The sequence below is a fragment of the Physcomitrium patens genome, chromosome 21 (genome assembly GCF_059467195.1).
Source record: "Physcomitrium patens ecotype Gransden chromosome 21, ASM5946719v1, whole genome shotgun sequence".
NCBI classification, from domain to species: Eukaryota; Viridiplantae; Streptophyta; class Bryopsida; order Funariales; family Funariaceae; genus Physcomitrium; species Physcomitrium patens.
In genome coordinates this window covers 10,983,127-11,044,074 of record NC_143430.1, presented here as the reverse complement: position 1 = coordinate 11,044,074, position 60,948 = coordinate 10,983,127, and the positions used below count along the sequence as shown (strand labels likewise).

General features: G+C 34.1%; 3 protein-coding genes across 4 annotated transcripts; 1 reads left to right on the top strand and 2 right to left on the bottom strand.

The window, feature by feature from the left end:
- The first annotated feature begins 17,793 nt into the window (after positions 1 to 17,793).
- Positions 17,794 to 20,386, top strand: LOC141044688 (putative pectate lyase 5). Of its 2 annotated transcripts, none has more exons than XM_073529866.2 (4): positions 17,794 to 18,183; positions 18,566 to 19,297; positions 19,454 to 19,592; positions 19,716 to 20,386. In XM_073529866.2, the coding sequence occupies exons 1-4, from the start codon at positions 17,999 to 18,001 to the stop codon at positions 19,905 to 19,907; spliced, it is 1,248 nt and encodes a 415-aa protein (XP_073385967.1). In that variant the 5' UTR covers positions 17,794 to 17,998; the 3' UTR covers positions 19,908 to 20,386. The 2 variants fall into 2 exon arrangements, with proteins under 2 accessions (XP_073385967.1, XP_073385966.1); XM_073529865.2 differs by having other exon boundaries at positions 18,563 to 19,297.
- A 2,753-nt stretch (positions 20,387 to 23,139) lies between these two features.
- LOC141044652 (uncharacterized) lies at positions 23,140 to 25,197 on the bottom strand. Its single transcript, XM_073529686.2, has 2 exons — positions 24,748 to 25,197; positions 23,140 to 24,255 (listed from the first exon to the last, which is right to left on the bottom strand). The coding sequence occupies exons 1-2, from the start codon at positions 25,165 to 25,167 to the stop codon at positions 23,782 to 23,784; spliced, it is 894 nt and encodes a 297-aa protein (XP_073385787.1). The 5' UTR covers positions 25,168 to 25,197; the 3' UTR covers positions 23,140 to 23,781.
- Positions 25,198 to 25,363: 166 nt separating this feature from the next.
- Positions 25,364 to 29,550, bottom strand: LOC141044677 (uncharacterized). Its single transcript, XM_090245722.1, has 6 exons — positions 29,015 to 29,550; positions 28,400 to 28,667; positions 27,651 to 27,795; positions 26,623 to 27,401; positions 26,204 to 26,508; positions 25,364 to 25,668 (listed from the first exon to the last, which is right to left on the bottom strand). Exons 1-6 carry the CDS (start codon positions 29,037 to 29,039, stop codon positions 25,364 to 25,366), a joined length of 1,827 nt encoding a protein of 608 aa, XP_090101848.1. The 5' UTR covers positions 29,040 to 29,550.
- Positions 29,551 to 60,948: the final 31,398 nt, after the last annotated feature.

The window sequence follows — 60,948 nt, the reverse complement described above, 5'->3', positions numbered from 1 at the left end:
CTTTATAAGAAGGGAGGTGCACAAGTCCCATATGGGTTGTAGCACCTTAGATGTAGGTAGGAAGATAAGACTAAGGCCTCAAGGCCTCTTTAGGCAACCCATATATACTATATGTGAGTCTTGGTGAGGTTCGAATCCTTGATCTATTAACAAGTTACTCTTGAGGTAAAATATTTTCACTTAACTTTCTATTTGTTACTTGTTATTTTCAATCCTTCATAACTTACTCAAAGTAACTCGGATTTACATATTTTTTACGTCATTGAAAAGATAAAAAAAAATAAATTTCTAAAAATATACTTTTACTTTTACTTTTTACTAGGTGAGAATCTAGTGAACAGACTGTGATTCGTTTTGTAGTGTACAATTGCTTGATTGCACTTCTTTCACTTGTTTTGTGTTATTCTTCTTTAGTTCTTGTTGTTTGTTACTTCCACTTCACACCATCCATTACAAACAACTCTTAATTGAGGCCAACTTGTAATTTGGGTTGAGGGGTGGAAATTTACACTCACACCTTTGAATTCTGATTTTTAATTTAAAAAATAATTTAGATAAATCTGACTTGTCACAAATGCCTCTTCTTGCTATATGTCTCTCTTGAGGTCATTTGAAACTATTCTAGAAACATTATTAATTCTCTAATGTCCTTTATTACAATCTTTTATTTGTGAAATTGAAAGTGGAATAAGAAGATCTTTTAAATCAATACAACTATTGTATGTTAAGTTTTAGACAAAATCAACTAATTTTTTACTTTTTATTTTTTATTTTTTAAAAAATGTTTATTGTTAGTATTTAATTAGACACAAATACATCAAAGTTAAGTATTTTTTCGGAATTAATTGTAAAAGCCTCTATAATCCTTGTACAATGATTATTTTAATATTAGCCATAAGCATTCTCTTTGCCAAAGATTCATTTGGTTGATAATTGTCAAAGAAGGTTGCTACAATAGTCTTTGAGCTTTCCTATTTTTATGATGTCTTAATTTACACCTAACAAAAAACAAATCTCAAGATTCATCTTTATTTGTTGTTAAAAGATCTACAAAGTTGGATTATTAATTAAGTGTTGTTCTGCCCTTTGTCTACTTGTTGGACATTTATTCTATATACATTATTTTTTGGTAGTATAGTAAATTTATATTTAAGGTCTTCTCATAAGATCTTAATTTTAATTAATCATATCACCTTGTTATAAATATGGAATTTTTATTATGCAAGGTTCTAACACTACTTGTATAATGTATATATATATGTACTTGAGTACATTGTTATATTAATGTTTTGCAAAGCAAAACTTAACTACAACCTTGATTTTGAATAATCTCCAAGATAAAAAATTAAATGCTTAAAAATATATTTTTAATAAATTCTAATTTTTCATTACTTGAAGTCACTAGATTAAAAAAAAAAAAAAAAAAAAAAAAAAAAAATGTTTAAGTTTATTGGAAAACATAAACAAGATTTCTAAGCGATATTTTTTTGCTTTGATATTTTTGTAACTAGTCTATTTATTTATTTTAATTTAATAGTAGATAAATAATTTTATCTTTTTATAACTTTTCAAACTTTTCTACTACTTCTTCTAACATCATTTTTTCTTTACATATTTTGACTTAAACTAAATTTGCATTTTAGAACTTAAATGTTTGATTATTATTTAACTTCATAGTTGAGTTTAAATTCTTTGATACAAAAGAATTTTAATTTCTTCTATTTGTAAATCATATCTACAAGATTTTAGACTCTAAGTATTTCTTTTTTATTTTTGTGGTCTCTAAGAAAGTATTAGATTGCTCTTAATATTTACAAAAAGATCTATAATTTGAGTTTTTTAAACTTTGTGTTTTTTTTTTGGCTTTTTTGTCTTTATTTTATTTTATTGTATTTTATTACTTATACAATTATGAATATTTTTTATCAAATATCTTCTATAGTGCGTTTGATTAGAATTTTGATAAACTTCACAATATGTTTTGTTGACTCTTTATCTAAATATTTTATTTTAGCTTAGCTAAGATTTTTATTTTTTTTCTTCTGGTCTCTTTTGAAAGATTTTTGTCTTAGGTCAAATATAAGATCAAACAATATCTTACAATATTTAATGTAATTTTTTTTTTTAAATGAAAAACAATGAATGAATATACTGTTAAATTCAATTAACATTTGGTTTTATTATTGTTACAAATTTAGTAATTGAATACTCTATTCTTATTCTCTATTGCAACTTAAAAATTAAGAAGCACAGAAAATATATATATATATATATATATATATATATATATATATATATATATATATATATATATATAAATTATCATTTTTATTATTATTATTACATTTTCTAAATTTTTCTCAGAGTTGTGGCTTATTGGAAGAAAACTATTTAGTTTTGAGTAAAAATCAATGATTTATATAAAAGTGCCATTTAAAATTTTCTTTGAACAATGATTTATCTTTTATTAAACAAGTTACAATCATGCACTTAAGAAAGAATTTTTTTATAGCTTTGATAAAACTACTATTTCTTATTATTTATTATGAAAAGAATTTTATAAGAAATTATAAATAACTAAATAAAAATTCTTCAAAAAGAGATGTATTAGATATGATTTTAGTTTAACAAAATTTTATTTATATTTTTAGTGCTTTTAAGCTCTTACAATTTGAAAGTCTTTTTATTTTTTTATATGCTATCAAAATTATAATATTCTTTTCTAATTTTTTATAATAAAATAACTATTCATATGCTTTAATTTATAAAGATCTAGTTTGTAAATGATTTTTCAATCTTATGCATTTTATTAAAATATTTAATGCCTACATTAAATACAATATTTATTATATTATAGCATTTATGTTAATATATTATTAATTTCATTTCTTTCTCTTTAATATCCGATGTCTTAAATTTTAACTTTTATCTTTTTGAGCTACTTTTATTTTTGGTAGAGATAGAATTTTTATAATTTAATTTTAACTATTTATGGCTTAAATCTAATTATAAATACTTTCAAAGTTATCTACCTATTTTGTACTTTTTTTCACAAATTTATTAAATTGTTTTTTTTTTACAAGATATGTACCAAAATTCTATTAGAATAATAGATCTTATTGAAAGATAAAATGAAGTATAAATTCCAAAATAAAGTATCACTTTTAATATTTTTCATCACTCACAATATCTAATAAAAAATTTAGTATATAAAAGTTGAAATCTCTTTGTATTCTAATAGAATCAAAAACATTACAAACTAAAAAAATTCACAATGAGAACTATCTATTAAATACCATTTATCCTTAGGATTTAAAGCTCAATTTTTCTAATGCATAATTTCTAATAATCTATTATCTATCATTAAAAAAATTTAAAATGTATTATTTATAATTATTATAAGACATAACTTTAATTTTTTTTTATTGTAGTCTCAATTTAGATTAAATTTTTTAATTTTTTTAAAATTAAATTTATTTATATTTTTCATTTAAAGATTTGTTTGTTCTTTTGAAATAGATCTTTATTTGCACATTAATCTTATGTATAATAAGCCAAATTTTTTTATTACTATAACTCAATAATGCACTAATAGAATATAAAGATTGGCTCTAAATACTATCATAAATGATATACTATTTTATCAATGGTGCAATAATAATGTCTAAAGTTTAAATAAGACAATAAATCTCTAATTCTATGTAACAATGTGTGCAGAATTAATTCACATAAAAAATAAATAAGATGGATTCTTTAATTTTGGTCTATTAAAGAAATTAAGTAAAAAATAAAGTAGAATAAGTTATCTTATAGAAGATATCTTAGATAAGTTGCTAATGGTATAGGGATAAATTCTTGGTATGTGGAAAAGCATCCTATGAATAAGAAATTGGGTTAAGGGCGAAGAGTCAAGGTCAAGATGATAAAAGATCAACTAAAGAATATTCATTTATAAAAAAGTAATGTAAGTATAAGATTAAAGTGTTGTCAATGAATAATGGAGGTAAATTTATGTCAAAATATTTTGATGAATTTACGAAGATTCATGATATTATAAGATAAACCTCTACTCTTTATACTCTATAAAAAAATAGAATTATTGAAAGAAAAAAATCACAATATTATAGAGATAATGAGGATTATGCTTCATGTACAAAATCTTGGGCATGAATTTTAGGTAGATGCCATCGTAAATACAATATTTACAAGAAATATATACCTAACAAGTGCACTCAAATCAAAAAGCTTAGAATGGCAAGAAACCTTATATTTTACACATGAGAACTTTTAAATGCATTGCTTTGCAAAGATATTAGATTATATGAAGTTCAAATTTAATACAAAAATTAGAAAATATATGTTTGTTAGATTTTATAAAGATATTAAGGCATATAGGCCAATGTGTTTAAAAACCAAGAAGATTATTAAAAGTTATGATGTAGAATTTTTGGAATATAAAAATGGTTCAGAGCATTTAGAAATGTGTTTGAATGAAAATAATAGTATATTTGTGGATACATCTTTAATTTCAATAATTAAAAAAAAAAAAAAAAAAAAAAAAAAAAAAATCATAACAATGAAGATAGTAGAAATACAAATTAAGATAAAGAGCCAAAGAAGATAGATCATAGTGTATCTACAATTCCTAGAACTAACAATGAAGATAATCAAGATGTTAAAGATGATAATGATGAAGAGTACCAATCTTTGAATGTAAAGAGATAAGTTTGAAGAAAGAAGAAGCTTGCAAGAGACCTTGGAATGCATGAAGGTGAATCTTCATGAGATGAAACGAGATGTCATTTGAAAAAAAGAAAGAAAATTGGTGAATAGTGGAAGAATCACATTTTTTTTTAAGTAAGTGAAGAACATGCTAATATTACACTCTTTGCTGATTTATTGATTTTGTATGATGCAATGAAGTCTACAGATGTTATGAAGTAGAAGAACGCTATAGAAGAATAGTACAAATTATTTATTGATATTAAAACATGGAAATTGACTCAACTTCTATAAAATTAATCTTTAATTGATTGTAAGTGGGCATTTAAAACCAAGAGAGATGTAATAGATAATATTATAAGATACAAGGCTAGATTGATTGCCAAAAGATATTTATAAGTTATTGGTATTGATTTCAATGAGACATTTTCTCTTATAGCCAAATTCATCACCATTAAAACTATTGTAGCAATTAAAGTAGTAATGGACTTAGAGATGCATCAAATGGATGTGAAGATGGATTTTTTGAATAGAAAGTTGAAAGAAGACATCTACATGGATCAATCTCAAGGATTTATTGAAGAAAAAAAATAACATCTTGTTTGTAAGTTCAAGATATCATTGTACAAACTCAAACAATCACCAAGGGTATAGTACCAACGTATTAATAAATTCTTTGTAAATAAAAGATTTGTAAGAATGAGGTTAATAATTCCATGTATGTAATGCAATCAAAAGGGTATTTATTAATTTGCATCCTTTATGTTAATGATTTGATCATCTTAACTAATAACTTAATGATGATAGATTGATTGAAGGCAAAGTTAAAAAAAAAAAGAATATGAAATAAATAATTTAGAAGGGCTTTACTATTATTTACAAGTAGAATTTGTAAAAGATCGTGCTAATAAGACCATTATAATGAACCAAAAGAAGCACATTGAAGAGATGTTGAAATGATTCAACATGGAGGACTGTAAGTTCATAGAAATACCTTTCAAAGCCAATTTGAAGTTAATAAAGCTCACAAATGAGGAATTTTCTAATATTGAAGGTTAAATATAAGGTATTCTTTATAAGACAATAATAGGCTAATTTATATATAAAATGTTTGGCATGATGATAGATCTTACATATATAATGAGTGTTGTGAGCCAATGCATGTTAAAGATTGAATCAATCCATTGGACAACCATCAAGAAAATCATGAGATACTTAAAAAACACTTTTTACTTCAAATTGTACTTTGGCGGTAATAACACTACTTTGTATAGTTATTAAGATGTGGATTGAGTTAGAAATACAAATGATAGAAGGTCAATAATCAAATATGTGTTCTTTGTTGGAATAGGAGCTATTTCATAGAATTATAAGAGACAACCAACAATTGTAAGGTCTATAATAGAGATAGAATATATAGCATCATATCAAGGATATGAAGCTCAAAGAAAAAAATCCTCAATACACTCTTATGTCACTCAAAAGAACTAAAAAGTTACTCAAAGATGATATAATATTAAACTAGAATGGCTCTTGTCAACGATAAGGAGACTAAAAAGTCTTGAAACAAGACTAAAGATTAGAAAGGTATTGAAAAGAATAAAGAATACTTCACTTTTGCCTCCATATATATTCTAAACTAGGAGCTACATGGCCATATCATATAGGACCTTCAAAACATGTTGACTTAGTAAGACACGTATCTTAACTTGTAAGGCAAATTTTTTATATTTGTTATAATTGATAGGTCCTCTCAACCATCAATAGTGTCTCATATTAAGGGAGAAAGATCACCTTATTATTTGATTATTGTTAAAGCCTTCATAACTACCTTCAAATTAAAATATTTGAAACATAATCAAGAATCATTCCTACTTCTAATAAAATCACTAAACATTGAGAGTTTCTACTAAGGTTGTGTTATTAAACATATTGTATTTTTTCAACTATTTGAGGAAAGGCATGTCATTCTTAAGAATCTTCATCTCAATTATATCATCTTAAAGATTGTAAAAATTATAATTTTTTGTCCAATAAGTCAACAAATAAAAGCTCTTAAGTTGAATCTATTAGTTCTTGATTCACCATCTTTTTAATATTACAAATACACAAAAGCTACAAACAAGAGTAGAAACTAGAATTCTATCTTTTTGACATCTTATTTCTATTTTAGTAAAGATTTACTATTCTTTATTTTGATTTCGATGAATATTATTGATGAAAAGCCTCAATTCTCTTTATTGCATTTGTAAGATTCTTTATTAGTTCCTATGTGTATTCATTAATATCATGTATAGACCAATGAATAAGATATTCTAATCTATTTTGGTGCCACCTTAAATCCAAGACTTCTTCAAACTCAAATTCTTGATTATTATCCACTTGTATAAGAAGAAGTGGAATTTGTCTTTTTCTCAAGATCTTCAATGTCTTATATGGCTTAAAAAGAGACACATAGAATATGAGATGGATCTTCAAAGACTCCAATAAATGTAATTAATAAGCAACATGATTGACTTATTTACAAATTGAAAAATATCTAAGCCTATAATAGTCCAACTTATTACAAGGACAAGTAATCTTAATATTACAATGGAGTAATCATAACTTGTCATTTATATTGAATTATAGTTGTTTCTTGCAATAAGCATCTGCATTGATCTTTTGTCATTCTTGAACTCTCTTCAACTATGCCTTCATTGTTGCATATAGCTCTAAAAAACAATTTGCCAAATCTTAAGCCAAAGGATTATCAACTTTAAAAAAATCAAAAGTATCAAGTCATAGATGATAACCATAATTGACAAAAATAGGTATCTATTATATAGAAGAATGTATTAAATTATTGTATGGAAACTTTACCAATGGAAAAAAAATTATTTAATCATCTACATGATAATTGATGGTATATCTCAAATACTACTTCAAAACTTGATTCACCCATTCTGTTTGTCCATCAATTTCAAGATGTAATGCTTAAGAGAGCTTTATATCCATCTTTAATATTTTAAAAAGAATTTTTTTAAATCTTTATATAAATTGAGTCTCCCTATTCAATATTATATCTTTCGACAATCCATAATAACAATACATATTATCAAAAAAAAACTTAGCTGTTTCTTTATTTGTGATAGATTTTGTACATGATACAAAGTATACCAACTTGGTAAAGTAATCTTCTATCACAAATATAGAATCATATAAACTTGAGATTAAAAGATCTATAATAAAATCCATAGAAACATAAGACCAAGATTGTTCTAAAATAAATAATGGCTAAAGAAGTCTATAAGGTGGATAATGAGGAATTTTGAATCTTAAATAAATATCACATGATTGTACAAAGTTTTTAACTTCCTTCTACATTTGAGGCCACCAAAAATCTCTAGATATCAGCTCCAAAGTCTTATTATATCCAAAATGCTCGATTATTGAAAAGTCATCATGAACTCAAAAAACATGTAATTATGCTTTGCCTTTTAGAATATGTAATCATTCCTTGAAGTAGAGTTGATTATTTTTGAACTCAAACTTGAAAGTATCATGATATTTAAAAGAATTATTCTTGATATCATGAACAAAAAGATCAAAGGACATATTTGATTGAATTTGCTTAACAAAAGTTGATTCAACAATCAATGTTGATTTTATTGTATGAAAATGAAAATACTTTCGCTTTAAGAATATTATTCTTTTTTGATTAATAGCTGCATGTCTTTCTTTTGGTACAAGATAAAAATATCTCAAAAAGGTATCTAATAAATCTTATTATTTTTTAAATTTATAGGTGATCTTCAAATCAAATCTTGATAAAGACATATTCTTATGGATTTGGCAATGATTTAAAATATGTACTGACATGAAATACTTGAGGTTCTTATAATCCATATACATAATAACTGAACTATATGCATCTTTCAGATAATAATGCCATTCTTAAAATGAATCCACGATTATAAAAAGTTCTTTATCGTGGATCTTGTAGTTAATCTTAGCTGCTAAAAATTTCTTGGAATAAAAAGCTACCAAATGGAGCTTATCATTTGATCCCATTTGTAATAAGACAACATCAATAGCAAAGTCTAGTGCATTTGTTTCTATGAAGAATACCTTAGAAAAATTGATGCAATATAAAATTGGTACAAAAATAAATGTTGTCTTTAATGCTTCAAAAGATATTTGAACTTCTTTGCTCTATTCATGTTTGTCTTGACATATTAGACATATAAGAAGAGCCACAAGTTCAAAAAAGCTCTTGATGAAAATTCAATAATAATTGGTAAATTCTAAAAAATATTGCACATTTTTTATTGTTTCCAAAATCTTCTAATCTATAATAGTCTGGACCTTCTTAGAATCCGTCATTAATCTTTTGTTGGAAAAAATATATTCTAAAAAATTAATTTGATCAGTATAAAATACATATTTTTTTAGCTTTGCATGTAATCCTACATCTTTTAGTTTTTGTAACATATAACAAACATGAAGTTCATATTTTTTTATATTTTTAGAATAGATTAGAATATCATCTAAATAACAGATAATAAAATCATCAAAAAATTCACAAAAGATATCATTCATGACATGTTGAAAAGTAGGTAGTGCATTCATGAGTCAATAAAGCATGATATTATATTTAAAATGTCTATACCTAGTTCAAAAACCACTCTTCCGTTCATCTCCTTCTTTAATGCGGACCAAGTTATATGCTCCTCATAGATCTATTTTTGTATAAATCTTTGTTTGATTGAATTTGTCAAGAAGTCTTGAAATCAAAGGTAGCACATACCTATTTCTAATGGTACTCTTTTTAAGTCCTTGATAGTCTATACACATCCGTAAAGTTCCATCTTTTTTCTTTTTAAATCAAGTAAAAGCTTGTGCTAAAAATTTCAAATGACATATGAAGTTTTTAGCTGAGTTCTTGTCAATATATTTCTTTAGTGCAACCAACTCATTTTGCAATAAGTTGTATATCAGTCTGAATGGTAATTGAGTTTTTTTTTGTAGATCAATTGAACAATTATATGATCAATGATCTATAAGAATATATATATATATATATATATATATATATATATATATATATATATATATATATTCTTGTTTTCAAAAAAAATCTAAAAATCTTGATATTAGTTAGGAATATTACTTAATATTTTTTTACCATCAAAAATAGATGTGGCATATGTAATAAAATATGACCTTGCTTTTGTTACATGCATAAAAGCTCTTGTAACCTATCAATAAGAATTTGGATGTATTAGGCTTATCTATTTCTACTTCATTATTGAAATTTTGGATTAAATTATAAGAAAAGTTAAAGTTACAAGAAATCTAATCTATTTATAGGCTATATTTTTTTAACCACAATAATCCTAAAATAATTAGATTGGAAGAAAATCTTATCATATTAAGTATTATTATACTATTATGATCTTTAATTACTACATTTAAAGGAATACTTTCATGAATAATGTCTTTAGAAGAAAAAAAATAACCATCTATAATTTCTACGTGTAAGGATTTAGTTTTCTTGATTAAAAATATTTCTTGTTTTTTGATAAAATCTTTTTTCTATAAAATAGGCTAAGGCTCTTAAATCTAATAATGCAAAGACTTTGTAAATTTTAGGTCCTAAATACATATCTATTATAAAATAAGGTGACGGACCTAAGGAAAGAATAAGACCTTTAGTAGATGTTGCTCATTAATTTAATTATACGGTCCCTATTGTAGCTGAAAAATCTTGTTTTCAAACTCATTGTCTTCTTTAGTAATTGTACACTTTCTTTTATAATTGTCTTGCTTCTTTGGACAATGTTGAATAGTATACTTAGTTTTTCCATAATATAAGTACAAATCTTTTTGACAACATCAAATCTTTTCTTATTTAGTGAAAGATTTAAAATATATCGTATCAATTTGCATCAATTCTAGTCTTAATAAACAAGTTTTTTAAAACTTAGAAGCTACCATCTTTACTCAATTTATTCCTCTCTAGCCAAATCTTTATTCTTAATGCCTTTTAAATAATCAATTTTCATATGTAATTGCTTGAGCAATGAATTTTTCTAAAGATTTTGCTTTTGATATTATCAATAACATTTTTTTGACGTTATCCTTTAATCCATATCAAAATTCATTGATGAGGACTTTGTCATTCCAATCCATATTGCAAGTAAGATTTTGGAATTCAGCAACATATATTGTAACTCATTGTGATCTTTATCATAAAGATAAGAGCTTGGTCTCTACTACTCTATCTCAATTATTATCTCTAAATGTAGCCGTAAACACTTTTATGAATGAATTCAAATCATAAAGAAGTTGTGAATCCTTTTCCATTAAAGGTGTAAATGAAGAAAGGATATTTTTAAATAGAAATATGCCTATGAATCCAAATTGAGTAAATCTATCAAGATATTAGAAGAGATGCAACCTTAGATAGAAATTGACTTATTGCAAAAATATTCAAAATTTTGATCTTATTTTTATTAAACTTATCAGGCATACTAATTTGTATCTCTATTATATTTCTAGAAGCAAAACTTCTTCAATTTGGTTGTAAGATCAATCTACTTCCTTTCTCCAATTACACAACTTTTTAACATAGTTTTTGAATTTCTTTCATAAATGTGGCATTATTGTTTCTATGGTTGGCATTAGTGATGTGTGAAATTTCTATCCTAAGAGTGTTGACAAGTTTGAAAAGAACTGCAATAGTTGCAAATCTATTCTTATTTCCACCAAATATAATATCATTGATTTTTTTCTCCATTTGAAACAACTTTACAAATCTACAAGTCAAATTAAAAGAGGGTAATTTACAACCTCTAATATCAAATGAAAATGTCCACAAAGAGAGATAATCTATTCTCTTTAAGAAAAAAAAATCAGTGTTCAAAAAAATAAATAGTTTATTTAAAAGATGATAATGTGTAACTTTCATAACACAATAATAGAAGTGAGATAATTCACTCACTTCTAAAACAAGACAAAAATAATAAGTTAGCACTCTTTTCAAATTAACAAGGACATGAAGCTCAAATAAAGAAATCCTCAATATACTCGTGTGACACTCAAAAGAATTAGAAAGTCATTCAAAGATGATATAGTATTAAATTAAAATGGCTATTGCTAAAGATAAGAAGACTAAAAAGACTTGAAATAAGATTAAAAACTAGAAAGGCATTGACAAGAATGAAGAAGACTTCACTCTTGCCTCTATGTAAACTCTTAACTAGGAGCTACGAGGAAATATTCTATATGACCTTCAAAAAGTGTTGAATTTGCAAGACATGTATTTTAACTTCCAAGGCAAGTTTTTTGTATGTGCGCCACATAGTTAGCTCGTTTTGGCATTAGTGATGTGTTAACAATAAGATATTAACACTTAATTAATTTTTTGATCAAGTTTCTAATCTATCAATCAATTACAAATACATGTAAAATCAAAGCAATGTTTATGAAGCTTTTAGAAAGCTTTTTTAGAAAATATTATGAGATAAATTTATTTTTAATTATTTTTATCTAATAATATAGATAAATATTAATATATATATATATATATATATATATATATGTGACACAATAAGCCATGATATAATAGAGGCAATATGGCTAAGAGAACTTTCAAAAGATATTGAACTTGTACAATTGGAAGTAATTCCAATGAAGTGTAATAATCAATGATGTCTTATTTTTGTAAAAAATCCAAAGAAATATTCAAAAGACAAGCATATTGACATTCAATATCACTTCATAAGAAAAAAGTTTGAAATGAGAGTAATTGAAATAAAGTATTATGCAACAAAAGACATGCTTGTTGATTTATTAATAAAGTATAGACATTAAATATTAACAAAGATATTAGAATTGAAAGCCTTTGATCAATAGCAATGTAGAAGTATTAAAGTAAGTAAATATAAGTAAAAATAAAAGTAAAATAAATTACTTTATAGAAGATATTATTTGAATAAGGAATGACATTAAAGACCAAGAGCCAAGGTGAAGAAGAAAAAAGATCAATTAGAGAATATGCAAAGATTAGATAAGAATATAAAATATATATTATAGGATATCTTTGAAGTAGATAAATTGACAAAGGATCCTAGGAGTATAAAAGATATACTAAAGGTATATCTTCATATTTGATAAGATTCTAAAGAAAATACTTGATATATCCTTTGATGGATGTAAAAGTCAAAGAATGGGAGTTGTCATTAAAGGTAGCAACCACCTCTTATAAATAACAAGTATTTGAAACAAGAGTTATCTTATTCCATATTTTCTTTGTGTATAACTTTGTTCATGCTATGTGTTGTGACTTTGAAGTTGTCTTTCTTCAATATGTTCTTTTAAAAAATATTAAAAAATATTTAATCTAATTTTTTAACTAAATTTATTTTTAATGAATGTATTTTCTAAAGTAATTAAAAAACATAAAATATCATAATAATTTTGTAGTATTTTTAAGATTTTTAGATGATAATTTTTTTAATTATAGTTTTAAAATAAATAATTATATAATTATAAATAAAAATGAGATCTAATCTCATTTTAAAAAAGATACAAAATAGAAGGTATTATTTCATCAAAGCTAGCTCAATTCAAATAACTCAACAACTTCAAACATTACTTTCATATAATACTTTGTCCAAAATACATACCATTAGGAAAAAAATTATAATTATAGACATAATTACATTTGCTAGATAATATTTTTATAATTTAAGATAGTAAAAAAAATAATTAATTTTTAGCTTTGGTAACCTTTTAGAAAAGATGATTAAAATTTTAATTCTTTTGATCTAAGATTTTATATTTTTCAAAAATTTAAAAATAATAATAAAATAAAATATTTTATATAGATATATATATATATATATATATATATATATTTTATATATTAATAAGAAAATATAAAATAGAGAATAGAAAAAGAATTAAAATTACTTAAAATTTTGTAATTTTATTATTTAGATATGTTTTTTAAGATTAAAAATACTTCATTTATTATTAAACCAATCAATCTAAATCTTAGAAATCAATCTTCTATAAAATATCTTATTTAATTACTATTAAAAATAATTAAAAATTAAAAATAATATATCTAATATTAATTCTAATTATATTAATTTTTAAAATTTTATATTATTTAAATATAAGACTTATTAAAATAAAAATAAAAAAAATTAAGACACTTACCCTTCTATTTTTTTTTATAAAATTGATAGACCATTGAAGCTACTCCATCTATACAATTAATGAAATCTCTACAACTTATAATATTAATATTTAAATATCAATTAATACAATCAAAATCACAAGGTTTTTTTCTTTAAATTGATGATATAAACAATTCCACCATTTTTGAAACCTAGCCATCATCTAAACTTCCAACAACTTCAACTAATAAACAACAATGTACTCAAAAACAACCTCCTTCTATAAGCATATATATATTTCAAGATTAAAGATTTGAAAGTGTTCTTACAAGTATTTGGCTTGCACATTACAAGTCTTATACAACAACCTCATATATTTCAAAAGCATATCAATGAAAACATATTCTATCTTTATATCTATTGAAAAAAAACGTATCCAATTAATTACAAGCAATGCAATTTATTACACCTTTTCCTGTTTGTAATTGATATTAATATTAGTTTAGTAAATAATATTGGATAGAAATATGTAAAAACATATTAGATAGATAATGTCTATTTCAATAATATTTAAAAACTTCTTAACTCTATTTAGATATTTCGATTCATCTAAATATTACAAGTAGCTATTAAAAACTTGTCCTACAAGTTTTTATTTTAAAAAATCAGGATAGAAACAACCTTCAACTTAGATGTTTTGACTGTAAGCTTTACAATCCTTAGAAAACTTCTGCAAGATCTTATTAGTAGCTAGTAAATATAGGAGGAAGATTGTGTTTATCTTTAGTCTTTTTAACACTTTATATATATTAGCGTTTTGATTGAAGACTCTTTGGTTTTTTATTTTTGTTCAACAATTGCCATTCTTGTTCAACAATAGATCAAGAGTGTGCCTCCATATGTTCAAAAAAAAAACAATTAAATCAAATTAAAATTTTGAAAAACATCGGGAGCTACAGTGCCTTGCGGGCCATAGCGAGATCCGGAAGGACTGATGAGTAAGTAGTGATAATGGTCCCAAACGGGTGGGGCCTTACTTCTCAAGCCTTCATTAACTCACGGCATGTGCCCCTATTGTTGGCGCCCTGTGTCACTTGTCGGGGATCAGGGGTTGCAAATGCCAGCCAGCCAGGCCCGGCCCCCCTGAACCCCTAACTCCACTGGCAACCCCAATTCTCCTTCCGAACCTCCTTCCGAGCCTGCCCACTCAGACTCCAACACCACCACTCCTACAACCCCGTCATCATGATCCTTCTCAGCCACTCCGGCCAGCGAGGTGTGTGTGCTCCCGCAACAACTAACGGGCACCATCTGACAAAATCTCTCAACCCCACCCACCCCACCCTCCCCCCGGCCGGTAACGCCCCCTCGCTCCCATCGTTCTCAATGATTGCGCTCTTTCGCTCTCACCAGAAGTACCCGACTTTTGTTCGTTCCCTCCCACCCGGACCCATTGGGAACGCCATTGCTCATGTAGCTTGGAAAACCCTTTGTTCTCAAAGTAGGACCCGCGATAGAGTCCACGGAGCAGGCGGGGTGTGATGGATGTGATCATGAGAGAGGATTGCCAAGCTGGCAGGGCACGAGGGCCGGAGAGGGTGGGGGAGGGTAGGGGGGTCCTCTGACGCCATGTGCTCGCTCTAGAACTCCCTTCAATGAATGGGCATTGTGGACCAGGCCCAGGTCGCACCCATCCCGGCCGTAAGGCGAAGCGAGAGAGACCCCAGAGGATGCGAAATGCTGATGTGGCACCTTGACCCCTCCGAGATACCGGTCAGCATGGCTAGTCACGGTTGGTACGGTAGGGGATCCTAAGTGTACACGTGGCGTGATTTGTTAAGGCGGATGCTGAAGGTGAGGAATAGCATCCCTTGTGCTGGGTCTGTAACCGCTTGACTAATGGATGATAACCATCCGTCATGATGTCGTGAGACTTACCGTCGGCAGTTACGAAAGCTATCCTCCGTCACCGGATGAACGGCGATGGGGACTTGTGCCTGTCTCAATCCTGCTTAGAATACTGGATTTTTTTGGAGAAAACTGCTCCCACAAATATAAATTCGAATGGTGGAATTAATTCTGTGCTGTATAAAAATTCCAAGTGAGAATTACAGGAAGCAAAATTTCGAAAATATATGTTTGCTAAGTCTTCAAAATGACACATTTCGTCTAATTTGGAAGAAATCTTTCTGTAATAATTCTTTGACGTGATCATTATTGAACTAGCACTAATCTTAATATACCTCTACATGAATAACAATGTGATATTTTAATGTGATACAATGTGATATAAAAATGTGTAAAACTCCAAATAAGTTATATTGATGCTAATTTAAGATGGTTATTGAACTAATAATGTTTTTTTATAAATAAAAAAATACAATTTATTCTTATTTAATTTTCATGAATGTTAAATATTTATAAAATATTGATTCATAGCATAGGATCTTTTTTCCTTTTTTCCTGGTGTACCGTTTAATTATTATTTTTTAATTCTTCTTATGAAGAAAGTATTTGTTTTGCTACTAGGACTGCTGTCTCACTGTTGTAATAATACTTTCACCACCGCTTGATGTAGGATTTGAATTATGAAGTTGTGATTTTTTTTTTCATGTTGTTGTTATTGCTGTCTCTCTCTCTCTCTCTCTCTTTTCTTTTTTTTTTTTTTTTTTTTTTTTAAGTTAGTTGGTTGGTTAGTTAGTTGGTATTTTTCTTTTTCTTTTTCTTTTTCACAATGTAAATGTCTCTCCTTCAGTTTAAAGAATATTTTAACAAACATACATTGTAACTCATTGTTATTGTTATTAAAATTTAGTGCCAACAGAATGATCAAGGTTACACTTAAAAATTACAAAAAAAAACTAAATTGTGCAAATCACTTTCCTTAATTGTAAAACCATGCACTTACTTAACTTATATTTCAATTTCTGCCTTGTTCTTCATACAATTAAGATCTTTACTTTAGTTTTAGAAGTTATGTTTCTTCAACCATATACTCAATAAATAAATTAATTAATTAAAAACTTCTGTTGTTAGGATAAAAAAATTAGTTTCTAAAAGTAAATGTTTTACCATATTCTATTATAGCAATGAATCACATTACATTATGCATCATTTATATTGTCAAAGTTTATTTATTTGATTTTACATTAGGATATTGATACAAAAAATAAAACAATGCTCATCTTATGATTGATGAGTATTGCAACATGCCCGGAAAGAATCTCTTGTATATTTGCACGCATACGTGTCTTTTTGAACGATCAACTTGACTAATTTCATTATACAACAAACCACATATCTGAGCACGAACCTTTAATTATGTTTTTAAAAATTATATATACATATATACACACTCACACAAATACACATATAATTTTTGAAAACAAGGTCTGCACGCATTTGCTTCGAAAGTCATCAACCATTGTGTGAATGGAGATAGCAATAAAACTGACAATGCTCAAAATGGGATTGGAGTCTCAAAGGTGAGGGTTGGGCTACTAGGGTCCATGTAACTTGGGCAGAACAGCTGTGTACGAAAGTTGGGTGTCTCGGCAATAGGGTGACATCCATGTTGAATAAATTACTGAATATCAGTATAATTTAAAAAGCAAAGTCAGTTTTGTTCATATCTGCACAAATCTGCATCGACAGTAATGTCCACAATCCCAAACGTGTCGCTGACATAGAGGAGGACCCACTGTGCATCCAACCTCGATGCTTGAGCAGCGATGAGGATTAGTTGGTTACAGCTTTATCGAATGCAACGAAATGCATCCCATGGAGGAGGTCATTCATCCTACCATCAACCTACACCCACCTGCTGTGATCAGTTCACCTGGCGACGCTGGCTGCTGATTATAACGCTAAGTTGCAGTCGCAGAGCTCAAAGCAGACACTGGCGAGCTTCATCTCCTTCGCCATCGATGATGCCTGAGGGGCGTCCTTTCATGTATCCCCATCAGTTTCTCTAGTGCTCACGAACTTCGCATTTCCGGCACCGGAAGTACTGAAAGGTCCTGCAGTTGCTGAGGTTGATTTGGATTTGGAGCCATTCAACGGATCGGTGCAGGACTGATCAGTGCCCACTGGGAGAGGCTCTCGAGATGGCTAAGGAGAACTCGGCATGGCTGCAGCTAGTCCTAGGATTTCTCCTACTTGCGTCGGTGGCTCTGCGAGAATGCGCGGCCCTCCGGCCTTTGACCTCATTCTCGGCGTCTCAGGTGCCGGAAGAGCATCAGACCCCCGTCGGAGTTGCAGAAAGCAAGGACGAAGAGCCTGCTGAACTCGGGTAAGGGAGTGAGCATCTTAACAGACTCCTGGAGAGCGGTCCAGGGCAAATCATTTTTTCAGAGAACTGCGCTTATTTTGCAGCTTTCTCTATTCCGCCGTTAAGCTTTCCATCAATTGTTGGGTGAACCATTCTCTGTCCCTTACATTCGTGTATGATAATTTTGACACGAAATGTTCGCAGATTATTAGCAACAAAACATTCTCTGAACGTCTTATGCTTCTTGGCTTAGTATGTTCTTAAAACTTCCATAGTGGTTGGATCACGATGTAACTGGAGGCAGTTTGTAGCCCTCGCCTCTTCGCATGGCGCCAGTGGATTATGAACTGATTTTTGAGAATCTAAAGCGTGATTTCTAACGTAGAGAGGTGCAATGCAGCAGCTCCAACAGTACCCGCCGCTCTCTGGGAGGCTGTGGAACAGGCAACCCTGTGGACGACTGCTGGAGGTGTAGCAGCAATTGGGAAAGCAATCGTCAGGGCCTGGCAAACTGCGCCATTGGATTCGGCAGGAATGCTGTTGGTGGCAGAAACGGGAAGATCTACGTCGTCACCGATAGCTCTGACGACGATGTAGTAAACCCGGAGCCGGGTACTCTGCGCTGGGGTGTGATCCAGGAGGAGCCGCTCTGGATCGTTTTCAGTCGCAATATGAACATCAAGCTCAAGAAGGAGCTTATTATGAACAGTTACAAGACCATCGACGGGCGTGGTCAGAATGTTCACATCGCCGGCGGCGCTTGCATCACCATGCAGTTCGTGAACAACATAATCATCCACGGCGTTCACATTCACGACTGTAAGTCTGTGGGATCCGGAGACGTTCGTAGTTCCCCGACCCACGCTGGAAGCAGGGGAAAGACCGATGGAGACGGAATCAACATCTTCGGCTCTCGCGACATCTGGGTGGATCATTGCTACTTCTCGAACTGTGCTGATGGCCTGGTGGATGTCATTGAGGGCTCAACGGCTATTACCATCACCAACAGCTACTTTGAGAATCACGACAAGGTGATGTTGCTTGGCGCTCACGACAGCGACAAGCAGGACAGGAATATGCAAGTCACCGTGGCTTTCAACCATTTCGGCAAAAATCTAGTTGAGCGGATGCCAAGGTGATCACAATGCCGAGTTTTGATGATAATAGCGCTGCACTTGCACTCGAAGCTTGCTCTTTTCTGCAACCTCTCAATTAGATTGGTGAGGCTTGCAAAGTGGGATGTGGGTTCAATGGTTACTGACGGAAAGGCGATTCATTCGTTTGGCTGCAGATGTCGAAACGGGGTCTTTCACGTTGTGAACAACAACTACGAAGGGTGGGGAATGTACGCCATCGGAGGGAGTGCGTTTCCAACAATCAATAGCGAGGGCAATCGCTTCTTCGCTCCCGATGGCAGCAACATGAAGGAAGTAAGCTCCACATCTTTCACGACATTTCAACCCTATTCTCCCTCATACTGATCTTTGAAATTTTAATAATGCTCAGTGGAATCAACAATGAGACCCTTACTTGGTCGTTTGGTTTTTTTACAGGTGACAAAGCGGCTTGACGACGGAGGGGACAACTGGCGATCAGCTGGTGACATTTTCCTGAACGGTGCTTTCTTTACCGCATCAGGAGTCTCTGGTCAATCCCACTTCTACGCCAAGGCTACCAGCCTTTCTGCTCGCCCTGCCGCTATGGTGCCCTCGATGACTAACGATGCAGGCCCTCTCGCTTTGTGAACAAAGCGGGAGACTTGTAAGAGCTGAATCGTTTCCATACCACTGTTCAACATGATCGGGACTTTTCATGCTGCGCCAATAAGTAATTTAACTTGGTAATGGTAATGGTAATCGTCGTTTAACATAGTTTGAATTCCGAAATAGATAAGTAGATTGTAAGTTTGTTGTATTCGCAGTGTCCAGTGCTGGCCAGTCATGGTCGGCCTAGCTTAGAATACAATGTGACACAAAGTATGCTGTCCTGCGAAGCAATAACGTAGAGATAGACCTTAGAGCATCCTATGCATAGGTAGCTGCCTCCACCCGGTAGCTTTCGACCATTCTCATGCCACAAGTCGTAGGTTTTAGGTGACGATTGTGCACCTTGGCAGTAGCAATGTAGGTAGAAGAAGGGGAGAACGAATGTTTAATATTTGTAGTTTACCATTTGCTGTGTCGCTGTTGCATTTCTATCATAATTTCGAACACAATTCAAGAAATTTAGATCGGTTCAACTGCCCTGTTTAAGCGGCTTCTGCATTCCATTACCGACACTGACCTTGTGACAGAAAATTAATTGTGCAATACAACTGGTCTGATTTCGTGTCGCCATTGGCTTAAGAGGAGCGTGTGTCAACAAGGAAGTCTGTGGAGTATTGATTGCACTTGTCAGACTGAACGCTGCAGGCCAGGCAATCGGCTTTGCTTTTCTCAATCCTCACTCAATCTCATGACGAGACGTCCTTCACTTCCCGCCTCGAACCCCTTCCGATGCCCCTGCAAGCTCTGAGCTTCCACTGTTGTGCCTACAATCACTGTCAGATGCCGAAAACAATGTCTCCGTGTTCCCGTCGCCTGGTTTCCTTCTCACTCGAGTAACCATCATCTTGACTTGAGTTTCACGTCAATCAATCTGCTCACATTTACCAGGCCGTCAGGCCCATAATCTGCTGCAAAATCCTCTCTTGAGTACGTCAACTCCTGCCTTGTGGTCCATCGTCTTCTATGCTCTCTGCCATCTGTGTGCTTCACATCAGGTCGTAGCTTTCTTATGTTGATTAATCTCGCAGGTTTTATGTCGCTGGCGTGAGCACATAGTTCCCGCCGAGGGTCCTGCGCTGCTGATGCCACACCATTGTTTGTCCTTTTGCCCCACAGGCTTTGTTTAGCTTTCTGGTAAGAGTGCCTTACATTACGGAAGGTATCGAACGAGTGAAAATTGTATGATATATCAGAATATTGGTGTTTGTTGATTCTACAGACAGTTTCTGGTATTGATGGGAACATCACCTGACTTCATCCTGTATATGCATATGATAATTGAATGATCAATTACAAAAAATCTGTATCACAAAAATTTCATGACAGATAATTTTACATGTTCAAACTAGTACTGAACATGCACATACACATAACAATTATTCAGGTTTAACACCATAGAATAAAACTCATGTATGCATTTTTATAACCAAAAAATTAAAGTATAAGACAACATTTCAAGAGAAAATTTTAATGAATATTGCTGTTTTAATACATGAAACATCTGTGAAGGAGTTTTGCAAAATAATATATTATTAAATAATTAAAACCACACAATAGTTGTAAAGCTTATAAAAAAACTGACTTAAATTTTGAATAAAAACAAGCAATCAAAGCTTTAAACCTTACAAATACAATATTCTATTACAATTGCATAACATGTCGTTATAAAACTAATAATATTATCGTTATAAAACTAATAATAAGAGTGACTCCATCAATGCCAACATTCATGGAAAAATTGCCATGTTAACTATGTAAGCTAAAATAATAAGATGTCAATTTATGAATAATTTCATACCCCACGAGATAAAAACTGTGTAAGCAAAATTCATACTATCCATCATGACCCAATAGAATGCTGCATGTTCATATATACGTAGGTGCAAAAAGGGAGTGTTGATCACCCACAAGTATGCAGTCCTCATGAGAGCACAAACATACAATTCTTCAATTAATTCCACAACTAAAAATGCAATTCTTGTGTAGTTGGAATTGAAGAAAAAAGAAACTTCATGCACTTGAAATCAACACAAACAGATAATACACATGGAAAATCTACTCCCACCATTACCACATGAAACTTTGCAGACAGTTACATGACAAGTCCGATCTTTCTTTAATATCCTGAAAATTGTACAAATATTTCCTCCATATCAGGATGAAAGGGCCCAAACATCAGAAGAGGCACACAAAAATGGTGATAAATCCTGCTTCTGTACTTTAAAAGTCTCCTGTATAGCCATTGAACATCACAGGTGAGTGTTCAAAATTAACCTAGTACAGTCTTGTTAACCTTTTCAATGGTCATGCTTCGATGACATTGAAAAACAATACGCACACGTTGATTAGAGAGACCCACTCAAAAGAACACACTTAAATGCTAGTCATCATTTTCATGGCCCATCTCCTCCGAATGCAACCATGATGGTGACATCTCATAAATCGGATAACTAACTCAGATGGAATCAATTAAGCTTGGCCAAATAAACATACAACAGTTTTCAATCCCAACATCGATTTCGCCAACTCATGCGCAGTGTCAGACGACTGACTGTGCTGTGCCACAAACACAAAACATTCACAGGCCAAGGAATATACTGACTACGCATGTTTATCATCCATGTATAGTTTACACCCCTCCATGCTAGTAATCAAAAAGTGAACGACACCTTCACCATATGTCTGAACAGCCAGCAACACGCTCGTACTGGCATCGGTTGAAATAAACACTCTCCAAAACTACCTCGCCTCACACCACAGATTGAGACACTTCACCAACCATACGGCAACATTCTGAGCAAAATAACAAAAAAATGTCCAGGAAATCTACCATGTTCACGCAGTAACCAGCTCCCTTAACACGCACCACACTCGATACAAATACATGCACCGCAACAACTCTACACGTTTCCATTTCCTACTGAACCATGAAACAAAATTAAGCTCATTTCACCACCCCCAGTCGAATGCACAATCAGCCCCCACCACAATCCATTTTCCCACATGAAGAAAAAATAAATAAAACACACACACACCGACTAGCTAACCTCGTCACGCAGAATTCCATGCCTACATTCCTAACAATGTACATCTGGATACACATGAGATAAAAAAGCGAAGTAAAAGAAAAAGCAACAATCCGCATCCAACAAGCAGTTTCACGCAACCAACCAAGCCAAAAGTATGGACAACCAGAACCATTCCAACTGTGTGAGACAACAAATGATGACCAAACTCTTAACATATCTGGCCATTTTTATCACCACATAATTACACTTTCATTCCAATCACTAATTCCGACTATGCTGATAAATAATCTCTGCAACTCATCCTTCACACAAGGCTGCTCCCTCAAAAACCACATCCATCCCCGTTCGAGCACGACCTTGACACCGTCATCCGACGCTCACATGTCCGCCACCAATTCACCTCCACAAACCTCCACTCCGAAATCGCCTTCCAACCTTTTCCACCTACCCGACATCAGCCGCAATCTTGAAGCCACATCGCCAAAAAACGAGCTGCAGCACTTCGCACAAGCGAACCAACATTCCGCGCCTCATACAAAACACGCTTCGATAACCTCAGCTCAATCTCCAACAGCGCCAAACATGGTCTTCGAACCTGAAAATTATCCCAGGCGACTTACACGGAGCGATCGCCAATAACCTCTCCGTCTGAAACAACATTACGTGCTGCGAACAAAAACCCGCTCCAAATTCAGCCTCAGCGCATCCACCAGTTCCACCTCGACCTTCTCCACCTGAACCTGCCCAAGAAAACCTCACCACAAAAATGATCGCCTAACATTGTCGCAGAAGTATCATGCGCTAACTCGCCATACAGCCCAGTTTTACGCTTCCATGCGATCCACCCCCAAGCGATCTTCTGCATCGCCAACTGCATCAACCCAGTTGTCCACCCGCGATAAATCGCCATCCGCGTCCGCATCCGGAACCTCACTCTTCAAAACTTCCCATTTCACCACCATACTCTCCACGGACCCGCCCGGCGCCGCTGGAACGCTTCCTATCGACGCCCCCGCTCTGCGACCGCTGTTCCGACTCGACCTCTGCCTTTTCGGTACACTATCTCCCGCCCTTACCAGCGCACCAGGGCTCGCACCACTCGCAACGCCCAACCCCGCACTGCTCCCCTCCAAGCCCATCTGTACACCACCCTTCCCGACTCCTACCACCTTCAACTTCCCTTTCCCCACCGTCTGAATGTCCCCTCCGCTTCTCCTCTGCGCCGGCATGTACCGTTGCTGCTTCTCCACCGTCTCCATCGCCGCGTGCCGACTTCGATAGTCCTCCTCTTCGATCTCCTGCGCGCACACCATACATCCCCGTCACGCACTCTTAATGCACTCACCCTCTGCCTCCACCGCTCAATCAAACCCCCACCCTCCACACACGCACCTTCGCCATGCTCACAATCCGCCGTCCCCATCCCATCCCATCCCATCCCACCCCTCCCATACATCACCCCTCACCTTGGGCGCATTCCCTCCCTCCCCCGACTGTCACCCCACGCCCTATCCCCACAAACAATCACCACAACCCCCCCAACCCACGTCCCTCCACCCACCAACCCACCCTCCATCCGTTACCCTCCCTGCACCCTGTGCATCATGCGCACCCACATCTCCACGCCACCATCGGCTGCTCCACCCACATCCCCACTCCATCCCGGAACGACTCTCCACGCAACACGCTCACACCTCCCAAACATCACACACGCACCCCATTCCTTCTCCCCCCAATCCACACCCTCCGTCTCCGCCACAATCCAACCCACTCCTCGTCCCTCGCCCTACCTCTTCGCTCGACGACTCTTCCGCCCGCTGCGTCCCTGGACTTGCGTCGTCCACCACCCTCCACATCGGTGTTTCGATGTCCACGTGACGCACTTGTTCCACAAACATCCCGCCCACGTTCACCGGCATCACCATGTTGCTGATGTCATAATCTGACGCCTTCCGCCGCACCAGCCCACCGCCTGAGCTCGTTCTTCCCAAACCCCCGCCCGACCATGACGCCACCCCTCCTCGCCCCACCCCCCTCGGAGACGCCACCGCTGCCACCGACGCCTTCCCTTTCTGACCCGCACCGGGGGCCGCGCGCGGCGACTCGCTGGGTGCGCTGCTCTTCCTTGCAGCTGCCTCTTTCCTCAGCAAATGCTTCTGCTTCTTCACCCGCACCTGCAACGCTTCCACTTGCCACAGAAGCTGCTCCATCGAGTCTTGACCCGCCACTGCATCTTCCGCGCCCAACTGCTGCTCCGCATCTTCCCTCTCGTACAACGATTCTGGTTCCGACACTGCGCACCACGCCACACAATCACTGCCAAACCACCCCGCATCGCCCATATGCCCACCCACACATCCGCCATACTACCTCTCCTCACCCACCACCGCTCCCCCACAGCCCTGCTCACCGACGACCATACATCATCACCGCCCAACCCACACTCCCCGCTAACGCCAACGCCAACGCCACCCCGACTGTGACCGCTCCACCCCTGCACCACCCCAAATCCCATTCCCCTACTCCCTCGCCTTCAACCGCATCCTCCGCACCCAAACCCACCCCACACTCTCCAACCCCAACATGCACTGACCATGCCACACACCAAGGTCGAAAACACCCACCCTCCAACTCCGCCTCCGCAACATGCTGGCTCTCCCCCTTCCTCTGAGTCGACCCATCGTTTCCTTTCCGCTGAGCCTTCCTTTTCTCTGCAACAAGAGGTCCCAAACCACGTGAGTGTTTGCGCACCCACTCCTCGCTCTCATCGTCTCCAACTATCACCACCCATTCATCCTATCATCGTGCCCGCCACACCCACCCACTTCTCAATGCTTCCTCGCCCGCACACTACCCTGCCACCCCTAACCCAACTTCGCCTTCCACTGCCCACATTCCGCCCCACACGACTCCATACCACGTCAACCCACCGCCCATCCATCACGCCACAACCATCCCCTCATCAATGCACCCCCACCCCCCTTCCACCACACCCGCACACTTTGCAACACGAAACTTCCACATGTCCCGGAACTCGTCCGGATATATTTCATATCTCTTCTCGTCGTTGTACACAACCGGCGTGCTGCGCATCCCCCATGCTCGCACTCCACACGCTCCCTAACTCTATCCCCACCGCCACAACAATCACACAATCGCACTCCACACGCTCCCTAACTCTATCCCCACCCCCATAACAATCACACAATCGCACTCCACATGCACTCTCACAATCTCCCTCAGTACCATATCGCGAGAACACCGGATGCTTCCCCAAGTCCACGTCTCGATCCTCCTCCGCCCTCCTCCGATGCTTCCGATGCACGATCGCATGGTTCCCCACTATCTTCACCGGCACCGTCCTCGCGCACGACCCCTCCCCGACCTCTCCCTCCCACCTCCACACCTTCTCGCTCTCTGCCCTCCGCAGCACTCTCTCGTACTGCGCCAGCCTCGCCCGGATCTCCAGCGTCTTCAGCTCCAACCATCGGCACCTCCACTCGATCCCCCGCCTGTTCTGCTTCCACTCTGCGTCCAGCGCCTTCTTCCCTCTGCCCACACCACCCACAACGCTCCTCTCCTTAGAACTCCACAACACCCAACCGTCGCCTCACCACACCTCCCATCGCTGCCCTAAATTCACCCACCACAATCTCAACCTCTACCTTTCGCTCGCCGCAACTCCCTCCTCCTCTTCCGCCAGCCCCACCGCTCCGTTCCCGTCCCGCAAATCCGACTCTGCTTCGAACGCCGACTGCACCCTCTCCGCGCCGCCTTCCCCTTCCCCTTCCCCTCCCCACCAGCTTCCCGCTGACCCATACGAGCTCGATGACTCCGTCGCCTCGCCGTCTGCATCCGACCGGTACTCCCCCGAATCTACATCTCCCTCCTCCCCCTCCACGTCCACGTCTTTGTCCGCCCGCCCCACCCCCTCCCTCCCCCTCCCACCGCTCCCCGCGCTCCGCACTTCCGTGCTCGCCGTCGCCCCATCCCTGTGCGCCCAGGTCCCTCCCGACACCGCCCCCGCCCCCTTCCCATCCACCGACGGCTCGCCCTCCGTCATCTGCGTCCCTGCGGTTCCCCGCCGCATCGAACCGCTGTCCTTCCCAACTCCCGCATTCTTGCACATCGATGCACCCCCACATGATGGCACCTCGCTCTCCGCCGACCCCGTCGACGCGCTCGATATCGCCATCTTCACTCCCTCGCCCGCCAAACACTTCTCCCCCACCTGTATCCTACCCTCCACATCCTCCGACTTCGCTCTCCCTGATCCTCCCTCCCGCGCTTCGCTCTGGTCCAGCGCCACTAACTTCTCCCCGCATCCCTCGTACTCCTCCAACCGCTTCTTACCTCGCCGTAGCAGCTCCCCCGCAGCGGCCCATAAGATGCTACGCTTCTGATTGCACCTCAGCGCATTGTAGCATATCCATTCAAAATCTTCCTGGACAAACAACTGAACCACGTCATCGCCTCGCCCCAACCCCCCCCCCCCCCACGCATGCATCCACCATCTCCCACCTCCACAACCGCTTCCCACACTCCTCCAACACACGCGACCACACCACACAACCTGCCCCCTACCAACACCCGCTTCCCAACCCCGTGCCCGTCACCACTCCTCCCACCTCCTCTACCAAATCCACAAGATGTGCTCACCGCTCGCCGACCGCCACACCACCACTCAACTTACCACAAACATGCGCCATGAGGAGTACCGCCGAGCCCGGATCTTCTCTTGCATCATTGCAAAGCACATTGGAGCCTCCGCGACCCTCGACTCGTTGGACGCGGATACTCCATCCAAAACACCCATAAAATCTCCTTTCGAATCCAAACTGCTCTACACACAACCACCCACCCACACATCAGAATCTCCTTGCCATGCCCTTCCACGCTCCCTCCTCGCCACCCCTCTCACCCCCTACACGCCTCCACACCCACGCGTTTCCGTCACCCAACAACGCACTCCCCACCAAGCCACCTCCTGCCGAGCCTCCCGCTGCTCCTCATCATTCACAACCGCCACCCCTGTACAACGCCCACCCCCAACTCCCACGTCCTCCCCAACATCACTCCCGCATACTCGCGCCCACTTCTCACCGACACCCTACGTTCCACAGGCGCCATCCTTCATTGCGCCACCATACGCCCACATCAACCACCACACGGCACGCCCACTCACCACCACCTTCCACGACCTCCTGTCAGAATTTTAACACCATTCCCACTCCAACTCCAGTCCCCCAGTCCACTCCACCAGGAAACCCCACGTCCACTGCCTACCCTACACCACCTCATCACCACCACACTCCACCGCACGTCGGGGCATCGCCCTTGCTCCCCAACTGCTCCACGGCCTACCCTGAACCCGGATGGACTCACTACCCACACAACCATGACGGACGCATCCACATACTCAATCCAAAACTGACCTAATACCTCATCAACGCCTCCAGCACGCCAAGAAGACTCCCCTCCTTTCCTGCAGCATGCTTCTCCTCGCCCGCTGGCATGCTGCACCCATCTCCAACACTACCGCCGCCATCCTTCGCCTCCTGATCTCCGCCCTCGCAACTCCCGCTCACATCCAAACGCTCCACGTCCTCGTTGCTCCTGCCTCCCCCTCCTCCTCCTCCGCTACCATGTACCAACTCCTGTCCCAATTCTGCTTCCACCGGACACTCCACCCCTCTCGTTACAGATTCGCCTGCTCCAAAACCCGAACCACCGTTCAAAACCCCGTCTGCTGTCATGTAAATTTTACCTCCCACCCATCATCATACCAACGATCGAAACGCACATGACAACAACCACACGAACTCGCGACAGCAACCGATGCGCCCGCAGAAACCGCCACACACACCGTCACCAGAAACCCCACAGTGCTGCCACTGTACACAACCTCCTCACAACGCACTCGCCACCGTACTCCGCAAGCCCGTTACTTTACCTCTCCACCCTCCCTCCCTAACCCGTCACCAGGGGAACCCCACAAAATGCAACTGCTGCTGCACCCCATCTCTGACGAAGAGACGTCGAGAGCGACACACATACCTCCTCCAGACTTCCGAACGCACATCACCGCCACTGTGCCCTCACGCTCCGGCGTCCGCCCGCGTCAAGAACTCAAATCTTCTTGAGACAAAAACTCTGGCACCCGCTTCCGGTCCCGTCCACCCGCCATTCCAGCACAACGACGCTGCCACACTCCGCATCTAGCTCCGAGGCATCAAAACCCAACGGCTGTGCACCACGATTCCACAACCCTCCCGGCATCTCGTAAACTGCTCCTAAAATTTCCTCCCTTCGAAGTTCGATGGAAGCACCCTAGGTCTCTAGCTTTCAACTTTAGTGCGGAGAACTTTTGAGCCTCTGTTCTAATTATTTGGCAGTGATTTTGTGTGCGGTGTGTGCCAAGGTGTGCGGCGAAACACAATGTCCTCATTAACTCTCTGACAGTTCATGCGGAGTCATTGCCGACCATGCTATCTCGAGTTTTTTCTCTTTTCACAGGGGGAATACCCCAGAAATCATGCGACTTTCGTTGGGATTTCCATAGATGCGTTGGTCGCTCTCAAGGAATACAATCTTCACGATTTTGTATGAGCAAGCGTTGTGGTCATTCGTTACTGTCCCGGTCTACTTTATTGTCGTCTCAGATGTTTCCTAGGGGAGGGGGTATATTTGTCCTTCAAGGTTACATCACATTGTCGATGTTATTTTTAAATGGGGACGGGAACTTTATCATTCACAAGTATGAGGGCTGTGGAGTTTGTTTATGGACACGAGCATGTATGCACATCCGTTTTCGTTCCTAATGCGTCTTCGTCCTCCTAGCCCTGGTTATCGCCTGTCGAGATTGGCGTGGTTGAAACATTATTACATTCCATTCTCATTCGTCCACCTTCATCCTCTCAGTGTCAACCTCTCTTGAGCATTTATACCGTCACCGAGCTACATTGATCTAAAGCTTCATCCTGGTTAATTTGTTTCCACGAAAATGGGTTTAGCTGGTTTTCATCCGGCATGTTCTGGACGTCATCCGGTTTGTCAGCTGAATGACCTCTTCTTCTCTTTGGTTTTGCCAGCTAGCTTTTTGTAAAATTAGAGTTTAGTTTAGTATCCCCAAAACACGTTAGATTAGCTTCGACCAAAAAAGAGTGGAGCCAGCTAAGACCTCCGTTCTTTTCATAACACATGAGAACAATACCTTTGTTTCATAATAATTTACTAATCTACTTGTGAAACCCAGGGGAGAACCTAGTTTGGACTTTTTTCTTGATTTTCAACATTAGAAATTGAAAATAAATTTGATAATGTTGGCATTGTGGGCTGAATTTGGTTGAAAGTCTGTGTCGGACTTTACACCGACATTGGGCTCTGCCCATCCTTTGTCGCTGATTCTGAAACCGAATAGTTTGAGTTATGAATTTGAATTTTATGTTTTCAATGTAATAGTGATCAACTGCTTTCATCTTAGTTTAATTTGTAGCTTTTTATCAATGTTGATTAGTTTATTAGGTATTTTCTTCTATTACAGTTTTTAAAATCAATCTGCTTACCATGTTGATCAGTTATTGTGATATTGTATGGAGATAATTGATGCTTTTTTAAGATCATGGATTTTGTGAAAACACTAATATTTTTTGGAAATTTTTGTGACTTCTTTTTGTGAATAGTATGAAAATAGATTTAAATCAATTATACAAATAGTATGAATCTGCATTTCTCATTTATGTTTTAGAGTATGATAAAAATACTTAGCTTGAAGTGGAAAGTAAGACAATTTGTTAAAGGAAACAATAATTGTGTTTTAACTTGGTATATATATATATATATATATATGTATGTGTGTGTGTGTGTGTGTTTGTGAGTATGTGTGTGTATATATTAGAAACTGTTAAATTGATCCATGCATTGAACCCACCTATCTTAATCATCATTAAAAAAAAATCTATAATATCAATTTGCATTGGTTGAAAATCAATGAATAAATGCTTGGGTCAATTTAACAATTCTCTATATTTAAATGTAAATTTTTGGCCTTTGGTTTATTACATATAAACTAATTAAACTATAAGCATTTAATTGAAGTTTAACTTTTTCTTACAATCTACAAGAAATATTGCATACATACTAGCTACCACAAAGGTCTTGCAAAAGCTTTCTAGAAACTACAAGGTTTGTGGCACAAGTCTCAAGTTTTAGATTGCTTTTAATATAACATCTTCATAAGTAAAATTTTGATGTAAAAATTTTGAATAGTTAGGTAACTATTCAATAAAAATATAAATATCTAATTTATATTTAAGAAACTTCTTAAGAAAAAAATTATTCTTTCAATGTATTTTTTATTTATTTCTATTTAATTCTATTTATTTCCATTAATTTGAGTAATTTTTATAGATAAAAATATTTACATTACTAATTGATAGAATAAGAAGAGTTAGATAGAAGGACATAAAAGTAGGCTAATTTATTAATATTTTGATAATAAAGGTTCTAGAAAGCTTTATTTATGTGGATTTGACTCAACAAGTGTTTCAACGTAATAAATAGGCTGTATACTTGGCCAACAAGTTTGCTACAAGTTGCACATGTTGGCTATTTATGATTTAAAGTTGACTACATAGCATACATGCTAGAAACTTATCTTGCAAATTACACATATATTTGGCAAATTTGACATGTATTGAATGATCTATAATATATCATTATTAAAATAAGATTGGCCTATTTTGAGAGTCTGAGACCCTTTTAATCCACAACAACATAAAACCTCATCACAAAGTAGAACAATATGAATTAGAACAAACTTGAACAGAATTAAACATGACAAAACACAAAAGACAAAATTGAGCAAATGAAAATAAAATAGAATAGAATTAAGCAAGAAGATGCAAAACCAAATTTTATTAAGAGAAAAGGTCCGAAGCCATATTTGATTAGATGCCTTAAAAGACCATTGCTAATCTTATTTATACTTTGTTTATACAATAGCTAACAATGATCTTATAAGAGGCATGGCAATCCTTTTTTACTACATAGAATTGGCAAAAGCAGTATGTAGATAACCACTAGCAACACAAGACCTTCCAAGAAGATAATAAGGTGTTACTCTCTAATACCAACTTACCACTTGCTACATCAACTCAAATCCATAAGCTTGTACCTTAGTGGCTTGAATCTTTATGCATTTCTGCAGTGATTTTTGATGTTGCATATTGCCTCAAGCTTTTGTTATAAATTTGGATCCATCTAATCTTCCATATTTTGCAACTAAAGAAATTTCATATCAAGCCTAAGCGCTTTTTGGATTAACACCAACTACTTCAACTACCAGTTGTACTTGATGACCAATAAGAATATGAAGTGGACAATATTTTGGAACATCACTATCTTCTCCATGGCAGTGGACATCCACAATTATTTATACTTTGTCAAATTACTGGTATTGATAGAATAATAGAGAGTCGCTGGTATAATTGGATGTTGATCAATATTAAAGAAAAATAGTTAATAATTGATACTTGCTTGAATACTATCATTATAAACATACTTCAAGGGCATCAAATATTTATCCCAATTATTATCATGAACTATCACAAATGTCTACAACATATCTTCAAAGGTTTGATTTACATGCTCTGTTTGTTCATCTGATTGGGGATGGAAGGCTATAGACATAGCAAGTTATGTACGTAATAGCTTAAAGAAGGTTTCCCAAAAATTTCTTGTGAAGTGTGGATGTCGATCTGAAACAATGACATGAAGTAATCCATGATAACAAAAGATAATATCAAAGAATATTTGTACAAGCATTTGAGCATTAATATTTGAGCACATCTCAGCCAAATGAAGTTGCTTCAAGAGTCGATCCACAAAGACAGAAACCACAATATGATTGTGAGATGTTTGTAGCAAATCCATAATGAGATCTAGAGTCACTTGCTCCTAATGCGCCGTAGGTAGTAGAATTGGCTGCAATAGTTTAGGAAACATTACATTACATGCTTTATTACATTAACATGACTTACAGGAGCATACAAAAGCTTAAACATCATGATCCAAACCTACTCAAAATCATATCCTTAAGATCCATTCTAGAGTCTTCTCTTGCCTTGAAAGTCCAGATATTGGCATGTCATGTCCTTCTTAAAGTATGTATATTCGAAATATAGCATTGTCAGGTATATCATTAAAAAAAAAAAAATAGAGCAAGCCATCACTAAAATTGTAATCATGATATTGTATATTGTCCACTTTTAGCCAATTGCTAATCATCTTAAAATAAGTATTCCAATGCATAGTTTCCTTCTATTTTGCTTCTTTGGTTAAATTTGAAATGATACTAGTAATGGTAGCAACTTTTAATAAATAAAATTTGGTCTCTTGATTCAACCTTCAAGTTTGGTCTCTACAATAAGCAGTCTGTCACATTATGTTGTCGCTTTTTCTTATACTCAAGCTAAATATCAAAAAGCTATAATTATTTTTTTTAACGATTATGTCATGATTTCATATTTTTCAGATGCAAATCATGTAGCAAGAATTGAAGATCAATTTGAACAAGTACTAGCATCTTCAATAAATAGTGTTGCCACATATATATACAATTGTTAATTACTGTCAATAACATTCAGAGTAATTGTGTTCTGCCATTTTAAACTTGCATGATTGATACGCCACAAGTTGAAGGCTCTTATCAAAGTCTTCTTGAAAAACTACTCCAATAGCAAAGTCAGAAGCATCAATATTAAATGTACAATGAAGATTAGGATTATATCGTTGCAATATTAGTGTAATAATGAGTGCTTCCTTCAACCTATCAAAGGCATTTTGTTGCTCTAGTTTCCATTCAAATGAGGCACCATTCTCCAATAGGTTTGTCAATGAGGCAGTAATGTGCACAAATCATTGAACAAAATGATAGTAATATCTAACAAGGCCTAAAAATGAGCAAACTCCAAAAGCATCCTTGGAGGTTGGCCAATCTTCCACTACTTTCATCTTGTCATGCTCCATGCGCACACCTTTGGAGGACACTACATGCCCCAAAAAGGTGGCTTTTCGTTTCTAAAGTTTATATTTTGAGTACTTGCAATAGAAGCAACTATTTTGTAGTCAACGCATTACTTCTTATAGATGTTGCTCATGCTTTTCAAAGGTTTTACTATATGTGAGGATATCATCAATGAAAACAACTATATACTTATTCAAAAGGTCTCAAAATAATTTAATTATGTGACCTATGAAAGAGGTTGAGGCATTGGTGAGGCTAAAAGATAAAACAAGCCATTCAAAATGTCTATAGTACTTATAAATTGTCATCTTTTTTATATCTTTTTTTATAATAGATATCTATTAATATCCATTTTGATGATCTAATTTATTAAAAATGGTCACACCTCAAAGTTGATTCAAAAGATCATCCACGTGTGGAAGTGGATATGCATTTTTAACAATCTGCTTATTGAAGCTTTGATTGCTAAGAATACAAGTGCTTCCTATAGTGATGTGCTTTCTCAAATGAGGTCCTTCTCCAAGTGTTTGTCTAATGTATTTTACAACTCTTCAAGTTCATTTGATATTAGGCAATAAATTGGTCGACTTGTTAATTTGGCTCCAAGCAATAGTTCTATTTGAAAGGAGGCACCTCGATCAAGAGGTACGCCACTAGGTAGATTCATCAAAAAAACATCTCAATATTCTTACAGGAGTTGCTCTAACCATTCTATTCTTTTGGCTATCTTTTCTACCATTAAGGTAAGATTTAGAACCACCATATATACTAATTGCTTATGCTATATTTGCTTCTTCATAAAGATCATCCCTACAAGTAAGTCTTTAGTTGCAAATTATTTTTCTTTTCCACTTAATACAAGAATACTAGGAGTTATTTTGTACCCACCTTCTTTGAAAGAAATTATCCTTGTTATCTAATTAACTTGTTTATTTTCTAATACTAGCCATCGCATACCAAGAATAACATCATATCTTAGCTTTGTTACCTTGAACATCTCTCTTAAGACATAAGTGTTAATCAACCTCAAGGTTTCTTCTTCACATATCTCACTTAATACATTTTCTCGATTGTTTGTAAGGTATATACTCCCTCCTTTAAATACCTTAGTTTTAATTCCAAATCAATGGATAATTTCACTCAAGATGCAATTTTTAGAACCACAATCTACAAGCACTCAATACGGATGTACTCTTTATAGTTCCATTAGATGTATTAGTTGATTCTTTGTATAGTTGTCCGAGGCTATACCATTTTTCTCTGAGAAACAGTAGCTATGCCTAATATTGGCTTTTGGTACCTTTACTTAGAGCCTCATTTTCCTACTTTATCTCATTATCAATTTGATGAGTCTCGAGACTATGAACCCATCTTGTTTTGTTGGTGCTTGAATTTTGAAGTTTTGGACAATCTTTAATTTAATAGCCTAGCTCCCAACAATAAAAATACATCTTTTTTGTACCAATATTTAACATCTTTGTCATATCAATGATCCTTGTAGGGCATCAATCTCCAATAGCATTGATTGTTGTGCCATAGCATTAGATAGCAGTATAGAACTTTGTGCTATAGGTTATGCTCCATAATTTTTAAAATCTTTATTATCGACCCTCTCTACAATCCTAATTGCTTCTTCAAATATTTGTGGATTCTTTAATTCTATCTCTCACTAGACTCTAGGTTTCAAACCTCGTAGAAATCTATCTATCATTTTTGTCTTTGAAACATTATCAATTTGAAGACATATAAACTTGAATTGAAAGATATAATGTTACACCAATCTAGATTGTGTAAGATTTTTCATCTGATCACGTGCGGTCTTTTTTGTATTTATGGGCCAAAATTAATTCTTAAACTTAGTGTCAAATTCCTCACAAACACAAAATTCACCTTGAACTCCATAGCTTTGAACTTGATGTTGATACCAAATGGCTGTTGGATCTCTGAAGTAGTTGGATGTATACATGATTCTTTCATTAGTATTTGTCTAAATAGTTAGATATATTATTTTATGTTGAAGAGCCATTGACATACATCTTCTTACCTAGAGTATGTACTGAGCTAATTCAATTTTAACCTAGCAAATGTTGACTTTTTTGTCCTAGAGGCTTGTATTTGCTCTTGTTAAGTAGTTATCTAGCCTAAGAGGTGTTATATTTGAGCCTGCATTTGAGATTGCTCTGCCATATCTCCTAGGTTGTAATTCTCTGTTAGACTCCACTATTATAATACCTTCTCACTTTTTGGTTGATTTTTTAAGAATAGCTTGTGGAAGTGTCAACACAACACTTAATGTAACCACAACAATTGACCTTGAACTCAATGATGACTATTGAGACACTACCAAAAAATAGTTAAATACTTGCTCTAATATCAATGAAAATGACTGGACTATCTCGAGAGTCTAAGATCCTTCTAATCCACAGCAATATAAAACTTTATCACAAAGTAGGACAAAATGGACTTGAATAAACCTGAATAAATTTAAATAAAATAGGACACAAAAGATAAAATTAAATAAATAGAAATAAAACTAAAAAAAACTAAACATGAAGATGCAAAACCAAATTTTACTAAGAAAAAAGGTCTAAAGTCATATCTAACCAAAGCCCCAAGACGCTCTAATCAATTCTATTTATACTTTGTTTTACCACCCTAGATTTACTAGAATGTTCCTAAACAACCACTCTAAATTTTTTTTAGAAGGTTCTATAGTAGGTCCCATCTAAATAATTGCCCCAAGTTCTTTTTAGAATATTCTATAGAAGATCCTACATAATCCACTAACCTAGTTTCAATTCTAGAAGCTTGTATAATTTTTCAAATATGGTTCCAACTATCTATATCTATATGTCAACAATACAAATATCTTATCTATATCTTATTACAATTATGTAGCTAATTAAATAAATAATATACATTTATACAACAATAAAGTTTTTTTGATTTTTTTCAATATCTTTCTTATTTTTAATCTAATTTTAAAATTAATTAGTCTTATTTTTTTATATAATATTCATTTTAATTTTTATGGTTTATTATGGTTTTTATTTTATTTTATTTCTATCTTTGGCATAATTTGTTATATTTTACTTTTGTCAAGTTTTATTTCTTTATAAATTGATAATAATACATGTAATATATTAGAGATTTTTCTTTTTAAATTAGAAGTAGATTAATTTTTTTTTAAATAAGATATAAGTATATTAGAAATTAAAAACTATTCATAAAATTTATTTTATTTTTAATCATTCTTTATAATTTGTTTCAAGTAAAATTGGACATTTTTTTTCAAAAAAATAATAATATATAAATCTTAAGATGAAAGTATAAATAGATTTAACAAAAAATATCTAAAAAAATCTTAGAATGATAATAAAAAAAGACTAATAATAAACCAAAGTTAAAACAAAATCTTAAAGTATAAAATAATATACTAATAATAGATGTAGAATTTTTTGTTGATGAAAGAATGGGATCTTATGGAAAATTTAAAAGAACCTTCTTGGAGTATTGGTATTGAGGGATTTGATTGTATAAAGATTTTGTGATAGCTTTGCAAAGTCATAGTTATTATTGATGACTTTGTTTTGTATTAAATAAAAAAAATTAAATTAAATTTGATATTTTTTTGAATTTTTTAGTAAATATATAGGAAGAAACCTTGTAGGTTTGTGAATGTAATTATATTCAATATATATTATAAATTTAAGCTTAATAAGTCAACCAAATCAAAAGTAATTGAGGTTCGAGTGAGTAAAGGTCTTAGAAATTGGATTTTAAAGGTTAGTAAGGATCTCTACTATTTTGGGTAATTTGCCATTTGGATTGAAATATTTTATTTTTTTATTCATATTTGACTTAGTATTTTACATTCATAAAAATTTTGAAACCAATTCAATAATCCAAAAAAGAATTATTGATATTCAAAGGCTTATATTAAGATTAAAGAAGGATGGTGTTTAACACATAAATGGATTAGATATACTTTTTTTTGATTTTTTTGTTGGATCTTCCTTAAAATTTATATTCTTTTTTTCAATGAAAATATTTAGATACATAATAAATTAAAATTAAAATTAAATATTTAGATAATATTAATTGAAGTTTAAAATCTTTTGTGGTTTTTAATTAAAATTTGACTATGTTTGTTTGAAATTTGGTTAGAATTTATAGGATTTTTATTGAATTCAAAGAGGATTCGATTAAGTAAATTTTAAATTTTGATTAAGATTAAGTTAAATTTTAAATTTTGATTAAGATTAAGTTAAATTTTAAATTTTGATTAAGATTAAGTTAAATTTTAAATTTTGATTAAGATTAAGTTAAATATTAATTTGAATTTAATAAATATTTAATAATAATAAAATTAGGAATTTTTCACGATTTCTATGTAATTTTTTTGTAAATTATTTATTACTTTCAAGTTTCTTGTGATTTCTTCATAATTTATTTAAAAATTTCTTTAATATTATTTTAGGATATAATCGGATTTATTTAATATTAATTTGAAATTAAATAAGGTGTAATAAGATTTTTTTTGGATTGTTCAAGATTGCCAAGAAGATGCTTCAAAATAACTTATGTATTTTTTTTGGATTAGAAATCCAAATTTAAGGTAAGATCAAATGCTACCAAAGTTAGTTGCCTAGTGCATTCTTAAGCTAGTTTTTACACAACACAATAGTAATCAAGAGCTACCACAAGTACTACAAAACTAAGTGTTGTCTTATTTAGAAGGTTTGGTAGTATAATATTAAATGTTTGAAGATTTATCAATCAAGTATAATTTTTGATTGAGCTTCAACCTTAAATTTATCCAACTTCCAAATCACAAATTAAGTTTATTATATCAATGCTTTTAAAATTTGTTTTATCATGATTTCATCTTTTTGTGAAGAATATAATCTAATATTAAAAAACTTAGAGGTTTATTTAGGTAGAATTTTGTTCTATGTATTTGGAAAAATGATGCTATTTGTGTTACAACTAATGAAATTTGTATTTTGTGTCAATAAAATTTTTAAATAATATTACATGTTTAAAGATTTTCACAACTTATAAATAATATTAAATGAAATGATGCTGCACTTAACAACCAATTTTTCTATGGATTGTAATATAATGTAAAGAAATTGATGATGAACTTGTCTCATCCTCAAATATTATGTCAAGCAATTGATTTTGCTACAAAATGTGACAATTGAATTTTTGAATTTTAATCTAAAATTTGCACAAGTAAATTTCAACGTCTTTATAATTTAATGGTAATACTAATATCTTCTTAATACATATATTAAGAAGTAGAAGACATGTAAATTAATAAAAATATATTTTAAATTTTTTACTAAAAAAAAAAAAAAAATCAATATTGTCAAAAAAAGATTATGCTTATATTGTTGAGAATGCAAGCACATTACTGAATATTATCCAAAGACATGAGGAAAGTATAGAATAAAGAGCATGGTTGTCAAAGAAGATTATTTAATGAAAAAAAATTTATTTAGATAGGATAGATAGTTTGAAGATAAATATCCATGCAATATCTAATAATTATCACATTTTTTTATTTTAATCTTTTCCTTGTCTTACTATAGATGTTTGCTTAGGACCTAAAAACAAAAAATTCTTTGCCTTCTTATATTAAAATTTGCAACTTTTTTTTTAAATAAAAGATTTATTAAAAGACTTTGCATAATTTTAATTTACAAAAATTATATAGTGCATGTAGAAGTCATAGATGATTGTCTTTTAACTTTTGGAGATATTATCCATAAACTATTTCTTATAAATGTAATAACAATGGTCATAATAAGTTAATGATATATAGTATTATTACATCTCCTTCTAATTTAATCATTCTAAGTCTATTATGGCTAAAAGAAAATATATTCTTTCAATAAGCTTTATTTTTATAATATTTTTTTCTCATTGTATAACCAAGACTTTTATTTATTAAAAAAATGACAAATTACTATGGATGTGTGTGGATTTTAAAATACTTATTAAAATTACTATAAAAAATAAGTATCTTCTATCTTTGATATTAAGACATTTTGATTTATTGACTTAAGTTAAGATCTACATCAGAATAAATTTTCAAATAGCAAAAAATCTTAAACACATTAAAAAATTAGATTATTAATAGAGTTCATTTTAAATCAAGTAGGGATGTTTTAAATTAAATTTCATATTTTTTGAACTTAAAAAAAATCTAGTTTTTTTACAACATCTAATGAATAATATTTTTTGAGATTTTTTGAATAAATATTTTGATTTTTATCTAAATAATAATTTGTTTTATATTAAGAATACAAAAAATCATGAACATTATATTTTTTTATATTAAAAAAAAATAAAAATATAGAATTATATGCCAAAATAGAATAGTATCTATTTCAAATAATTTAAATCAATTTTTCAAAGTATATCATTTTAAATAAAGGTCTGATGATGGATCTTAAAAAGCTCAAACTAATATATATTAAAACAATTTAAGAAGTATAAAAGATATCTAATATTTTTAAGATTTTCTAATTACTATTAAATTTTTATCAATGTTTTAAAATAAATTATAGCTTCACTTATACATTTGAGTTGTAAAGACAAACTTAAGTAGAACAAAGAAGGTAAAAGAACATTCAAAGCTTCAAGTTAATTTTTATTCTACCACTAATTTTATATTTATTGATTTTCTTAAGATATATTTTTAAAAAATACATGCATTAATTTAAGTCTTAAATGCAATGTTGCTATTAACAAGAAGAGTTGAAAAACTCCACCTTGTAGATTTTTATTCAAAAATAAATTTAGCAACCATAGGTAATCCACAATGAAGAACTTCTTACAATTTTAAATGCATATCAATTATAATACCATTATCTACTAATGTATTTTTAATATAATAATTTTTTATTTCAAATAAAAAGATATTTAGTATTTTATATCAATACATGTTTTGTATTATTACTAAACTCATAAGAGCATGTTCTTGTTATAGTTTGTAATTTATTTTACTTATTGACCAAAAAAAAAAACAAAGTTTATTAAATGTCTTTTTAAAATATTCTAATCTAACATCAAAAGAAAAATTACAACTTATGATGATTAAAAAAACTATTCTTTTGAAGCTAAGATAATTTCTTCTTTGAAGAAATAAAATTAATTTTAATTTTTATTTTTTTAATTAATTTTATTCAAATATATTCTTAAATCTATTTAAGCATGATATTAAGAATAAACCTTCTAAATCTCTTGATATTTCTAAGTTTGAATTAAAATACAATCTTTTATATTTTGAAAGACACTTACATGTTCAAGAAGATGAAGTATACTTACATGCTCTTTAAACTTGTCATAATTTTCAACTGCAAAATATTTTGGAAAGAACAAGATATTGTAGTTAATCTTTAGAGATTTTTTGTAGCTTTAAATATCAAAGATAATTCAAGAATTTTTATAACTAAGTGATTTTTTTTTTAAAAGTAAAAATTCTTTGTCTTTGATTTCATAAATTTCTTCAACCATTACCTATACCAAAAAAAACTATGGTCTTTTGTTTCTATAGATTTTATCATGGATCTTTCAATCTCAAGTTCCTATGATTATATATTAATGATAATAGATTACTTTACTAAAATAACCTACTATCTACCATGTTAAAAAATTATAATACGTAAAGAGACATCTAGATTTTTTTTTGAAAATATTTATTTTTATCTCAAACTATCAAAAAATACTATATTAAATAAAACAATTAATTTTTATTTGAATTTTAGAAAATATTTTTTAAAATATAAAAAATAAACAAAAAATTATATTTGGCCTTTTATTATAAATTTTATAGGCAAATAGGCTAGATAAATTAAAAATTATAATAATATATGTGATGTATTATGAATTATCATAAGATGATTTGAAAACCATGAAGATTTTTTTTTTTTTCACATATCTTTTCTTAAGCCATAAAAACTAATGGATATATCACAAAGAAAGAAGTTACCACCTCTTATTATCGAAATAGATAACAATCAAAAATTTGAAATGAAAGAAGTCTTAGTCCTAAGGCAGTGCCAAAATAGGTAGGAATATTTTATATATTAGCATGGATATGATATTTATAAATGCAAATATGAGCCAGCTAAAAATCTTGCAAATGCAATAGAAAAGATTGATGTTTTTTATCAATAACATCTATTAAAATGAAGATAAAGAATTAAGATAACCTTTATTGTTAAGTAAAGGAGTTTTAATAAATAACTTATTATATCTTCTATTTTTGTTTATCATTTATTTTTAATTTTTATAAAAAATCAAAATCGAATAGATTAATATTTAAGGGCTATCATTTGTTCAATTACTAAAATAGCCACTGAGATTGTCACATCTTTTAAGACAATGTAATAGAAATAAATATTTTTAAAAATAATATTTTATTATTCAAATAAATGGCTAGATACAATACATTTGGTATCATAACCAAGGTAGAAACTTTCAATGTTTGGTAATATTATGAGATAAGGATCACTTTTGATATTATTTCTAATATTTTATTCAAAAAAAATTATTAAGAAATTAAAAATAATTAAATAACAAAGTAATCTTCTTACTTTTATATGAAAAATTATTGATAGTTGAGAGGACCTATCAACTATCTTTGAAAAAAATAAAGATTAAAATATGTGGCAAATACAAATTGTCATATCTTAAATTTCATCAAAGTATGATCACCACTTATTATAGAATTTGTTCTTAAAAAAAGAAATATTATAACAAAATTTTAATATTTACATATGTAACTAAAAAAATAAAAAAAAAAGTTAGATAGAAATATATTAAGGTAGATTAATTTGATAATATATTAATAAAAATATATTTAAATGCTATATAAATATGAATTTGAATTTATTTTGTTATTTGATTATTTTAGAATAAAGACATAATTTTTTTGAGGATCTTCATCAATATTTTGATATTGTCGAAATTAAAATAACTTAAATATTTTATGTGATAATTATACAAATGACAATTCTTGAGATCAACTTGTCAATTTTTAGTTGTGCATCTTGTAAAGAAGTTCTACTATTGAGTGAAGAATAGTAGAGCTTCACACAATAATCAAGTTATTCTAAATATCAAATCCTTTATTGTTCAATTTTCAACTTATAAAAAATGAAAAAGATTATATTATAGATAATAATCTTGTTGAATATAAGAATATATTAAGTTATTATATTATTTAAAATTGCTAATTGCAAGAGAATTTTCTAATTATCTTTGTAATAGTTGATAGTGTATAATAAATACTATTACATTATTTAATTGATATATTTATTTTTTTCATTTATTTGATGATAAAAACCAAAAAATAAATTAATATTAATCTTTGATATTTTAAAAAAAATCTTCTAAAATCTTGTTAAAAATTGGAATCTTCATTCTAATACAATTTTATAATCTCCATAGATACTATCAAATGAAATTTTAGTTTTTTCTTCAAAAATATTAATTTTTGTATAAGATATAAAATGAGTTATTTTAGTTAATAATACAAAATTCAAAAAATACAATTCTAAGAATTTGAAGTTAAAATATTTGTAATAAATTCTAATAAAATAAGTGACTAAAGTTACTTTAGAATATGTAGAGGTTGAAAAAGTCCATGGAATCACTATCATAAAGTATTTTCTTAAGAAAAAGGTCACGTAATTGAACAAATATTTAAAGAATTTATTACATTAAAATATATAAAAAATCTTTTAAAGTAGGTTATAAAATTTTGTTATATTAAAAATATCATATTGTTAAAATTTTATGTTATTATATTTGACCTTTTGGAATGTATAAATATCTTTTATAATAAAGAAGATTGTTCTTAACACTAAAATTGCTAAAGTCACTATGAATGTTATTCTTAACATCAAGAACAAAATAATTTGTTAACCACTTGAACAAATTTTTTCAAGAAAAGTAGTGTCAATTAGAATTATTCACTTATTAGCCCAAAGATACAATTATTCTAATTTCAAAAAAATAGTTCATTGTTAATTACATAATAGTACATTTCTATCATGCATTTATTTATTTTTAATCCAAGATACAAATGTTTTGAGAAGGTGCCTAATAAGCCTTATTGATTTTTAAAATAATATATAATATTAAATACAAATTATAACAAAGACATGCTCCAACAAGGTTGATAACAATTAAAAATACATGTTGACAAGAAATATTCAAGATTCTTGTGATTTGTATAAACTATGTTTAGGTAAAAAATATTTTTTAGATGGTAATTATATTTAAATTTTGTATTTTTTTAATGAGATTATACTTGTCATTTTTTATAATATATATTTATATTTATATTTATAAAAATATGAAAAATAAAACTATGTAGTTTTGCATTTTATTACACCAAAGCTTTTTAAGTAATAGTCATCTCTTTAATAATCATCTCTTTTTAAGTAATACCATGTAAACTTGTAATATAGAGATTTAAAATATCTTTAATACAATATCTCAAATAGATTTGTAAATGATGTATACATTTATGATACAAGCAACTTCAACTGACGACTTGTAATTCTCCATTTTGATTTCCATCTGTAACAATGCATAGACTTTTTAACACAAAACATGAAAGAAGCATCTTCACTTGTTAAATGGTTAAAATACAAAATCAACCTTGAGGAAAGACCCTATGTGACTAAGATCTTCGAAAGTTTTTAGAAGATTTTTTCCACCATTCTCATCTTGAATTTTCTGGGTCATCTTTCATGGAAGTTATTGAGCCATCTGACAGAGTGGTGGAACCGTGGAAATGAACTAATGGAGCCTCACATGGGTAAATTTGAGCAAGTCGTGTCTGACTCGCAACGAAGTGTGTAAGCATCTCCTTCGTCAATGAATCAAATGAGGATTCTAAATGGGTACGTTCAGCACATAATATTTTTCCAGAATTAGGCCGGTCGCAGGATTTATGAAACTGTTGCAGTGATTTCAGACAGCAGCAGTCATGATTCTAAGCTAGCAGACAAGAGGACGAGATGAAGATGACAATCCCTCCGAAATCCAATAAGAGGTGTTTTGGCCCTTGCCTGTGAAGGTAGCATTACTGAACAAAGATGGATATTCAGAGGTTACAAGGCCGTACACGTAGTACGAGGTCACAACGGGTGGAGCTATCACGTCTTGTGTGGAGAATACTGGAAACTAAAATTTGCGGCGATCACGTATATTGTTTAAAAAAATAGTCGCAACGAGAGTCAAGTGAACCTGAAGTGTATCCAATCACCAAGCGTCACAAGCCTATGGATGTCAAGCAGAGAAAACCAAATGAGTGCCTCAATTACCAAACATGAGGACAAAGGAGTAAGAAAAGCCCAATTAAAAAACGAATCAACATCATGAATGAACTCAAATTTGTCTAGAAAGGTACACTGCTAGAAATTGCGAAATACATGGACTCATCAGCTGCATAGATATAGCATCAATTCTCAAGGACTTAAGCACCATGCAAGGTGCGAAAGGTAGCGAAAATTATTAAGACACAACTAAAGAGGGACAGGCACATAACAGTCCATGATGATGTCAGACGAAAGCCAGTATATCAACCCATTTGAAAGTGGGCGTCAATCTCGTAGTTACTTGTAATCCTAACTCGCCTGATATGTGACAAGCAAAATCCTAGTTGACTCAGTGATACACCGAAGATAAACAACTTGTAAAATTGTTAATTCCCATGGATGTGCGAACAAAGTTGACCACGAATAAACAGAATAAATACGAAGAACCAAATTCACATTGAATCAGTCTGCAAGCTAGAAAGTTGTGCCATGTAAAAACAATGTGGCTGAAAGTTTGAGAAAAGTGATTCACTTTAAACACAGGCGACCATCTTGAAAAATAAAGCAAGGAAAGCAGGACCAAAAGTTAGCAAAGAAATATGCACAAACTAATTCAGCGCACTTACTATGCCGCGACCGGGATATAACTTGCCAACGCGACCAAACCATAGATGCAATGAACATCCAAACATAAATCAACTCACAGCGACGTAATGCAAGACGGAAACGAAGAAAAAGGAAGAAAAAGACGAAAAAGTAGTCAATCTCACAAATGGCTCTGCATGATCCATCACCAGCAACCAACTCGAAGCACAATTAGCCAGAACACGGTTACGAACCGCAACCTGCGAACAAAAATCACCACTGGTAGAGGTGGTTCCCATTACGAAAAATATTGTCCACAGACGGCTACTGACCGGGCTTCCGAACACTTACGCCAAAGACGTTAGCTTCGACTCTGAAGCAGAAATATCACTCTTGCACAACCCTGAGATGGTACCCCATTCATAGCACCTCGCCTCACAGGCAACAATCGGACGAGCGCCGTCCTGTTCCTTCACCAGCTCGAAAACTTCGTTCCAATTTCGCCACTCGCCGTCACTGCAAGGCCCGTCATCCAACTTCGCCAGGCGAGTCCACTATCGCCCCGGTCCCGCCTCAAATTTTGAAGCGACTCTGAGACCAGCGATTGCGTCGTGCCATCGCTCTCAATCAGGCACGTGCGATGGGACTGTTGAGGGCGCCCTCATGCGCGAGCGCCTCATTCAAGCGTGCAGAGTCTGGTCCGCTGGCTATGGCGGGACCCTGCACGAGACAGTGCAACCAAAAACTACTGTCCTTTATCAACCCCCTCAGAAATTCAAAATTTAGGGTTTCACAATTCTTAAATTTAAGAATTCACATCCGTGATACATGTAATAATATGGTAAAAGGAATTCGTGCATGAAGTTCTCGTTGTTAAACTATTCTTGTTGTCAGTATTTCTATTTATATGAATTTTTTTGATGCATGATTTATAAAAGGATCAATTGGTCTTTCTTATCTTTTTGGGTTTTTTGTGGTGTAGCCCATGTATTTGCAACACTGCCTTTTTCAGTGTAAATTTCAATTATTCCATATCATAACTCCCAAATTTGTTTCATTGGATTGAAGTGTGTAATTCCGTTCTAAGATGTTGTCCATTTGTGAATCATATAAACTGAAAACTGGCACTGTACTCTTGGACGAAAAGTGAAAAAAAAATATGGGGAATGATCATTTGAAGTGGTTTGAAAAAGGTGTCTAGGTCTAAATTTGGTCCAAAAGGTGAAACATGATTTATACGCAAGAGTTAAAATACGTTTTTAGCATGATTGTGATCTAAAGAAAGTAGCAAGATGTTAAACATAAGTTGCATTTTTGAAAGGCTGTGATTGTGTGATTGACAGTTTGTAGCTGCATTCATTGTCAAATTCCATATTATTAAAACTTTACTATCACAAAATATGTAACATAGTGATTTTTCATTTCAATAAACTTTCAATAAACCTAAATGACTTTAATGATTCCCACTCAAATAATGTTAAATAATCTTTAATTTATATGTGGATTTTTTACTGATATTTGAAAAAAAATCATAAGTACAAATCAATAATTATCTATGTTTTTATGCCACAATGAATTAACCAAAGACGGCTAATCTGGTAACATAATTTTTGTTCAAATTATATCTTGTTTTCAAAAATATAAAAAACGAAAAAATAGTTATCATCAAAGTTGTATGAGAGTAGTTTGCTTAAAGTACAAAGTTACACACTTAGAAGAAAAAAAAAAGTACATTGAAAAATTTACCTGATTGCATAAAAATTGTTCATCAACCTTTTTTTGTCTGTGCTGTACAAAATATTTCCAAAAAATCAAGTTATCACTTTAACAAAGACATGTGTATTACCTTGAATTTGTTGAGCATTTTAAAAATGTTTCTACTGCAATTTGTAGTATTTTGTCATTATTGTATTGAAAACATGAAACAAATTGCTTCCAAAGAGATAAAATAAAATGAATGAACATGGATACAAATAATTACAATTATCCAAAAGAACAAATTGATTTTGTATGCATACATTGCATCAAAAAAAACAAAACAAAACAAAACAACACAAAACAAAAACAAATACTTATACTTTGCTGCATTATTTTTGTTAATGAAATACAAGATTCGATTTCCATTATAATAATCTCAAACCCATTTATCTATACTACACATTTTTTTAATTTTTTTTATTTAGGTGTTTTACATTCAAAGAGTTATACACAGATGACTTATAATAAAAGGCACACCACATTTACATACTATTGAGTTATAAAAAGAATGAAAATATAATTTCTCATGTATGAACATGCAATATTGCAAAAAATTATACAAAATTATACAAAAAGATGGGTGAATTCAAAACACCATACAAAGAAACAAATAACCCCAAAGGTAAAACAAATGCCAAAGTTGAATAGTGCCCATACCAAAATATTTGTATTCCTTTAGCAAATAGTGAACCATATCCATGCTCTTGACCACAACATGAAATAGCTATCAAAACAATAACTACTACCAAAGTAATATTAGATGTTTAAAAAATAGATATATTTGTTTATCTATATATATATATATATATATATTTCTATATATACATATATATTAAACACAAGTCCAATACTAACAAACAACAAACCCTCATTTTTTGACTTTTCTTGGCCATTCGTATATGTCATTGCAATAACACAGTAGAGCATATTATGATCAAATTGACTGTGAAACGCAATCCTCTTTATTGGTTTAAAGCCAAAGAGAGTATCCCTAATGCCAACGTGCCAGGCTTGGGATTCACCTTCCAAGTGAGGGGACGGTCTCCGGTCACCCGGCCCGGACCCACTCCACGAGCACGTGATGATAGGACTTAATTTACACGGGACTGGTACTTTGTAGGTGGGAAGGCAGTAAATGAGAGAATTGAAGGCCCCACCACCTCGACTCCCCCACTCACCGCCAAGCATCAGAATCCGAGTAATCACAATCGTCGGACTTGACCCCATGAAACCTTGTCCCGAACCCAATCACGATTGGACCAGGACCTGCTTACCCCACGGTCGTAGGTCATCCCCCAACAACGGATCTCTCGTCATCGGGCAGTGTGGGAACCGTCGTGCGCTGGACGGGGTCGTTGTTCCCAAAGTTCTCAATGTTCATTGGGAGCGTGGCGTCAGGAGTCTGGTGTTGTGATAGCCGATGGATGGATGAATCTCATGCTCGTCCCACCATGATTTCATTCATTCACTGGGGCGAATTTCGCCAAATAGATTTTCTAAATTTGCTTAATGAATGTTCCTGGAATTACTATATTTGATGAGAGTTTTTGGGTAATTCAATATTTGCTGCTTCATCAGCAGAATGATCTTTTTTTTACATCTTTGGTTTGTAAAATGCATACATACGGAGAAAGAGGTAACTTGAGTTTGATAATGTTTCAATAGTTTCAATTAAATTATAGTCATAGCAATGAACCATGGCATATCAAGTGTATTTTATTACAAAAATTATTTTTTCTAAAATAAAACATGTATGTATTTATTATACATATATTTATAGAAAGATTGTAAATATTATCTCAGGATGCATATAAAATTAATCTTAAGTATATTTGAACATCATGATTAATCCAATTTATATTAAAAATATCCACTCAATGATTTTAAATATATACTATTTCACTAAAATGGTGTCTTAAGACTACTTTTGGTATTGAACTTCATTATAGACATGCCTAGAACTTCATCCTTATTTATTACACCATGATAATACCTCCAATAAACTATGGTGAATGAGTGAGGATCGATGGAAATCGAGTACATGAATGAACAAATTAGGTTTAAGAATCTAGAGTTGATGCCAAGTACGGACGACATAGATAGGATAGGATTAAAGCAGAGCATAGCAAGGAAGTCGAAACCTAGATCAAATCCTATTAGATCCCAAGCAATAAGTGAAGAAGGTGAAGGATTTCTTAGGAGGCCTGCTCTTTCTGAATCATATTTTATCCCTAGAGTAGAATCCAAAGTTACGCAAAAAAAATTTGTTGAAGAAGAGGTAAGGGAGAGATATTCTTCTTTTTCTACAACCATAGTCAATGATGAAGATCTTCTGATCCGAAGTGATAGTCAACTTAGGGAGGAAACCACCTTTCTAATAATGGGTCAACTACCACCAATAGACCTTTTGGTGAGACTAAGAGGTCTATCCATTGTAGTATCGCGAGATTTAGCTGTGGCCACAATATTCTCTCATCTACCTAAATTTTACAGCACCAAGGATGAGGATCCATCCTTGCACATGGAAAGATATATCGAGGTCTTAACAAGCTTGTTAATCATCAACAAAGGATATTACTTGGTTTGGTTTCCTACCACCGTACAAAGAGAGGCCTATGAATGGTATAGAGACCACACAAAGGGTCATTTTGTGGACTGATTGCAATTACAACAAAAATTTCTAAATCATTTTTGTTTAGAGGTAGGACAAAGCATTATCCTAAAGGCACTAGCCTCGATGAAGTAGGAGCGAGAGGAAGATATATCCTTTTATGTGTGAAGGTTTGAATTAGTATACACGTGATTTATAGAGAATATGCTAAATAATGATATCGTAAGGTAATTTTTTATCTAAGGATTTTTCAAAGGATTCATGATTAGAAGAGTACTAGAAAGAAACCTTATAACCTTAGAAGATGCTAAAAGAGTTGCAAGAGAGGTAAACATCATAGACAATAATTACAAGAGGCTATGAAGAAAGGAGAATGAATCTATTATCTAGTTTATCTCTATAAGACCAAAGGCCTAGGAACTAAGAATAGTTCAATTGTCATCTAACATAGTTTAAACCATCGACAATCTGGAAAGTTCTCCTCAACCGTCAACTATTAGAAAATCCAATTCTTTATCGGCATTATCAACTCTAGTCTTAGAGAAAAAAAATAAAAGACATGGAGAAGAAGTTAGAAGCCAATCAAATGGATTTCCAAGAAGCGATTATGAAACAATTCTAAGCCCTGTTAGAGCAAATGGCTTTTGTGGCTAGGAATCAGAACTCCAATCTCTCTCTATCTGAGATAAAATCAGATAGGCACTATTTGGGCCTTTGGTACACAAATTATGGCGAAGCTTAACTTACCACTCAATTATGTAATGCAAGGCTTGCAGTAGGGCCTAGAGGTCCAAACTTTCTACCGCCACATCTTCCTCAGAGATATGAGGGCCAACGAAACCTGAATTATAATCAAAGGGGATACTAGAATAGGTCATAAGATTTTAGAGGTCAAGATAGACCCCGTAGAGAGTTTCATCACTATTGTGGGAGATGGCATATTCAAAGACAATGATGGTCGAAGAACCAAAACATTAGTTGTAGCAACTGTGGAGGTACTCATCACTCGAATGTGTGTAGACAATCCAATAAGATAATACCATTACCAACATTAGCAGCAAATCTGCAACGACAAGTTCACATTCTTTTAAATCAAAGACAGCAGGTAGGGTAAGGTCAGAAAGATAGGAACTGAAGTGCAAACCAAACCTCAAAAATCGTAGACCTTTCAATTCTCAAGATGCGTGTTTTGTGAATGTATCAAAGGAGATCCAAATCAATGACCTCTCTCCCTTTACTATTAGTTCTAATTTGAAGTTAGAGCCTTGGCTACAAGAATCGAATTTGATAATTTACAAGGTAGAGAAAGAAGAAGGATCCTTTCAATGTAAGTGTCAAGGACAAGAACTCGATGAAAAAACAGTTCAGACAAGTAAGCCTTCACTCAAAGAAAAGTAACAAAATATGAATAATAAGTATGTATATTGAAAAGAGAAACTAGAATGGCTATTGCCAAAAGACAAGAAAACTAGAGACCCTTGAAACTAGACTAGAAGCAAGAAAGGAGTTGACAAGAGTGAAGAAGCCTTCACTCTTGTCTCTATATATACTATCTAACTAGGGGCTACGTGGCGACGTTCTATAGGACCTCCTATATGTGTTGACTTTGTAGGACACATGCCTTGACTTACAAGGCAAGTTTTTCTACGTGTGGGCCACATAGTTAGCTTAATCTTCAAGCTAACAACATGTGTGGCACATGGCCAACTTGTTGACCACGTTTCTAATCCAAAAAGTCAATTAAAGACACCTATGAAGTCAAAGCAGCGTCTAGGAAGTTTCTAGGAAGCTTCTATATTAAATATTATGGAATTAACTTACTTTTATCTACTTTTACTTATTTCTACCTATTCCTATATGTAATTATTAGCTTACATGATTATGGCCGTGACATTATCCCCCCTTCTAGAGACGAGTTCCACGAGGAGCGGTCATCATATGTTGAGGAAATCTATGATGCGACGAATTGTATTCGCCACATATTCTGATCACTGTTCTCTTCGAAGATGATTGATAGGGCCTCTCAACCATCGGTAGTGTCCCATACTAGGGCGGGAAGACCACCCAGTTATTTGATCATTGTTGAGGCCTTCGTAACTTCCTTTGAATAGAATATTTGGAACACCATCTGGAGTTGTTCCTACCTCTAGCAAAATCACCAAACATCGAGAGTCCCTTTCCAAATCGTGATACCAAACGCATTGTATCTCACCATCTATTCGAGGAAGAATATGTCGTTCTTGAAGATGTTCATCTCGATTGCGTCGTCTTGAAGGTTGTGACAATCGTAATGTCTCGTCCGGCAGGTCAGCAAATGAAGGTTCTTGAGTTGAATCCGCTGGTTGTTGGCTCTCCATCTAATTAGCATCACAAATGCAAAGAAGTTACAAACAAGGATAGGAAATTGAACGTTATCTTGCCTCAATCTTGTCTCTTTTATAAGAGAGATTTTCATCTTGGTTTCGATGGATGTCGTTGATGAAAAACTTTGACTTTAGCTGATGCATTTGCTAGATTCCTGGATGGCTCCCATGTGCGTTCACTAATATCATATCCGCGCCAATGAACAAGATATTCCAGCTTATTTCGGCGCCGCCTTGAGTCTAATATCTCTTCCACCTCAAATTCTTCATTATTATCTACTTCTATAGGAGGCGGTGGCATTTGTCTTCTTCCTTGTATATCCACTGTCTTATATGGTTCAAGAAGAGACACGTGGAATACAGGATGGATCTTCATTGACTCCGGTAGATGTATCCGATATGGAACTGGGTTGATCTGTTCAGAAACAGAAAAGGGGCCAAGCCTACGATAGTCCAACTTGTCACAAGGTCGAGTAGTCTTGATATTACGACGAAGTAGCCATACCTTATCACCCACGTTGATTTGTGGTTGCTCCTTACGATATAGATCTGCGTTTATCTTTTGTCGTTCTTGAGCTTCCTTCAGTTGCGTCTTCATTATTGCATGTAACTCTGACAACCGATTTGCCATATCTTCTGCTGTAAGATTATCAACTTTTGAAAAATCAAAAGTATCAAGTCGTGGATGATAGCCATAATTGGCAAAGAAAGGTGTTTGTTGCGTGGAAGAATGTACCGTATTATTATAAGCAAACTCTGCCAATGGCAGAAGGGTTGTCCAATCATCTTGTTGGTAGTTGATAGTACATCTTAAATATTGCTCCAAGACTTGGTTTATGTGCTCTGTTTGTCCATTAGTTTGAGGATGGAAAGTCGAAGATAGCTTTATGTCCACTTTTAAAATCTTGAAAAGGGTCCGCCAAAATCTTGACACAAATTGAGTTCCCCTATCCGATATGATATCTTTAGGTAATTCATGATAGCGATAGATATTATCAATGAAAAGCTTAGCTGTTTCTTCACCTGTGATAGATTTTGTACATGGCACAAAATGTGCCATCTTGGTGAAACGATCTACTATCACAAATATAGAATCATAAGATCTTGAGCTTGGAAGATCTGTGATGAAATCCATAGAAACAGAAGACCATGGTTGTTCTGGTATAGGTAATGGCTGAAGAAGTCCGTAAGGTCGATGACGAGGAATTTTTGATCTTGAACAAATATCACATGATTGTACAAAGTCTTTGACTGACTTCCACATTTGTGGCCACCAAAAATCTCTTGATATGAGTTCCAAAGTCTTATTATATCCAAAGTGCCCTGCTGCTGGAAAGTCATGACGTGCTTGAAGAACACGTAAACGTGCTTCTCTTTCTGGAACATATAGGCGTCCTTCAAAATATAATAGATTATTCTTGAACTCGAACTTAGAAGGATCATGAGACTTGAAAGAATTATTCTCGATATCATGAACAAGAGGGTCTGAGGACATACTGGACTGGATTTGCTTGAAAAAAGTTGAATCAACAGTCAATGTTGATTTCATTGCTCGGAGATGAAATTGCTCCTTTTTCAAGAGGACCGTTCTTTGTTGCTCAAAAGCTGCATCTCCTTCTTTTGGTGCAAAATAAGAACGTCTAGATAGGGCATCGGACAAACCTTGTTGCTTTCCTAGCCGATAAGTGATAATGAACTCGAATCTTGACAAAGACATACTCCAACGAGCTTGACGACGATTCAATACGTGTGCTGACATGAAATACTCGAGGTTCTTGTGATCTGTATACACAGTGATTGGACTAGAAGGACCTTCTAGATAATGACGCCATTCTTGAAAGGAATCCACGATCGCAAGAAGTTCTTTATCGTGGATCTCATAATTGATCTCGACTGTTGAGAATTTTCTTGATTGAAAAGCTATCGGATGAAGTTTGTCATCTGATCCCATTTGTGATAAAACTGCACCCAAGGGAAAATCTGATGCATGTGTTTCCATAAAAAATACCTTGGAAAAGTCAACACCATATAAGACTGGTGCAGAGACAAACGATGTCTTCAAGGCTTCAAATGCTGCTTCCGCTTCTTGATTCCATTGGAATTTATCTTTACTAGTCAAGCGTGTAAGTGGAGCTGCAACTCGTGAGAAATCTTTGATGAAGATCTGATAATAATTGGCAAATCCCAAGAAACATTGGACATCTCTTACTGTCCTTGGAATCTTCTAATCCATGATTGTTTGGACTTTCTTAGAATCCATCATGAGACCATCATTTGAAATGATGTATCCTAAAAAGTCAACTTGAGTAGTGTAAAATACACACTTTTCCATCTTGGCATACAATCCTGCATCTCTAAATTTTTGTAATACTTGACGAACATGTATTTCATGTTCTTCGACGTTCTTAGAATAGATCAGGATATCGTCTAGATAGCAGACGACAAAATTGTCTAAGAATTCATGAAATACATCATTCATGAGATGTTGAAAAGCAGCTGGTGCATTCGTGAGTCCAAAGGGCATGACATTATATTCGAAATGTCCATACCTGGTTCGAAACGCAGTCTTCCATTCATCTCCTTCTTTGATCCGTACTAGATTATATGCTCCTCTTAGATCTATTTTTGTATAGATCTTAGCTTGATTCAACTGGTCAAGGAGTCCTGATATGAAAGGTAATGGATACCTGTTCTTGATTGTGATCTTATTGAGTCCTCGATAATCAACACACATTCATAAAGATCCATCTTTTTTCTTTACGAATAGAATTGGAGCTCCTGCTGGAGATTTTGAATAGCGTATGAAATTCTTCGCTAAATTCTCGTCAATATATGTCTTGAGTTCAGCCATCTCATCTTGCGATAAACTGTAAATTGGTCCAAATGGTGGCTGAGTTCCTTCCTTGAGGTCGATTGAACAATCATATGGGCGATGCTCAAGAAGAATATCTGCATTCTTTTTCTCAAAAACGTCTTGATACTCCTGATATTGACTTGGAATGCTACTTGAAGTCTTTATGTTTTCGGAAATAGGTGCAGCATAAATAGCAAAAGTTGATCCTTCTTTTGCTGCGTGTATAAATGCTTTTGCACCTATCAGTACGGGTTTTACTATACTAGACTTATAATTTTTTACTCAGTTGGTAGAACTATTAATAACACTTTGGGAAAAGTCAAGTTTACGTGAATTCCAATCGATTCAAGGGTTATATTTTTCTAGCCAGGATAAACCTAAAAAAACTAGATTGGACGGAGATTTAATTATGTTAAAAGCTATGTAGCTATCATGACCGTCTATTGTTACTTTTATAGGATGAGTTTCATGAGTGACATCTCCAGAAGACAAGGGACGACCATCTATGACTTCTACATGTACTGGTTTAGGTTTCTGTACAAAGGGTATTTTACGACTTTTAACAAATTGTTCATCTAAAAAACATGCTGAGGCTCCCGAATCTAATAAAGCAGAGGCTTTGTAATTCTTAGGTCCTAAATATAAGTCTATTATAAAACAAGGAGAGGGTTCTGAGGAGAGGATAGGACCTTCATTAGGAATTGTACAAGGTTCCAGCTGCACGGTCCCTATTGTAGCTGGACGAATCCGTTTTCCGACATGTTGTCTTCTTTGACCGTCGTACCTCTCATTTTATAGTTGCGTCTTTTCTTTGGACAATGTTGAGCAGTGTGCTTAGGTTTTCCGCAATATAAACATAATCCTTCTTGACGACGACGAATCTTTTCTTGCTCAGTTAGGGGTTTAAAACGTACCGCGTCAATTTGCATGTCTTCTACTTCTGAATGTACGTTTGGCAAAGATGTTGATGTTGCCATTGAGTAATAACGTTGAGGTTCTCGTGAATGATTCTCGGATCGAAATTTGAAAAGTCGATTATCACATTTTACCGCAAAATCGATTGCTTGACTCAAAGTTTGAGGATCAGGTAAGTTGAGCATCAATTTCTTTACTTCGTATTGCAATCCATAAAGAAATTGACTGATGAGTGCAGCATCATCCCACTTGATGTCAATTGCAAGTTGTCGAAATTATGAAGCATACACTGTTACTGAGCGATTTCCTTGTCGCAGAATTCAGATCTTATTTGTTGCAACACGAGTTGCATCGTGTTCACCATACATTGATCGAAACTCCGCCAAAAAAGCTTTCAAATTGTCTAATATTGGATTTCGTTGTTCAAGAAAAGACGAAAACCACGATAATGCAGAACCAAAAACTAGAGTGCCAATAAACCTGACTTGTGATCCTGGAGTTGGATAGCTTTACGATTGAAGTTCAATTGCTTATTGTACTTGATTGATGAACCCTCGAAACTTTGATCTCGTACCATCAAATTTCTCAGGTAAGGCAATTCTTGGTTCTCTAGTGCTTATAGGGTGTTGTACAATTGTAGAAGGAACGTGATTTGTTGTAGATGTTGAAGCAGCTCCGATCATCTCTATATCCCCACTTTCTGCTATTCTTGTTCTTTCCTGTATTGGTGAATTGAGTTGATGCATCGCAAGCATTAACTCCCTCATTTGCTCTTGCATTTGTGCCATTGCACTCTTCATTTCAACAAGCTCTGCCATAATGACACTAAGAAGAAAAATTTGTTTGATATTGCTCAAGACAAAAGATAAAAAAGACTTGATAACAAAGAAGATACTAAGAACAATATCAGTTTAGAAGTGGGTAATCCGCAAACTTCTAATACGCTTATGTCTTGTCAAGAGAAAGGGGTACTCCACTCTTACTCAAGAAAAAACAAAGCTTTGATATTGTAAGTGTACTCTTGTCAATCTGTCAAGGACAAGAACTCGATGAAAAAACAGTTCAGACAAGTAAGCCTTCACTCAAAGAAAAGTAACAAAATATGAATAATAAATATGTATATTGAAAAGAGAAACTAGAATGGCTATTGCCAAAAGACAAGAAAACTAGAGACCCTTGAAACTAGACTAGAAGCAAGAAAGGAGTTGACAAGAGTGAAGAAGCCTTCACTCTTGTCTCTATATATACTATCTAACTAGGGGCTACGTGGCGACGTTCTATAGGACCTCCTATATGTGTTGACTTTGTAGGACACATGCCTTGACTTACAAGGCAAGTTTTTCTACGTGTGGGCCACATAGTTAGCTTAATCTTCAAGCTAACAACATGTGTGGCACATGGCCAACTTGTTGACCACGTTTCTAATCCAAAAAGTCAATTAAAGACACCTATGAAGTCAAAGCAGCGTCTAGGAAGTTTCTAGGAAGCTTCTATATTAAATATTATGGAATTAACTTACTTTTATCTACTTTTACTTACTTCTACCTATTCCTATATGTAATTATTAGCTTACATGATTATGGCCGTGACAGTAAGGTCTCAACTTTAGCAGTCATGACTCGATCAAGAGCAACAATACAACCATCCATACTAGAAGTGGCTTAGTGCAAGGAAAGCTCTTCTAAAGAACCCCCTTGCCTCTCTGAATTGAACAAAGCAACACAAAATGCAGTGAAGGCCACTAGAGAGATGAATGAGAATGAAATGAACTCCCAACCTTTATGTAGTGATTTACTCCTTTTCAATAGAGATAATAGTGATGTGGGACATCACAAAGAAGACTGGGAAGGGCCACCCATTATATTAGAAGAATTTCAAGAACTAGGTTGGAGAGGAGAAGAAAATAAACCTAAACCATATGACTTTTGGATAGACTTAGGTAGGTTTAAAGCGGGCTTTATTATTGCTCAGTTATTGGAGATTTCACCCATTACAAAGAAGGCATTAAAATATGGAGCGCTAGTGGTCCAAAGAAATAGGAAGCGTAGGACAAGAGTAGTGACAAGGTTGCAACCTACAGAGAAGCCATTTGTTGTAAAGATTGTAGAGATAGATGTTACATTGGTGGATAAGGTCATACCAAATACTCTTGTGGATAAAGGAAGCAGATTAAACATCATGCCCTTGTAGACAATGGAGAGATTGGGCCTTAGTATAATCGGGCCTCAATTCTTTGTAATAAACATGGTTAATCTAAGCCCTGCTAAGCCAATAGGACAGATTCAAAATTATAAGCTAGTCACCAGAGAAGAAGAATATACCTTGATATTTCATATCATTTGCATGTATAATTCAAAGGATTCGTTCTTTCTACTATAAGGATGCCTTTGGTTGAGGATGGCCAATGCTGTGGTGAATTAGGGAGGAGTCAAATCCTCGATTATTTATGGACCTACCTAAAATCAAACGAAAGTGTGTATTAGACCAACTTCACTTCTGATAGGGAATCAAGATTCATCTTTTGATGACGTGGACATGGAATCATCTTTAAAGAAAGGCAAGGTACTAGTGGAGGCAATACAAGTAAGAAAGACGAGTCTAGGTTTAGGTGTAGATGGGTTAGGGTGTTTAGGCCCTAATCTTTATTATTGAAAGGTTGATGGGGAGTATACTCAATGATTGGAGGAACACTCTGACTTAGCTTCAGATGAGAGAAAGACCATAAATTTTATTGAGGAAACTCTAGAAGAGGGAGAAGTAGGAATAGATGTGATCTTCAGTTTTCGAGGTATTGATGATGTCTCTGATGAGTTAACATAGTTAGTGGGAGGATTGTAACTTTTCCTTGATGATATAGAGTGTGAGAGCATGTACTCATTGCTGATAGATGGCATGCAAGAGGAAGATGTCTTAAAGGAGGAGACATTGCTAAAAAATTCCATACATTTTAAAACCACATCCTCAGGAATCAAAGTAGGAGAGAATGTCCATGATTATTCAAAGGTACTTTCAAACTATTATAGAAATAATACCGAAGAAACTCATTTTGCGAAAAGTGATTGGGAGTATGCCATAATAGAAATGGATGGAGAGGAGCCTAGACAAATAAAAATGGAGGCCCAATTGAGTGAAGAGAAAATATATGCATACAACAAACTGGTAAAAGAGTATAGGGACGTATTTGTGTGGTCTTACAAGGATCTGAAGGGAGTACCTTGAATATCTTTGGCATAATATCTTCCTTTGAATTACTTTATTTGACTCGATACAATCATAGACTGCATATAGGAGATGTTCGATCAATGACAGAACTTTACTTCAACATTGTATATATACTGGACTTAGTCCCATCCTGCATTATTAGCACTCGACTATCGCCAATGTCAGTCTCACATTCTACTTTCGGAAGGTCCTAGGTCACACTTACATAGAGGGATCTGCAACTCTTCTCTGATCTCTTCATGTCTATCGAACTAGCCTCATCTCCCTGGACTAGCTCTCTCCCTTGGACTTGTCGCTTTTCCTTAAACAGACCTCCTTCGACTCCCGGGCTCCAAAATCCTTCGCCATTTCTTCGACCTTGCCATCGATCCTCCTCGTTCGATTGGATCGTCCAGATCTACATCGCTTTGGTAATTCGAAGCTACCGAGGGTGATTCTCACATACCAAAAAAGAATGGAAAACTTTGAATATGAGCAAATTATCATAAGTTGAATCACGTGACTCCGAAGTACCCATTCCCACTACCATTCACAGACAACGTACTCAAAGAGGTAGTGTTGAAGATATTAGATATATAAATATGAATTGCAATTAATCATAGAGATAGATCGATTTGGAGTATGTTAGCACCATGAATATATTAGAATAAGAAATAAGATGAGGAGATGTCCCATATTTGTTATGGATGCTAGTCTACTTGGTGAAGAATAAAGATTAAGGATTATAAGGGACTTGTATCTCAATCTAATTATTTGTTCACATACTTGTGTGGTCTAAGTACTTGAACTTGTGTCTTCTTTCTTCTAATCCTATTGTATTCCAATAGGTTATTGATCCATTGATGTGAGTTGCAATTTTGGAGGTTTGATTATGAGTTTGTTAGAAGGAAGATCTTTAAGTGCTTTTATATGTTGGAGGTGCATTTGTGCACACTTGGTAGCCTTTTTGAAATGTTGAAGGTGCATTTGTGCACACTTGGTAGCCTTTTTGAAATGTTGAAGGTGCATGGATGTGCATTTAGCAATCTTTGGTAGCATATGGAATTTGAGAGGTGCCGAAGTCAATATTTGGAATACTTAGAAGCCATTCAAAGCATTGCAAGTGCATTTTGTAAGGTTAAAGCTTGTAAGTACTCTATTGGTCTTCTTTTGAGTGATTCAGATACATGAATAAACATTTGAGTCATATTAAGAATGACTTCAGTGATTCTAGATACAATACTATCCATTTCAACTAGGTAGGCATTGATTTGAGTGATTAGAGTACATAAGTACACATTTGATCCAAATATGGATTAATTTGAATATATAA

Bases quoted from the DNA above. Each gene is read 5' to 3' on its own strand.
- LOC141044688 (XM_073529865.2), top strand. From the start codon at position 17,999: ATGGCTAAGGAGAACTCGGCATGGCTGCAGCTAGTCCTAGGATTTCTC. The intron at 19,298-19,453 runs GTGATCACAATG...GTTTGGCTGCAG, and splicing joins CTAGTTGAGCGGATGCCAAG to ATGTCGAAACGGGGTCTTTC. The intron at 19,593-19,715 runs GTAAGCTCCACA...GTTTTTTTACAG, and splicing joins ATGGCAGCAACATGAAGGAA to GTGACAAAGCGGCTTGACGA.
- LOC141044652 (XM_073529686.2), bottom strand. From the start codon at position 25,167: ATGGAGCAGCTTCTGTGGCAAGTGGAAGCGTTGCAGGTGCGGGTGAAG. The intron at 24,256-24,747 runs GTAGGGCGAGGG...GTGTGCGCGCAG, and splicing joins AAGAGTCGTCGAGCGAAGAG to GAGATCGAAGAGGAGGACTA.
- LOC141044677 (XM_090245722.1), bottom strand. From the start codon at position 29,039: ATGTGCGTTCGGAAGTCTGGAGGAG. The intron at 28,668-29,014 runs GTATGTGTGTCG...GTTTTGGAGCAG, and splicing joins CGTTCGGAAGTCTGGAGGAG to GCGAATCTGTAACGAGAGGG. The intron at 25,669-26,203 runs GTACTGAGGGAG...CTCTTGTTGCAG, and splicing joins TCCGGTGTTCTCGCGATATG to AGAAAAGGAAGGCTCAGCGG.